The following is a 72,089-nucleotide window of genomic DNA, read 5'->3' as shown; positions in this document are numbered from 1 at the left end:
GACACAAACACAATGCACAGAAAACTCAAACTGTCTGACGACAACAGGAAAGTGACCCGTGTGACAGAAGATCAGTCGTATCCTGATCATCCAGACAGATTTGAGTTCTGGTCTCAGCTGCTGTGTAGACCTGGTCTGACTGGTCGCTGTTACTGGGAGGTCGAGTGGAGAGGAACTGTTGATATATCACTGAGTTACAGAGGAATCAAGAGGAAAGGCATCGGTTTTGACTGTGTGTTTGGAGATAATGATCAGTCCTGGAGTCTGATCTGCTCTGACGTTCATGGTAACTTTGTCCATCACTGTGGGATACGAACACCCATCACCTCTGTCTCTCACAGAGTATCAGTGTATGTGGACTGTCCTGCTGGGACTCTGTCCTTCTACAGCGTCTCCTCTGACTCACTGATCCACCTCCACACCTTCAGGACCACATTCACTGAACCGGTTTATCCTGGGTACCTGGTCTGTCCTGGTTCCTCAGTGTCTCTGTGTCCTCTGTAGGACATGAAGAGACAGCAGCTTCAGTGGTGGACGAGGTCAAAGCTCGTCTCAGTCATTCTTTGTTGAAACCATCAATAAATAAAGACTTAAAAAATCAACATGTCTGTCATTAACTGAGCCGCCGTCCTGCGCTGTGAGCGCCCCCTGCTGCTGAGAACCAGCCTGAAACACACAGGTTCACACACACTGAGATAAAAATAACAAAAAGTGAATGTTTGAAAGTGAAATTAAAAGATACAGAAAGTAAAATCAATTAAAAATGAATAAATTCTTTATATAAAATAAAAAGAAAGAAGTCAAAATAATATAAAATAAAATTCAAGGTTTTCAATCCAATAGAAAACAAAGTAAATAAAGATGTTAAGAGTTTGACTCTTTGTCTGAAGAACATCATCTTCTCACTGACGAGCCTTTCTGTCCCAGCATGCACTGCTTCTCCTCCTCCTCCTCCTCTTTATGCTGCCTGACAACAGCGCCCCCTGCTGCGTGTGAGCAGAACAACACTCAGAGTTACGCACACACACACACACACACACACATGGAAAATGAAACACACATGAGCAGATTATGCCATGAATGAGGAAGTGTGGTTTCTGCTGTGATGCAGGTGAAACTGAGTGTGCGTGACCTCAGGATGACCTCTGTCCTCCTGCTGCTCTGTGAACGACAGCGAAGAACGTGTCCACAGTGACAGGAAACTCATGACACTCAGAGGGTTTTTGCACTTTCCAAACATCATCAGTGTCTGTGGTTTCTGTTTCTGTGGCTTAATGAAGAATGACATTTTCAACATCAATAAAAACCACATCATATCACTTTAATCTACTTTGTTGTGTTGATGACGAGGTACTGACACCTAATACAATCTATGTCAGATTAAGTCTATGCTCTTTTAGGTCATAGATTAACAGCTCCATCCACTCACTCTCCCACACCAAAGCCCATAGAGAAAACCAGTGATTTTAGCTGCGGGGACACAGGAGCTGCTGGTCCTCTGCTGCCTCGTGTGGTCACTTTGTGTCACTGACGTCAATCTGAACAAAGGATTTCAAACACTGAAGTGACAAAATAAGACATTTGAACTTAGTGATGAGGCAGCAGTGTGTGTGTGCGTGTGTGTGTGTGCGTGAGTGTGTGTGTGTGTGTGTGTGTGTCTTGGCCGGTCTTCACTTTGTTTTCACTGAAATCACTTCCTTAGGTTGTAAACATGCTATACTCTGGTTTTAACAGAGGTCCTCAATTAGGTACAAAAACCTGATTTCCAGCCCTGGTGTTTCACACACTCTTTGCTCTGGAGCTCCACCTGCAGACATTTTATGGTACTGCACCCAAATGTCTTTATTTGCTCTCCGCTCCACCTGCAGACATTTTATGGTACGGCACCCAGTAGTTCTTTATAGATGTCATCCATTGCTGCTTACAGGCATAACCATTGCATTGTTATGAAGTAGACATTTGTAATTCTCACTAGCTTTTGTAAATAACATAAATTACAGCATCTAAATGTGTAGCCATAATTTTTTAGATATTTCAGAGGAAGTTCAATCATTTAATTTTGCTGTACAAAGTTTTTTTTTCTTTGAGTTATCCGAGTTAATTTAGGTTGGTCAATACTGTATGCCTGACCAGTAAACTGCTAAGACTTGTATCTGACTTACAATATTAATTACCAGTTCATGTTTCCTATTATTTGGCATCCCAGCCATGAATTTCATCATGTAAGCTTGCTTAAAGGATAACTAGTTAGTTTCAGGGCTAGGTGCTGCTGGAAATTTTGCCTCCTTTGTTATGTTGTTCAGAAATGATAATGATGATCTAAGTACCACAAAAGGTAATTCCTGAAGGGGACATTTTTTAAAAAGGAGCTATTTATTTACGGTGTTGTCTGGCATTTTCTCCCGCTTACTCTCCATAAAAACATATTTTACAGTGCTGAGCTCTCGGCATGTTCAAATGTATTAAATAATCAGTGGTGGGCTGTCAGTATCAAAAAAATATTTTTTTTATCATTATTATTATTATTATTTTTTAATAATCAAATTAATTTGTGCCTGAATGTGTCTGAATTCAATTACTTTTTCAGTATGTTATGATTATATTTCCAGAAAGAATTTGGTTATTTTTTGTGAAGCTGAGCTGGATTTTCCTGGATGTCAGTAAATGCATCATAGCTCCGTGGACCTGCTCTAGTAGTATTGCTGGCCTTTCGTTGAAGCTGCCATTTCCTATAACTTTGACTGACGTGTGTCGTCAGCCAATCAAAATGTGATGCATAGTGACAGAACGCCCCAGGCCCAGCGATGTGTCTGGCGCTAGCCCCCACTGTTGTCATCAACGACGTTTGAACCTTTGGCGGGTTTTGATCACTGCATTAACACCACTGAATCATCATGTTTCTGATCTCCTTCGTGTGAACTTTTCACGACGATTGTTTGGAGAAAAGAAGGAAATTATTTCAAGAGGAAGACCTTCACCGAAGAGGTACATCATTTACGGGAGTTTGAGTGTTAATGATAAATTGATAAAAATTTTTAGAAGTGGTGAGGACAAAACTGTTGATCATAAATAGTGCCGTGGACGTGTTCCCCGCGTAGCTGACGCCTATGCTTATGTGGAAGCTTGTTTTTGTGTCATATAGTGGCTTGTAATATTGCAGTTGCTGAGTGACTTAACGGAATATGTGGTGGTAATGATGCAGTAGCCCATAGATGCGCAGTGGTGTGCGTGTGCGCTATGGTTGTTGCAGATCAACTGTCTCGTGAATATAGTGCATAATAGTGTGATTTGTATGTGGTTGTGTTTGTGTGGTTTTTTTTTAATGAAGGCCCTGACAGAAACCCCACTACTATTGTCAGTCAGTCATCATCTAACCGCTTTATCCTCCACCAGAGGGTCGCGGGGGGTGCTGTGCCAATGTCAGCTACATCGGGCGATAGGCGGGGTACACCCTGGACAGTTCGCCAGTCCATCGCAGGGCCACACACAACTAGAGACAAACAACCATTCACTCTCACACTCACTCCTACGGTCAATTTAGAGTGTCCAATTTACCTAATCCCCACATTGCATGTTTTTGGACTGTGGGAGGAAGCCGGAGAACCCGGAGAGAACTCACGCACACACGGGGAGAACATGCAAACTCCATGCAGAAAGGCCCTTGTTCCAACCGGGGCTCGAACCCGGGTCTTCTCGCTGCAAGGCGAGAGTGCTAACCACTACACCACCGTGTGGCCCCCCACTACTATTGTAAATAATAATATTAAATATTAATAGTAGCTACATTACATTACAGTAATTGACCCATTCACATCCATTCACTAACAGAGTCATAGAGCGCATCTATGTGCAGCTCATTTTCTATCACTCTTTCAGTCTTTCATACACATTCACACAATGTTGACACAGCCGTCAAGAACAACTCTGCGCGCCGCTTAAGATGGCGGCGCGCATGAGTGCAGTTGCTGGACAGCTCTCCGTGTGCTGTGACTCTTTTTCTCCTCTTTCCGCACCTTCTGGTGTTACTTCGGTGAGCAGTAAGAAGTACAGTAGAGAGGAATTACTCCGGACTGGAATGCGCTATGGAAAGTCAAATCCCAAGCAGAGACTTGACCATAATATTCCACCGGAGATCGCACGACCGGTAAACAGCCCTTGGCTAACCAAGCCCGAGGCTAAACAAAGGACCAGGCAGCGCAAGAGGCGGGGCTGCCGAGCCGGCATCCAAGCTCGGTTACGAAGAGACCCGCACAGACCAGCGCTACCCAGCATTTTCCTCACGAACGCAAGGTCACTGAACAACAAGTTCGACGAGCTATCGGCCACCATCGAGGCGCAGAAAAGTGTACGGGACAGCTGCATCATCGCCGTGACGGAGACCTGGCTTCTCTCGGGGGTAGCTAACAAGGCTATCATGCTAGCGGGACGCCGGGCACATCGAGCCGACCGGACGAGCGACTCGGGGAAAAGCAGAGGAGGAGGACTGATCATCTACTCCAACAACAGGTGGTGTACCAACGCTACAGTGACAGAAACACACTGTTCCCCTGATTTGGAGTACTTAACACTCAGATGTCGTCCCTTCTATCTGGCCCGAGAGCACACGGTTGTTATGGTTACGGCCGTATACACACCTCCGAGTGCTAATGCTAACGCAGCTAGCAAGACCCTGCTAGCTGCGCTCAACAGACAACAGTCTGCCCACCCGGATGGTATCTTCATTGTAGCTGGAGACTTTAACCATGTGGATTTAAGAACTGTGCTCCCTAAGTTTTACCAGCATGTTACATGTGCAACGAGAGGTCGTAACACGTGCTGGATAAGGTTTATAGCAACATCAAGGCCGCATTCAAAGTCTCCCCCCACCCACATCTTAGAAAATCGGATCATCTGTCCCTGTTTCTCACCCCATGATACAGACCTCTAATCCAAAGAACAATGCCTGAGGTGAGATCCATACGGGTTTGGTCCGTAAATACCATCCCACAGCTCGAGGACTGCTTCAACACCACCAACTGGGACATTTTTGCCCAGGAAACCTCACAGACTTCTCATCCACGGTTTTGTTTTACATTAAAACGTGCACGGATAATGTCACAGAGGAAAAGCTCATCAGACATTATCCAAATAAAAAACAGTGGATGAACTGTGAGGTGAAACAGCTGCTGAGGGACAGGGACTCTGCGTTCAGGTCTGGTAACAAGGAGCTGTACAGTTCATGTAGATCCAACCTGAGAAGGGGCATTAAGTGGGCGAAAGCAGCGTACGCCAGGAAAATTGAGGGGCACTTCGCAGAGGGGAACCCCCGACGTGTTTGGCAGGGCATCCGGGACCTTGTAAACATGAACAGCTCCAGTGCTCCCACCACTAGCACCAGCACTGACCTAACCAGGGGAGGGTACTGAGGGGATGTGCAGACCAGCTAGCGGGGGTTTTTACCACCATTTTTAACCTCTCGCTGGCTGCCTGCACAGTCCCCAGCTGCCTGAAAACCGCCACCATTGTACCCATCCGCAAGGGGCCGTCAGTCAGTGGCCTGAATGACTACAGACCTGTGGCTCTCACTTCAACTGTGATGAAGTGCTTTGAGAGACTGGTTCTGAGGCACATAAAATCCCTGTTGCCTCCCGGCCTCGATCAGCACCAATTGCCGTACAGAGCCAACAGGTCCACAGGGGACCCCATCAACACAGCCCTCCACACAGTGTGTAAACACCTTGAACACTCTGGCAGTTATGCGAGGATGTTGCTTGTGGACTTCAGTTCTGCTTTCAACACACTTGTTCCGAGCAGACTGCTGTCCATGCTGCGCGGTCTGGGAATCGGCGAGCACACCTGCAGATGGATCAGAGACTTTCTCTCTGATCGCGGCAGTCAGTCAGGCTGGGGGACCACCAGTCCTCAATCCTGTCTGTGAGCACCGGGGCTCCCCAGGGCTGTGTGCTCAGTCCAATGCTGTACACCCTGTACACCCATGACTGCGCACCAATCCACAGCAGCAACGTCCTTGTGAAATTTGCGGATGACACCACTGTGGTGGGGCTGATTGAAAACGGTGATGAGACAGCCTACAGGGAGGAGGTCCGGAACCTTGCTGCCTGGTGCTCCCTCAATAACCTGGCACTCAACTCCTCAAAAACAAAGGAGTTGGTGCTGGACTTCAGGAGAGGGAAGGAGGTTCTTGCTCCTCTTCTCATTGGGGGAGACCTGGTGGAGAGGGTCATTGACTTCAGGTTTCTAGGAACATACATTTCTCAGGACCTCACATGGGGGACTAACACCAATGCCCTTGTGGAAAAGGCACAGCAGCGCCTGTACTTTTTGAGGTCACTGAGAAGGGTCAACGTGTCCCGGGACCTGCTGCTGTCCTTCTACAGGTGCTCTGTGGAGAGCATCCTCACCCACAACATCTTGGTGGGGTCAGGAGCAGCTCTCAGGCTGACAAGAAGGCTCTGGAAAGAGTCAGAAAGTCAGCACAGGGCACCATAGGAGTTCAGCTGTCCTCTCTGTCAGACATCTACGACATCAGGTGTCTGCGCAGAGCCACCAGCATCACCTGTGACAGCTCACACCCTGGGCACAGCCTGTTCTCACTGTTGCCCTCAGGAAAGAGGTACAGGTCCATCCAAGCCCGTACCTCTAGGTTTGCGAACACCTTTTATCCAAGTGCAATAAGAGTGCTTAACACCAAGTAACACCCAAACTGTGCAATATTCTTACACTTCGTACCCGTGCAATATACACACCCCACATACATCCACTCTGCTGTACAATGTACAATGTACTGTATGATATACTGCATATTTCCCTTACTGGCTCCCACTGTAAATACTTGAATACTTTTTACTTTTTTTTGTCTGAAGGTGTTGGTGCACTGTTTCGTTCTTCTTCTCTACTCTTATCTTTTCACTTGCACTACTAGAACTGTCCTTTAATCTCGTTGTACACTGTATAATGACAATAAAGGTGATTCTGATTCTGAACAACGTGGGTTTAAGTGTCTTGCCAAAGGACAAATGGACATTTAGAGTAGAGGCAGAAACAGGAAACTCTTTCTTAATCTTTGTATCAGAATGTAAGTGAAGTAGTACAGGCACATTTCATAACTCTCTCCAATAAACAGAAGAGGGTTAATCCCATAATAATCTACAGAGTACATATATGTATATACATATATAACAAATATATAAGCTATATTCCTACACCAGAAGCACCCTTTAACATCACACGCAGCTTTAACAGTGATGAAAAAGAAGAGCTGTGGCAGCATATAACACAGACAATATAGACTTGTGACTAGTCAGCTAGCATTAGCATGTTATCTAACATTAGCATTATTATGATATCTCGCATTAGCCTGCTAGCTCTCATTAGCGATATTAGCATCAGCTTATTTAAAGTGTGAATATTAATGAAGCAGCTCAGAAAAACAGATCAGGTAAAGGTATTTAAACACAGACAACCCATGTGTCTGCAGAACATGAGCTACTTACATCTGTCACAGAAAACATTCTCTGCAGGTGAGGGAGAGGATTGACTCATTAATAATCACATGACTCTGGTTCTCTGTGAGAGAGCACCAGGACCCCACAGTGCAAATTAGACTGCCCACAATAATGCCTGAACAAAATAAAATTTTTAACATTTATCAACAGGCAGCTCACTGCACAAATAATAAGGAATTTACAACAACAAAAGGGCCAATGATACATAATATAGGACCAGAATATGAAAAGAATTTCCCTGTTTTCCTTGTTTGCTTGTTAGCAATTATTAGCAGCTAACTCTGGTTATGTAAGAAAAAAACAAATGCCCAACTTCAGTCAAAGCACCTGAAATATCACTTTTCGTGTTCTGCACATACTTATTGAACAAGTGGAGTGATACATGACTTATTGTTTATTCAAAATGGTTTTAATGCACTTACTCATAGCTTCATACCTCTAAAAAACTGTCTGACCTCTGATCTACATAATAAAGGATGTATTATGCTTTCAATACTATGTATATTAACTATGTTATTTTGGGGGAAACAATGTCATGGAAGGAGGGGTCATGACCCCTGGCTACAGTGGGCCACAGTGGGCTTGGTCTGCCTTGACTGTTTGACTGAAGACGCTTTAGGTCTGATTACATGACTGAAGATGCTTTAGGTCTGATTACATGACTGAGGACGCTTTCAGTCTGATTACATGACTGAAGACGCTTTAGGTCTGATTACATGACTGAAGATGCTTTAGGTCTGATTTTATGACTGAGGATGCTTTAGGTCTGATTACATGACTGAATACGCTTTAGGTCTGATTACATGACTGAAGACGCTTTAGGTCTGATTACATGACTGAAGATGCTTTAGGTCTGATTACATGACTGAATACGCTTTAGGTCTGGTTACATGACTGAAGATGCTTTAGGTCTGATTACATTACTGAAGATGCTTTAGGTCTGATTTCATGACTGAGGACGCTTTCAGTCTGATTACATGACTGAGGACGCTTTCAGTCTGATTACATGACTGAAAACGCTTTAGGTCTGGTTACATGACTGAAGACGCTTTAGGTCTGATTACATGACTGAAGACGCTTTAGGTCTGATTACATGACTGAAGACGCTTTAGGTCTGATTACATGACTGAGGACGCTTTCGGTCTGATTACATGACTGAGGACGCTTTAGGTCTGATTACATGACTGAAGACGCTTTAGGTCTAATTTCATGACTGAAGACGCTTTAGGTCTAATTTCATGACTGAAGACGCTTTAGGTCTGATTACATGACTGAAGACGCTTTAGGTCTGATTACATGACAGAAGATGCTTTAGGTCTGATTACATGACTGAAGACGCTTTAGGTCTGATCACATGACAGAAGACGCTTTAGGTCTGATTACATGACTGAAGACGCTTTAGGTCTGATTACATGACTGAAGACGCTTTAGGTCTATTACATGACTGAACACATTTTAGATCTGATTAAATGACTGAAGATGCTTTGGGTCTGATTACATGACTGAAGACGCTTTAGGTCTGATTACATGACTGAAGACGCTTTAGGTCTGATTACATGACTGAAGACACTTTAGGTCTAATTACATGACTGAAGATGCTTTAGGTCTGATTACATGACTGAGGACGCTTTCAGTCTGATTACATGACTGAGGACGCTTTAGGTCTGATTACATGACTGAAAACGCTTTAGGTCTGGTTACATGACTGAAGACGCTTTAGGTCTGATTACATTACTGAAGACACTTTAGGTCTGATTACATGACTGAAGACGCTTTAGGTCTGATTACATGACTGAAGATGCTTTAGGTCTGATTTCATGACTGAGGACTCTTTCAGTCTGATTACATGACTGAGGACGCTTTAGGTCTGATTACATGACTGAGGACGCTTTAGGTCTGATCACATGACAGAAGACGCTTTAGGTCTAATTTCATGACTGAAGACGCTTTAGGTCTAATTTCATGACTGAAGACGCTTTAGGTCTGATTACATGACTGAAGACGCTTTAGGTCTGATTACATGACAGAAGACGCTTTAGGTCTGATTACATGACTGAAGACGCTTTAGGTCTGATCACATGACAGAAGACGCTTTAGGTCTGATTACATGACTGAAGACGCTTTAGGTCTGATTACATGACTGAAGACGCTTTAGGTCTGATTACATGACTGAGGATGCTTTCAGTCTGATTACATGACTGAAGACGCTTTAGGTCTGATTACATGACTGAGGACGCTTTCGGTCTGATTACATGACTGAGGACGCTTTAGGTCTAATTACATGACTGAAGACGCTTTAGGTCTAATTTCATGACTGAAGACGCTTTAGGTCTAATTTCATGACTGAAGACGCTTTAGGTCTGATTACATGACTGAAGACGCTTTAGGTCTGATTACATGACAGAAGACGCTTTAGGTCTGATTACATGACTGAAGACGCTTTAGGTCTGATTACATGACTGAGGACGCTTTCGGTCTGATTACATGACTGAGGACGCTTTAGGTCTAATTACATGACTGAAGACGCTTTAGGTCTAATTTCATGACTGAAGACGCTTTAGGTCTAATTTCATGACTGAAGACGCTTTAGGTCTGATTACATGACTGAAGACGCTTTAGGTCTGATTACATGACAGAAGACGCTTTAGGTCTGATTACATGACTGAAGACGCTTTAGGTCTGATCACATGACAGAAGACGCTTTAGGTCTGATTACATGACTGAAGATGCTTTGGGTCTGATTACATGACTGAATATGTTTTAGGTCTGATTACATGACTGAAGATGCTTTAGGTCTGATTACATGTTTGAAGATGCTTTAGGTCTGATTACATGACTGAAGATGTTTCAGGTCTGATTACATGACTGAAGATGTTTCAGGTCTGATTACATGACTGAAGACGCTTTAGGTCTGATTACATGACTGAAGACGCTTTAGGACTGATTACATGACTGAAGACGCTTTAGGTCTGATTACATGACGGAAGATGCTTTAGGTCTGATTACATGACTGAAGATGCTTTAGGTCTGATTACATGACTAAAGATGCTTTAGGTCTGATTACATGACTGAATACGCTTTAGGTCTGATTACATTACTGAAGATGCTTTAGGTCTGATTTCATGACTGAGGACGCTTTCAGTCTGATTACATGACTGAGGACGCTTTAGGTCTGATTACATGACTGAAAACGCTTTAGGTCTGGTTACATGACTGAATACGCTTTAGGTCTGATTACATGACTGAAGATGCTTTAGGTCTGATTACATGACTGAATACGCTTTAGGTCTGATTACATGACTGAAGATGCTTTAGGTCTGATTACATGACTAAAGATGCTTTAGGTCTGATTACATGACTGAATACGCTTTAGGTCTGATTTCATGACTGAGGACGCTTTCAGTCTGATTACATGACTGAGGACGCTTTAGGTCTGGTTACATGACTGAGGACGCTTTAGGTCTGATTACATGACTGAGGACGCTTTAGGTCTGATTACATGACTGAAGACGCTTTAGGTCTGATTACATGACTGAAGACGCTTTATGTCTGATTACATGACTGAAGACGCTTTAGGTCTGATTACATGACTGAAGACGCTTTATGTCTGATTACATGACTGAAGACGCTTTAGGTCTGATTACATGACTGAAGACGCTTTAGGTCTGATTACATGACTGAGGACGCTTTCAGTCTGATTACATGACTGAGGACGCTTTAGGTCTGATTAAATGACTGAAGACGCTTTAGGTCTAATTTCATGACTGCAGACGCTTTAGGTCTAATTTCATGACTGAAGACGCTTTAGGTCTGATTACATGACTGAAGACGCTTTAGGTCTGATTACATGACTGAGGACGCTTTAGGTCTGATTACATGACTGAGGATGCTTTAGGTCTGATTACATGACTGAAGACGCTTTAGGTCTGATTACATGACTGAGGATGCTTTCAGTCTGATTACATGACTGAGGACGCTTTAGGTCTGATTACATGACTGAAGACGCTTTAGGTCTGATAACATGACTGAAGACGCTTTAGGTCTAATTACATGACTGAAGACGCTTTAGGTCTGATTACATGACAGAAGACGCTTTAGGTCTGATTACATGACTGAAGACGCTTTAGGTCTGATTACATGACGGAAGACGCTTTATGTCTGATTACATGACTGAAGACGCTTTAGGTCTGATTACATGACTGAAGACGCTTTAGGTCTGATTACATGACTGAAGACGCTTTAGGTCTGATTACATGACTGAATACGCTTTAGGTCTGATTACATGACGGAAGATGCTTTAGGTCTGATTACATGACTGAAGATGCTTTAGGTCTGATTACATGACTGAATACGCTTTAGGTCTGATTACATTACTGAAGATGCTTTAGGTCTGATTTCATGACTGAGGACGCTTTCAGTCTGATTACATGACTGAGGACGCTTTCAGTCTGATTACATGACTGAGGACGCTTTAGGTCTGATTACATGACTGAAAACGCTTTAGGTCTGGTTACATGACTGAATACGCTTTAGGTCTGATTACATGACTGAAGATGCTTTAGGTCTGATTACATGACTGAATACACTTTAGGTCTGGTTACATGACTGAAGATGCTTTATGTCTGATTTCATGACTGAGGACGCTTTCAGTCTGATTACATGACTGAGGACGCTTTCAGTCTGATTACATGACTGAGGACGCTTTAGCTCTGATTACATGACTGAAAACGCTTTAGGTCTGGTTACATGACTGAAGACGCTTTAGGTCTGATTACATGACTGAAGACGCTTTAGGTCTGATTACATGACTGAAGACGCTTTAGGTCTGATTACATGACTGGAGATGCTTTAGGTCTGATTTCATGACTGAGGACGCTTTCAGTCTGATTACATGACTGAGGACGCTTTAGGTCTGGTTACATGACTGAGGACGCTTTAGGTCTGATTACATGACTGAGGACGCTTTAGGTCTGATTACATGACTGAAGACGCTTTAGGTCTGGTTACATGACTGAAGACGCTTTATGTCTGATTACATGACTGACGATGCTTTAGGTCTGATTACATGACTGAATACGCTTTAGGTCTGGTTACATGACTGAAGATGCTTTAGGTCTGATTACATTACTGAAGATGCTTTAGGTCTGATTTCATGACTGAGGACGCTTTCAGTCTGATTACATGACTGAGGACGCTTTCAGTTTGATTACATGTCTGAGGACGCTTTAGGTCTGATTACATGACTGAAAACGCTTTAGGTCTGGTTACATGACTGAATACGCTTTAGGTCTGATTACATGACTGAAGACGCTTTAGGTCTGATTACATGACTGAAGACGCTTTGGGTCCGATTACATGACTGAGGACGCTTTCGGTCTGATTACATGACTGAGGACGCTTTAGGTCTGATTACATGACTGAAGACGCTTTAGGTCTAATTTCATGACTGAAGACGCTTTAGGTCTAATTTCATGACTGAAGACGCTTTAGGTCTGATTACATGACTGAAGATGCCTTAGGTCTGATTACATGTTTGAAGATGCTTTAGGTCTGATTACATGACTGAAGATGTTTCAGGTCTGATTACATGACTGAAGATGCTTTAGGTCTGATTACATGACTGAAGACGCTTTAGGTCTGATTACATGACTGAAGACGCTTTAGGTCTGATTACATGACTGAAGACACTTTAGGTCTAATTACATGACTGAAGATGCTTTAGGTCTGGTTACATGACTGAAGATGCTTTAGGTCTGATTACATTACTGAAGATGATTTAGGTCTGATTTCATGACTGAGGACGCTTTCAGTCTGATTACATGACTGAGGACGCTTTAAGTCTGATTACATGACTGAAGACGCTTTAGGTCTGATTACATGACTGAGGATGCTTTCAGTCTGATTACATGACTGAAGACGCTTTAGGTCTGATTACATGACTGAAGATGCTTTAGGTCTGATTTCATGACTGAGGACGCTTTCAGTCTGATTACATGACTGAGGACGCTTTAGGTCTGATTACATGACTGAGGACGCTTTAGGTCTGATTACATGACTGAGGATGCTTTAGGTCTGATTACATGACTGAGGACGCTTTAGGTCTGATTACATGACTGAAGACGCTTTAGGTCTGATAACATGACTGAAGACGCTTTAGGTCTAATTACATGACTGAAGACGCTTTAGGTCTGATTACATGACAGAAGACGCTTTAGGTCTGATTACATGACTGAAGACGCTTTAGGTCTGATTACATGACAGAAGACGCTTTAGGTCTGATTACATGACTGAAGACGCTTTAGGTCTGATTACATGACTGAAGACGCTTTAGGTCTGATTACATGACAGAAGACGCTTTAGGTCTGATTACATGACTGAAGACGCTTTAGGTCTGCTTACATTATTGAAGATGCTTTAGGTCTGATTTCATGACTGAGGACGCTTTCAGTCTGATTACATGACTGAGGACGCTTTCAGTCTGATTACATGACTGAGGACGCTTTAGGTCTGATTACATGACTGAAAACGCTTTAGGTCTGGTTACATGACTGAATACGCTTTAGGTCTGATTACATGACTGAAGATGCTTTAGGTCTGATTATATGACTGAATACGCTTTAGGTCTGGTTACATGACTGAAGATGCTTTATGTCTGATTTCATGACTGAGGACGCTTTCAGTCTGATTACATGACTGAGGACGCTTTCAGTCTGATTACATGACTGAGGACGCTTTAGGTCTGATTACATGACTGAAAACGCTTTAGGTCTGGTTACATGACTGAAGACGCTTTAGGTCTGATTACATGACTGAAGACGCTTTAGGTCTGATTACATGACTGAAGACGCTTTAGGTCTGATTACATGACTGGAGATGCTTTAGGTCTGATTTCATGACTGAGGACGCTTTCAGTATGATTACATGACTGAGGAAGCTTTAGGTCTGGTTACATGACTGAGGACGCTTTAGGTCTGATTACATGACTGAGGACGCTTTAGGTCTGATTACATGACTGAAGACGCTTTAGGTCTGGTTACATGACTGAAGACGCTTTATGTCTGATTACATGACTGAAGATGCTTTAGGTCTGATTACATGACTGAATACGCTTTAGGTCTGGTTACATGACTGAAGATGCTTTAGGTCTGATTACATTACTGAAGATGCTTTAGGTCTGATTTCATGACTGAGGACGCTTTCAGTCTGATTACATGACTGAGGACGCTTTCAGTCTGATTACATGACTGAGGACGCTTCAGGTCTGATTACATGACTGAAAACGCTTTAGGTCTGGTTACATGACTGAAGACGCTTTAGGTCTGATTACATGACTGAAGACGCTTTAGGTCTGATTACATGACTGAAGACGCTTTAGGTCTGATTACATGACTGGAGATGCTTTAGGTCTGATTTCATGACTGAGGACGCTTTCAGTATGATTACATGACTGAGGAAGCTTTAGGTCTGGTTACATGACTGAGGACGCTTTAGGTCTGATTACATGACTGAGGACGCTTTAGGTCTGATTACATGACTGAAGACACTTTAGGTCTGGTTACATGACTGAAGACGCTTTATGTCTGATTACATGACTGAAGATGCTTTAGGTCTGATTACATGACTGAATACGCTTTAGGTCTGGTTACATGACTGAAGATGCTTTAGGTCTGATTACATTACTGAAGATGCTTTAGGTCTGATTTCATGACTGAGGACGCTTTCAGTCTGATTACATGACTGAGGACGCTTTAGGTCTGATTACATGACTGAAAACGCTTTAGGTCTGATTACATGACTGAGGACGCTTTCGGTCTGATTACATGACTGAGGACGCTTTAGGTCTGATTACATGACTGAAGACGCTTTAGGTCTGATTACATGACAGAAGACGCTTTAGGTCTGATTACACGACTGAAGACGCTTTAGGTCTGATCACATGACAGAAGACGCTTTAGGTCTGATTACATGACTGAATATGTTTTAGGTCTGATTACATGACTGAAGATGCTTTAGGTCTGATTACATGTTTGAAGATGCTTTAGGTCTGATTACATGACTGAAGATGTTTCAGGTCTGATTACATGACTGAAGATGCTTTAGGTCTGATTACATGACTGAAGACGCTTTAGGTCTGATTACATGACTGAAGATGCTTTAGGTCTGATTACATGACTAAAGATGCTTTAGGTCTGATTACATGACTGAATACGCTTTAGGTCTGATTACATTACTGAAGATGCTTTAGGTCTGATTTCATGACTGAAGACGCTTTCAGTCTGATTACATGACTGAGGACGCTTTAGGTCTGATTACATGACTGAAAACGCTTTAGGTCTGGTTACATGACTGAAGACGCTTTAGATCTGATTACATGACTGAAGACGCTTTAGGTCTAATTACATGACTGAGGACGCTTTAGGTCTGGTTACATGACTGAGGACGCTTTAGGTCTGATTACATGACTGAATACGCTTTAGGTCTGATTTCATGACTGAGGACGCTTTCAGTCTGATTACATGACTGAGGACGCTTTCAGTCTGATTACATGACTGAGGACGCCTTAGGTCTGATTACATGACTGAAAACGCTTTAGGTCTGGTTACATGACTGAAGACGCTTTAGGTCTGATTACATGACTGAAGACGCTTTAGGTCTAATTACATGACTGAGGACGCTTTAGGTCTGGTTACATGACTGAGGACGCTTTAGGTCTGATTACATGACTGAGGACGCTTTAGGTCTGATTACATGACTGAAGACGCTTTAGTTCTGATTACATGACTGAAGACGCTTTATGTCTGATTACATGACTGAAGACGCTTTAGGTCTGATTACATGACTGAAGACGCTTTATGTCTGATTACATGACTGAACACGCTTTAGGTCTGATTACATGACTGAAGACGCTTTAGGTCTGAATACATGACTGAGGACGCTTTCAGTCTGATTACATGACTGAGGACGCTTTAGGTCTGATTACATGACTGAAGACGCTATAGGTCTAATTTCATGACTGAAGACGCTTTAGGTCTAATTTCATGACTGAAGACGCTTTAGGTCTGATTACATGACTGAAGACGCTTTAGGTCTGATTACATGACAGAAGACGCTTTAGGTCTGACTACATGACTGAAGACGCTTTAGGTCTAATTACATGACTGAAGATGCTTTAGGTCTGATTACATGACGGAAGATGCTTTAGGTCTGATTACATGACTGAAGATGCTTTAGGTCTGATTACATGACTGAAGACGCTTTAGGTCTGATTACATGACTGAAGACGCTTTAGGTCTGATTACATGACGGAAGATGCTTTAGGTCTGATTACATAACTGAAGATGCTTTAGGTCTGATTACATGACTGAAGATGCTTTAGGTCTGATTACATGACTGAATACGCTTTAGGTCTGATTACATTACTGAAGATGCTTTAGGTCTGATTTCATGACTGAGGACGCTTTCAGTCTGATTACATGACTGAGGACGCTTTCAGTCTGATTACATGACTGAGGACGCTTTAGGTCTGATTACATGACTGAGGACGCTTTAGGTCTGATTACATGACTGAGGACGCTTTCAGTCTGATTACATGACTGAGGACGCTTTAGGTCTGATTACATGACTGAAAACGCTTTAGTTCTGGTTACATGACTGAAGACGCTTTAGGTCTGATTACATTACTGAAGACGCTTTAGGTCTGATTACATGACTGAAGACGCTTTAGGTCTGATTACATGACTGAGGATGCTTTCAGTCTGATTACATGACTGAAGACGCTTTAGGTCTGATTACATGACTGAAGACGCTTTAGGTCTGATTACATGACGGAAGATGCTTTAGGTCTGATTACATGACTGAAGATGCTTTAGGTCTGATTACATTACTGAAGATGCTTTAGGTCTGATTTCATGACTGAGGACGCTTTCAGTCTGATTACATGACTGAGGACGCTTTCAGTCTGATTACATGACTGAGGACGCTTTAGGTCTGACTACATGACTGAAGACGCTTTAGGTCTAATTACATGACTGAAGATGCTTTAGGTCTGATTACATGACGGAAGATGCTTTAGGTCTGATTACATGACTGAAGATGCTTTAGGTCTGATTACATGACTGAAGACGCTTTAGGTCTGATTACATGACTGAAGACGCTTTAGGTCTGATTACATGACGGAAGATGCTTTAGGTCTGATTACATGACTGAAGATGCTTTAGGTCTGATTACATGACTGAAGATGCTTTAGGTCTGATTACATGACTGAATACGCTTTAGGTCTGATTACATTACTGAAGATGCTTTAGGTCTGATTTCATGACTGAGGACGCTTTCAGTCTGATTACATGACTGAGGACGCTTTCAGTCTGATTACATGACTGAGGACGCTTTAGGTCTGATTACATGACTGAGGACGCTTTAGGTCTGATTACATGACTGAGGACGCTTTCAGTCTGATTACATGACTGAGGACGCTTTAGGTCTGATTACATGACTGAAAACGCTTTAGGTCTGGTTACATGACTGAAGACGCTTTAGGTCTGATTACATTACTGAAGACGCTTTAGGTCTGATTACATGACTGAAGACGCTTTAGGTCTGATTACATGACTGAGGATGCTTTCAGTCTGATTACATGACTGAAGACGCTTTAGGTCTGATTACATGACTGAGGACGCTTTAGGTCTGATTACATGACTGAGGACGCTTTAGGTCTGATTACATGACTGAGGATGCTTTAGGTCTGATTAAATGACTGAAGACGCTTTAGGTCTGGTAACATGACTGAAGACGCTTTATGTCTGATTACATGACTGAAGACGCTTTAGGTCTGATTACATGACTGAGGATGCTTTCAGTCTGATTACATGACTGAGGACGCTTTAGGTCTGATAACATGACTGAAGACGCTTTAGGTCTGATAACATGACTGAAGACGCTTTAGGTCTGATTACATGACAGAAGACGCTTTAGGTCTGATTACATGACTGAAGACGCTTTAGGTCTGATTACATGACAGAAGACGCTTTAGGTCTGATTACATGACTGAAGACGCTTTAGGTCTGATTACATGACTGAAGACGCTTTAGGTCTGATTACATGACTGAAGACGCTTTAGGTCTGATTACATGACTGAAGACGCTTTAGGTCTGCTTACATTACTGAAGATGCTTTAGGTCTGATTTCATGACTGAGGACGCTTTCAGTCTGATTACATGACTGAGGACGCTTTCAGTCTGATTACATGACTGAGGGCGCTTTAGGTCTGATTACATGACTGAAAACGCTTTAGGTCTGGTTACATGACTGAATACGCTTTAGGTCTGATTACATGACTGAAGATGCTTTAGGTCTGATTACATGACTGAATACGCTTTAGGTCTGGTTACATGACTGAAGATGCTTTATGTCTGATTTCATGACTGAGGACGCTTTCAGTCTGATTACATGACTGAGGACGCTTTCAGTCTGATTACATGACTGAGGACGCTTTAGGTCTGATTACATGACTGAAAACGCTTTAGGTCTGGTTACATGACTGAAGACGCTTTAGGTCTGATTACATGACTGAAGACGCTTTAGGTCTGATTACATGACTGAAGACGCTTTAGGTCTGATTACATGACTGGAGATGCTTTAGGTCTGATTTCATGACTGAGGACGCTTTCAGTATGATTACATGACTGAGGAAGCTTTAGGTCTGGTTACATGACTGAGGACGCTTTAGGTCTGATTACATGACTGAGGACGCTTTAGGTCTGATTACATGACTGAAGACGCTTTAGGTCTGGTTACATGACTGAAGACGCTTTATGTCTGATTACATGACTGAAGATGCTTTAGGTCTGATTACATGACTGAATACGCTTTAGGTCTGGTTACATGACTGAAGATGCTTTAGGTCTGATTACATTACTGAAGATGCTTTAGGTCTGATTTCATGACTGAGGACGCTTTCAGTCTGATTACATGACTGAGGACGCTTTCAGTCTGATTACATGACTGAGGACGCTTTAGGTCTGATTACATGACTGAAAACGCTTTAGGTCTGGTTACATGACTGAAGACGCTTTAGGTCTGATTACATGACTGAAGACGCTTTAGGTCTGATTACATGACTGAAGACGCTTTAGGTCTGGTTACATGACTGAAGACGCTTTAGGTCTGATTACATGACTGAAGACGCTTTAGGTCTGATTACATGACTGAAGACGCTTTAGGTCTAATTACATGACTGAGGACGCTTTAGGTCTGGTTACATGACTGAGGACGCTTTAGGTCTGATTACATGACTGAGGACGCTTTAGGTCTGATTACATGACTGAAGACGCTTTAGTTCTGATTACATGACTGAAGACGCTTTATGTCTGATTACATGACTGAAGACGCTTTAGGTCTGATTACATGACTGAAGACGCTTTATGTCTGATTACATGACTGAACACGCTTTAGGTCTGATTACATGACTGAAGACGCTTTAGGTCTGATTACATGACTGAGGACGCTTTCAGTCTGATTACATGACTGAGGACGCTTTAGGTCTGATTACATGACTGAAGACGCTATAGGTCTAATTTCATGACTGAAGACGCTTTAGGTCTAATTTCATGACTGAAGACGCTTTAGGTCTGATTACATGACTGAAGACGCTTTAGGTCTGATTACATGACAGAAGACGCTTTAGGTCTGACTACATGACTGAAGACGCTTTAGGTCTAATTACATGACTGAAGACGCTTTAGGTCTGATTACATGACGGAAGATGCTTTAGGTCTGATTACATGACTGAAGATGCTTTAGGTCTGATTACATGACTGAAGACGCTTTAGGTCTGATTACATGACTGAAGACGCTTTAGGTCTGATTACATGACGGAAGATGCTTTAGGTCTGATTACATGACTGAAGATGCTTTAGGTCTGATTACATGACTGAAGATGCTTTAGGTCTGATTACATGACTGAATACGCTTTAGGTCTGATTACATTACTGAAGATGCTTTAGGTCTGATTTCATGACTGAGGACGCTTTCAGTCTGATTACATGACTGAGGACGCTTTCAGTCTGATTACATGACTGAGGACGCTTTAGGTCTGATTACATGACTGAGGACGCTTTAGGTCTGATTACATGACTGAGGACGCTTTCAGTCTGATTACATGACTGAGGACGCTTTAGGTCTGATTACATGACTGAAAACGCTTTAGGTCTGGTTACATGACTGAAGACGCTTTAGGTCTGATTACATTACTGAAGACGCTTTAGGTCTGATTACATGACTGAAGACGCTTTAGGTCTGATTACATGACTGAGGATGCTTTCAGTCTGATTACATGACTGAAGACGCTTTAGGTCTGATTACATGACTGAAGATGCTTTAGGTCTGATTTCATGACTGAGGACGCTTTCAGTCTGATTACATGACTGAGGACGCTTTAGGTCTGATTACATGACTGAGGACGCTTTAGGTCTGATTACATGACTGAGGATGCTTTAGGTCTGATTACATGACTGAAGACGCTTTAGGTCTGGTAACATGACTAAAGACGCTTTATGTCTGATTACATGACTGAAGACGCTTTAGGTCTGATTACATGACTGAGGATGCTTTCAGTCTGATTACATGACTGAGGACGCTTTAGGTCTGATTACATGACTGAAGACGCTTTAGGTCTGATAACATGACTGAAGACGCTTTAGGTCTAATTACATGACTGAAGACGCTTTAGGTCTGATTACATGACAGAAGACGCTTTAGGTCTGATTACATGACTGAAGACGCTTTAGGTCTGATTACATGACAGAAGACGCTTTAGGTCTGATTACATGACTGAAGACGCTTTAGGTCTGATTACATGACTGAAGACGCTTTAGGTCTGATTACATGACTGAAGACGCTTTAGGTCTGATTACATGACTGAAGACGCTTTAGGTCTGCTTACATTACTGAAGATGCTTTAGGTCTGATTTCATGACTGAGGACGCTTTCAGTCTGATTACATGACTGAGGACGCTTTCAGTCTGATTACATGACTGAGGACGCTTTAGGTCTGATTACATGACTGAAAACGCTTTAGGTCTGGTTACATGACTGAATACGCTTTAGGTCTGATTACATGACTGAAGATGCTTTAGGTCTGATTACATGACTGAATACGCTTTAGGTCTGGTTACATGACTGAAGATGCTTTATGTCTGATTTCATGACTGAGGACGCTTTCAGTCTGATTACATGACTGAGGACGCTTTCAGTCTGATTACATGACTGAGGACGCTTTAGGTCTGATTACATGACTGAAAACGCTTTAGGTCTGGTTACATGACTGAAGACGCTTTAGGTCTGATTACATGACTGAAGACGCTTTAGGTCTGATTACATGACTGAAGACGCTTTAGGTCTGATTACATGACTGGAGATGCTTTAGGTCTGATTTCATGACTGAGGACGCTTTCAGTATGATTACATGACTGAGGAAGCTTTAGGTCTGGTTACATGACTGAGGACGCTTTAGGTCTGATTACATGACTGAGGACGCTTTAGGTCTGATTACATGACTGAAGACGCTTTAGGTCTGGTTACATGACTGAAGACGCTTTATGTCTGATTACATGACTGAAGATGCTTTAGGTCTGATTACATGACTGAATACGCTTTAGGTCTGGTTACATGACTGAAGATGCTTTAGGTCTGATTACATTACTGAAGATGCTTTAGGTCTGATTTCATGACTGAGGACGCTTTCAGTCTGATTACATGACTGAGGACGCTTTCAGTCTGATTACATGACTGAGGACGCTTTAGGTCTGATTACATGACTGAAAACGCTTTAGGTCTGGTTACATGACTGAAGACGCTTTAGGTCTGATTACATGACTGAAGACGCTTTAGGTCTGATTACATGACTGAAGACGCTTTAGGTCTGATTACATGACTGGAGATGCTTTAGGTCTGATTTCATGACTGAGGACGCTTTCAGTATGATTACATGACTGAGGAAGCTTTAGGTCTGGTTACATGACTGAGGACGCTTTAGGTCTGATTACATGACTGAGGACGCTTTAGGTCTGATTACATGACTGAAGACGCTTTAGGTCTGGTTACATGACTGAAGACGCTTTATGTCTGATTACATGACTGAAGATGCTTTAGGTCTGATTACATGACTGAATACGCTTTAGGTCTGGTTACATGACTGAAGATGCTTTAGGTCTGATTTCATGACTGAGGACGCTTTCAGTCTGATTACATGACTGAGGACGCTTTCAGTCTGATTACATGACTGAGGACGCTTTAGGTCTGATTACATGACTGAAAACGCTTTAGGTCTGATTACATGACTGAGGACGCTTTCGGTCTGATTACATGACTGAGGACGCTTTAGGTCTGATTACATGACTGAAGACGCTTTAGGTCTGATTACATGACAGAAGACGCTTTAGGTCTGATTACACGACTGAAGACGCTTTAGGTCTGATCACATGACAGAAGACGCTTTAGGTATGATTACATGACTGAAGACGCTTTAGGTCTGATTACATGACTGAAGACGCTTTAGGTCTATTACATGACTGAACACGTTTTAGATCTGATTAAATGACTGAAGATGCTTTGGGTCTGATTACATGACTGAATATGTTTTAGGTCTGATTACATGACTGAAGATGCTTTAGGTCTGATTACATGTTTGAAGATGCTTTAGGTCTGATTACATGACTGAAGATGTTTCAGGTCTGATTACATGACTGAAGATGCTTTAGGTCTGATTACATGACTGAAGACGCTTTAGGTCTGATTACATGACTGAAGACGCTTTAGGTCTGATTACATGACGGAAGATGCTTTAGGTCTGATTACATGACTGAAGATGCTTTAGGTCTGATTACATGACTAAAGATGCTTTAGGTCTGATTAAATGACTGAATACGCTTTAGGTCTGATTACATTACTGAAGATGCTTTAGGTCTGATTTCATGACTGAGGACGCTTTCAGTCTGATTACATGACTGAGGACGCTTTAGGTCTGATTACATGACTGAAAACGCTTTAGGTCTGGTTACATGACTGAATACGCTTGAGGTCTGATTACATGACTGAAGATGCTTTAGGTCTGATTACATGACTGAATACGCTTTAGGTCTGATTTCATGACTGAGGACGCTTTCAGTCTGATTACATGACTGAGGATGCTTTCAGTCTGATTACATGACTGAGGACGCCTTAGGTCTGATTACATGACTGAAAACGCTTTAGGTCTGGTTACATGACTGAAGACGCTTTAGGTCTGATTACATGACTGAAGACGCTTTAGGTCTAATTACATGACTGAGGACGCTTTAGGTCTGGTTACATGACTGAGGACGCTTTAGGTCTGATTACATGACTGAGGACGCTTTAGGTCTGATTACATGACTGAAGACGCTTTAGGTCTAATTTCATGACTGAAGACGCTTTAGGTCTGATTACATGACTGAAGACGCTTTAGGTCTGATTACATGACAGAAGACGCTTTAGGTCTGACTACATGACTGAAGACGCTTTAGGTCTGATCACATGACAGAAGACGCTTTAGGTCTGATTACATGACTGAAGACGCTTAAGGTCTGATTACATGACTGAAGACGCTTTAGGTCTATTACATGACTAAAGACGCTTTAGGTCTGATTACATGACTGAACACGTTTTAGATCTGATTAAATGACTGAAGATGCTTTAGGTCTGATTACATGACTGAATATGTTTTAGGTCTGATTACATGACTGAAGATGCTTTAGGTCTGATTACATGTTTGAAGATGCTTTAGGTCTGATTACATGACTGAAGATGTTTCAGGTCTGATTACATGACTGAAGATGCTTTAGGTCTGATTACATGACTGAAGATGCTTTAGGTCTGATTACATGACTGAAGATGTTTTAGGTCTGATTACATGACTGAAGATGTTATAGGTCTGATTACATGACTGAAGATGTTTTAGGTCTGATTACATGACTGAAGATGTTTTAGGTCTGATTACATGACTGAAGATGTTTCAGGTCTGGACCTAAAACTCAGTGCTGTGTTGTCAGAACATCACCTGTTGTCTCTCATGTCTGCTCTGTGACTCAGTGCAGTAATGTTTCTGCTTGGCTCTGAAGTCTGTTTCTGGTTTAGTATAAATAAATAAGCAAAGTATTATATTCAGATATATGTATCTGAATATATATATGTCTATATATATATATTTATGTATATATATATACACACATATATATATATATATATACGTTTAGCTAAGCTAACAGCATGGAGAGGATTCCTCCGATTTCACCACAGAATAAACTGTAAAACACTAAAACAGTGTCATAACAAGTGACTGTATATTATTATTTTGTATATTATGTACACTATTTAATCACAACAATATATACTGCCTGTGGCTCTTAAAATGCTACACTGACTTTAAAAAAACAAGTAAATCGTTGTTATTTGCGCTGGGATTTTCTTTCCAAAATTAAAGTCAGAGTATTTTGAACTTGGTTGGACTTCATCAGTTAAGTGAACACAGGGCCTTCTACAAGCGCTGGCTGCCGGCCATATAGCCCACTTATAATTATATTATTATAATAATAATAACAATAATACTATATTATTATTGTCATTATAACTACTACTAATAATAATAATAATTATAATTTTCACAATAATGACTATAAATATGTTTTTCTAACAGACTGACAATAATGTCAATAGCAGTCATTAAAGTTGTGATTCCCTGTGTTTATACTGATAATAACTTCGGAGGCTGGAATTTTAAGATAAAAATATTAATGATTAATTGAAAATCGATAGTTAATTATCCAAAGCTAGGAGAGCAGAATAATGGTGTGTCTGAGTTATTCTGCACCATAAAGATATAGAGTGTTTATTGTTATTGTGATTAATTGTTTCACCTCTAAACAGATGTCTTTAAGGTTTAAGCTGTTGAGTGAAAAACTTTACTCTCTCCCCAAGTGGAAGTGTCCAATGCGATGGATTTATTCAACCACTCTGATTGCGACAAAGGGCAAAACCCAGAGACTGAGGAATCTGACTTCACTGGTTCTAACGAAGACTACCACACATCATCAACACCATCATCCAGTGAGGATGAGGTCCTGGAAGATGAGCACTAATCAACCAAAGATGGGTTGAGCCAGGAGAGACCACAAATTACAGTAAAAACAAGCAAGAAGAAAAATGGCAGAAGGGCCTGGGACAAGGCACCATCATCCAGTGAGGATGAGATGCCCCTAGGATCTCAGGCTTCCAGCCTCAGTGTTTCTAGAGGACCACTGCCAGCGAGAGACTGCCACTCATCAAAGCAGGTAGCACTGACAATGCCAGACTCACCCATCAACAGATGTAGAGCTGCAACTAACGATTATTTTCATAATCGATTAATCCGTCCATTATTTTCTCGATTAATCGAGAAAATAATCGACAGATTACTCTATGTACTCTATGTACTAAGATGGCGCGGGTGAGTCCAGACGCCGTCGCGACTGCTCCCCTGAGACTGTACTTTTTATATGTTATTTAATGCGACTTTCATCTTTTCTCTTGTGTTAACGTCTCCCGCAACGATAGTCTATGACCACAGTTTACTTCTGAGTGTTGCAGGGACATCTCCACTCACGATTTTAGGGTTTAAACACTCCTGCTCTACCTGGCCGAAGGAGATCCTACGGGACACGGCCCCAAACAATGGACCCTCACCTCCGCGGAAACGCAGGAAAAAACATCGGGGGAAAAGGGCCGGAATCCATAACAGACTGCGAGCGAGTGCACACCGTACTGCTGCCCAGTATCCTGCTGGCTAATGTCCAGTCCCTGGACAACAAGCTGGACAAGATCAGGGCCCGTGTACACTACCAAATAAGGGACTGCAATGTTCTTTGTTTCACAGAGTCATGGCTGACCTCCGCTGTGCCAGACCATGCCATTGTTCCTGCAGATACTTTCTCCGTGTTTCGCATGGACAGGACCAAGGAATCTGGTAAAAGCAAGGGGGGAGGCGTGTGCTTCATGACAAATAACAACTGGTGTGATCCGAGGCTCGCCACATCTGGAACATCTAGCGATTCTTTGCCGACCCTTTTACCTGCCCAGGGAACTCACGTCGGTCACCATTGTTGCTGTTTACATCCCACCACATGCGGATATGGACACTGCTTTGGCTTCACTTCACGACACAATAAACAAACACCACAACAAGCACCCGGACACTGCTCTCATCGTGACAGGTGATTTCAACAAAGCCAATCTCACAAAAGTAATGCCGAACCTTTTCCAGCATGTGACATTCCCGACCAGAGGAGGTAACACGCTAGACCACTGCTATACCCTTCTCAAGGACAGCTACAAAGCCACAGCACTGCTGGCTTTCGGTAAGGCAGACCACGCTGCCATCTTCCTCATGCCGGAGTATAAACAGAAGCTAAGGGCAGTTGCCCCGGCAACGAGGCAGGTCAGACGATGGTCTGCCCAATCAGAGGCCACACTGCAGGACGCACTGTGCGACGTGGGACATGGGACATGTTCCAGGAGTCCTCCGGCGATGACGTCAGTCTGTTTACGGAAGTGGTGACGGACTTCATTGCTAAGCTTATAGATGATATCGTCCCCGTGGTGACTGTGAAGGTTTTCCCCAAACCAGAAACCGTGGGTCGATGGAACTATTCGCGAGGCTCTGAAGGCGGGTGAACAGCAGGAAGGCTTCCGGCCTGGACCGTTGTCCCTGCCTGCTTCAAGAGGTCCACCATCATCCCTGTTCCAAAGAAGCCCAGCAATGCCTGCAACAATGATTACCACCCAGTAGCACTCACCTCCGTGGTGATGAAGTGCCTTGAAAGACTGATCAAGGACTTCATCGGCGCTTCACTGCCCAGCTCACTTGACCCTCTTCGGTTCGCCTATCGCCCTAATAGGAGCACTGATGATGCCATCACCCACGCCCTACACTCCACCCTTCCCCAACGGAAAGGGGAACTATGTGCGGCTGCTGTTCATCGACTACAGCTCTGCATTCAACACTATAGTTCCCCACAGACTGGTGTCAAAGCTCAAGGACCTGGGGCTGAACTCCTCACTCTGCTTCTGGGTCAAGAGCTTCCTGACGGACAGACCACAGGTGGTGAGGATAGGGAACCACACCTCCAGCCCACGCACTCTCAGCATCGGAGCCCCCCAAGGCTGCGTCCTGAGCCCTCTGCTCTACTCTCTCTACACCCATGACTGCAGAGCCACTCACCCCTCCAACATCATCGTGAAATTTGCAGATGACACGGTGGTGTTGGCCTGATCAGGAACAACAGGGAGACAGCCTATCTGGAGGAGGTGGATGCACTGTCGACATGTTGCCAGAAAAACAACCTGGACCTGAACGTCTCTAAGACCAAAGAGATAGTTGTGTCCCTTGCACTGCCAGGGACAGGACAGCTCTCCACAGAGTGATCCGCTGTGCTGAACGCTCCACCAGGACAGCACTGCCCACTCTGCAGGAGATCTACACGAGGCGCTGCACCAGCAGAGCCAGGAGAATCATAAAGGACACTCACCACCCATTTAACAGTCTGGCAAACGTCTCCGCTCCTGCATGGCCAAAACAGAGAGGCTGAGGACGAGCTTCTTACCTCAGGCCATCAGGATGCTGAACTTTCAACCACCCACATGAATACTCAGCCCTCCAAACACACACACATTCAACCCATTCACACCCCCCACACCACACACACACACACCCAACCCATTCACACACACCCCCCCCCCCCCCCACACACACACACACACACATATTTAAATTCATACTGCTGCTATGTACATATGCAATATGTTTCTTGTGTATTTATAACTTATGTTATAATATTATAATATTGCTACTTATTTTGCAAAACTGGGGTTTAAATTAAAATTTATTTTCAGTTGCACAGTGGGGCTTGTTGTAAAGTCATTTCACTGGGGGTGTACTTGTACATCCACATGTGACAAATAAAAACTTGAATCTTGAAATCTGTCAATTATTTTCTCGATTCATCATTTGGTCCATAAAATCTCAGAAAGCCTTCAAAAAATGTTGATCAGTGTTCGTCAAACCTGGAAATGATGATGTTCTCAAATGTCTTGTTTTGTCCACAAACCAAACTGAATCTTTTTGCGATGGAGCAGGGAGGACAGGCACTCAAAGTAAAAAGTCTGATGACTCTGGACTCTGAGGTTTTTGGTATGTTAATGACATGAAAAATAAATCTTCAACTTAACTTCAATTTTTAAAAAATATGTGTATACATAAGTTGGTAATTTACACAAAGTGTTTATATTTTTTAAAATATGATTTCCATATATAATTTTCTTGCATATATATATACATATATATAAATATATATATATATAAATATAAATATATATACACATATATATAAATATATATATATACATATATATACACATATATATGGAATCAGACTTGACAGTAAACTCAAGGAAAACCTTCAATGTCAAACACAATTCTAAATTTGAGAATAAATAAAACTTACTGAAGCAAAAAAAACTATTAGAAATGCAAAACATAATTTACATAATTACATTAAATTTTTGATTGCTACTTGCTTCAGCAAGTTTAATTCTTTCTTAAATTCCGACATCTGAATGACATTTAAGTTTTACTTGATTTTATTGATACAAATCTGATTCCTTATATATATATACCTGTTAAGTGGGCAAGAAACTATAGTCATTGTAAATGGTGAGTGGACTGGACTTAATGTGAATATCTGTTCAATAGATGGAGACCTGCCATGCCGAACCTCTACAAATGCTCCTAATCAGTGCCAGAAGACACCTAGACAAACAACTACACAAAGACATGGTGATCAGGAGAGTGGTGGTGATGATGATGTTGATGTGGGTAAGTCCTGATATTGTGACCATTAGACAGAAAAATCACATTACACCAGGTGTTTCTGATGTAAAAGGATAGGACAGGTTTTTAGGTTTTAGCAGTAAAAAATGTGTATCATCAGGACACAAGAATGAAGAGAAGAAGATATTTTGTGTAAGAAGGGAAACTATAGTCATTGTAAATGGTGAGTGGACTGGACTTAATGTGAATATCTGTTCAATAGATGGAGACCTGCCATGCCTAACCTCTACAAATGCTCCTAATCAGTGCCAGAAGACACCTAGACAAACAACTCCATTATGCCACTCCTTTATTATTGCACTATTTTTTCCCACTGTTGCACATTTTACATATTATGTTTATAATATTTGTTTGTATTGCTGCTATGTTAAAACAATTTCCCCTTGGGGATGAATACGGTATTTCTATTCTATTCTATAACTACACAAAGACATGGTGATCAGGAGAGTGGTGGTGATGATGATAATGATGTTGATGTGGGTAAGTCCTGATATTGTGACCATTAGACAGAATCACATTACACCAGGTGTTTCTGATGTAAAAGGATAGGACAGGTTTTTAGGTTTTAGCAGTAAAAAATGTGTATCATCAGGACACAAGAATGAAGAGAAGAAGATACTTTATCGAACAGAAGGGGGTGGAGCAAGCCTGGAGCCATGTTCTGCGGCAGCGACGGATAAAGGCTTGGACTGACGGACAGGAGAGCTCCTTCTCCAGGGCTGGAAACAGTGGTGGTTGATAGCCGTAAACCCACTGGAATGGAGGGAGGCCAGTAGCAGAGCAGACAAGGGAGTTGTGAGCATATTCAACCCACAATAGTTGTGACGCCCAGGAACGGCCGCTGTCAGTTGTTCTGAGTCGGCTGGGTTCATGCTGGCCAGTTCGTAGTGTCACAACCGAACAAGGACTTGAACCCAATAGCACGACTCGAAGACAACTTCCAAAAATATTCCAATTTATTGGACAAAGTAACAAATAAAAATCACTCTCAAAGGAGGAAAAGTAACAACAGAAAATCACTCTATCGAGGAATCACTAGATAAGCAAAAGGCAAAAATAACAAATTATAATCACTCACTGGGAGGAGACAAAAGGTTTGGGCAAGGTGCCAAATCAAAATCACTCTTCACGAGGAAAAAACTCTGATGGCTCAAAAAGGGACAAAACAAAGTAGCAACTAAGAAATGCAAAAACCTTACATACAACTGACGTGGCGTGGTTTGACGTGGGTTCTCTGGCATGACAGACAGGACGAAGTGGCACAGGGCAGAGGGAAGCACAGGCTATATGTAAACTCAAAGTAATGGGGAACAGGTGGAAACAATCAGGGCGGGGAAGATAATCACACTGGCGGGAAACCTACAGGGGAAGGGCAAGTTATCTGAAACAAGAGGAAGAGATGTCAAAATAAAACAGGAAGTCACAAGACAACAAATAGAAGGCAAAACTAAACATAACTTAACACAACTTTCTAGATATGACAATCATTCATAACTGTTTTTAACTTTATTATTATTGCTTAACTGCCACTTTAGGAATATGATGTTAATAATGATTTAGTAGTTTGACTTAAGATTTTGAAATTGTGGTACTTAACAGTGCAGTAGCCTAGTATTAATTAACAGCTCTGTTTTATTTCTGATACCAGTCATTGCTATAATTGTTTAATGATCATGGTTTCCCTGTTTCCCCCTTCTTTAGTCATCAGAACATGCATTTTCAGGTGGGGATATCAATTTTATCCAATTAAGACAGAGAATTTATGCAGGATAAAGAATAAACAAGTGAATTTGGAGGTGATGAGATAATATAAGAGAAACTTTATCTATCCCAGAGGGAAATAAAAATGGTACAAAGAAATTAACAGAGAAAATTGGAATATAATTACTTTAATGATCCCAGACTGGGAAATTATTAAGAAAATTGGAAGTGGAACAATATAAAATTGACGCCTGCTAGAAAATGTTTTTCTGTTTACTAAAGAGCTGATTAGATGGAAACCCCTATTACTGAACAAAAACTTGATGCTTCATCATAATATAGAGTTTTACTTTTACAAAAAGTTCCACTGTATATTCCAGCAGCTTGTGTCTGTATTTATATAGTATTGGAGTATCATAATGACCAGACGAAAACCTGGAAAATGGTGGAGAAGAAATGATAATGAAGAAGAACCAAATAAACGCCCAAGAAGGACTGCACAATTGGTGAGTAGCCTGGCAAGTAAACTTGCAGCAGATATGATATTCATTTTATTTATTTTCCTCTCTGCAGTCATCCCTCCCTGCAGCCAGCAATGTTCATGTGGAGAGTGATCAGCAATATTTAGGTAAGTTATGAAGTGTGTGTGTGTGTGTGTTTTATGTTCAAAAGCCATCTTCTCTGCTGTCTGATCTGTTTTAGCCACACCCAGTCCCAAGTGCAGAGGAGAGATATCCTGAACACAATTGAGTTCTGATTGAGAATCACAGGCCTGATAGATAGATAGATAGATAGATAGATAGATAGATAGATAGATAGATAGATAGATAGATAGATAGATAGATAGATAGTTGTTGTGGCTTTGTAGCACAAACATTTTCAGCATGTGGATGAACCTCCGGCTTTTCCACTGTATATATGGGCACCATATCTTTAGCAATATGCAATGTGACTGCATCCGTAACAGCTGTCCACCGGGGCCCTCTCTTCACATACGGGACACAATGATTAAATGATTCCGCTAATGTCGGCTGCTTTATAGCATTAGTGTTGCTGCCACCATCTTCTTGTAGTGTCCCACTCTGATACATGCAACCGTTTCAGATGCTGAAATAAATGTGTCGGTGTCTTAAGTCACAACAGCCTTTGAACAAACTTTGCTTTGTTTGAGGTCTGACGCCACAAAACCCAGCTACTAACAAGACAGTGCCGTTTTAGGAATGAGATCTTGGCTTGCTGCCATGTTGTTGTTTTTGTTTCTCTGTGGAAAGTCAATGCAGGGGGAGCTATGAACTATGGGAGCCCATGAGGAGCGGCGTCGGAGCAAGTTAAATAAAAAATCCATTTTCATTTTTAAACCAAAAACTCGAATGAATCGATTTTGCCGATTTACTGCCCAGGCCTAGTAGCACGTGTGATGAATGAAATGTGAAATGTGAGTTATCTCAGCATGTATAATTAATGTTCTTTAAACTTTTCATCTTTAAATTAAGGCTGTTAATAACATAAGGCCATGTTCCTTTTAATATAGGTCACCATGTGGCTGCATCCTCATGTTTGGTTTGCTGCTGTGGCGTTCTACTCATTATGGCATTGTCTGTCACTGTCAGCCTGTATTATATACAGTATATCCTTCTAAAACCTGTCCAGCTACTGATTCACCTGATGTCCCACAACTTCTCATCGTGGGATCATTACGTGTGTGTTGTGTTGTGATGAGTTACATGCAACACTGGATTACGTGTTATCGCACACACACACACACACACGCACACACACGCACACACACACACACACACACACACACAGATGTCAACATAAACTGCTACATTGTGATCAAGATGTGGGGGGAAAAGAATATGCATCCCATTAGCCTTATTTGTATAATATGTTCCATTTAAGTCAACTTGGTGTTTTACATGTTTTCTCTTTTTCCTTTTTTGAGATTCTCACAAGAAAGTTCTTTGCTAATTGAGTATGAAAAAAGTAATTTAAGCTAAATTCAAGCAGGTCCTGATCTATGTGTGTTCTCTTTTCTGTGTCAGGAGGTAGCAGCAGGGGAACACAGCAGGGGGAGGTGCCTTCTGGAGGAGCCCAAAATGCTGCACTTCAAGGGGAACATGTCCATCCTCCGGGTGCCCATGCAGGATCTACCACACTCACTCTAAAACATCAACCCTCTCACCACCTGCCAGGTACAGACACCCTCTATCTGTCTGTCTGTCTAATGATGTACAGTACATTTTGTCACTGAGCAGATCCTGCTAAAATATGACAAAATCATTTGATTCTAAGAAAGTGATATACAGGCTGAGACGATATGGGTTTTGCATTGTCACAAGATGTTTTTTTACCCTTAATGATTTTTATTCTATTTTATTACCAGCACAAGGAAGCGTGGCCCGAGAGAGTATTTTAACTGTTGACTCTCTTGAAGACAATGAAGAACCATCTTCCAGATCAGCCTTCAGAGATCCTCCTGATGGCCTAACAACTGAACCACATGACAAGTTCTCTCTGATGTGGTGGATTGGACGTATGATGATGGACAAATGTTCAGTGAGGGATTTGAAGAGGGTCTGAGTGAGGAGTGTGCAGAAGAGTGAAATTTCAAGGACACAACAGACAAACCATTATATGACAGTGCATCAATAACTGTGGCAGAGTGCCTTTTGATCGTCATGGCTCATGTAAATTGTCATAAAGTAACTGATAAGGCCCTAAGTGATTTGCTCAAAATGTTGAAGTTGCTTTTTCCCGATCTGAATACAGACTGCTTAAACACTGTACAGAAGTTCAAAAGCTTTTTTTTCTCCCAGTCTGCATCATCCCCTATTGTATTGCATAAATATTGCAGTAATTGTTTTGGGTCATTAGAAGATGAACAGTTAGCATGTCTGTCTTGTGGGACCAGTGTGTCCGACAGAAGATCCTCATCCTTCGTAGAGGTTCCAATCGAGGCTCAATTAAGGTAATTGTTTCTGAAGCCAGGTTTTCAGGAGAAGCTTAACTTTAGATTAAGCAGGAAGAAGACAGGCACCAACAACATTGAAGATATATATGATGGCGAAGTTTACAAACAGCTTGTAGATGGGGGTGGTCCTCTTAGTGACCCTAAAAACATCTCACTTACTTGGAACACAGATGGGGAACCTATTTTTAAATCGTCAAAGTTTTCAGTTTGGCCTTTTTATTGTATCATCAATGAATTGAGCTTCATGGAACGCACAAAAAGAGAGAATATGATATTTGCTGGACTTTGGTATGGAGATTCAAAACCATCCATGGTTACATTTCTTAGACCACTAAGTGACACACTGAGTAAACTTGCAGACAATGGAATTCTTGTGCAACCTGCAGAGTTGACATCTGAACCATTTTTGGGGAATTTGGATGTCATAAATGTGAGCAGCCTGGAGAGACTGTGAGGACAGGGGAAAGGGGACATGTCCATGCCTTTCCATACCAACACAGAGATCCAAAAGGGCCACTTCACACAAATAAAAAGTTTGCTCTTGATATGAAAATCGCAAATAAGACCAAAACCACTGTTAAATGATGATGTTATATATATATGTCCTTGCTGGCCTTGCTGCTTACAAGCAGAGATTTCTCTGGATTCTCTGAATCTTTTGATGATACTATGAACTGTAGATGATCAATCCTTAAATTATTTGTAATTATACATTGGGAAAGGTTTTTCTTGAACTAATGGACTATTTGCTCACACAGTTGTTTATAAGTGGTGAACCTCACCCCCTCCTTGTTTGTGAACGACTGATGGTCCTTTTATACCCAATCATGACACTCACCTGTTTCCACTTCACCTGTGGAATGTTCCAAACAGGTGTTCTTTGAGCATTCCTTTAAATTTACCAGTCTTTTGTTGCCCCTGTCCTAACGTTTTTTGAAAGTGTTGCAGTCATCAAATTCAAACATTAAATATCTTCTTTGAAGTATATTCAATTGAATATAAGTCAAATGATTGGCAAATTCACGCCCCTGCCATTCACACTTCACACAACATCTGAATCTCTTCCGTGAACTAAATCAACCACAGTTAGCACTCTCTATGCCAGATAACCACATTCATCACAAGTAACAGATGTCTACAAGGTAAAAAACAACAACAAACTAACTAATAAATGACTTTGTCCCCCCCAAGGAGAAACTGTCTCATCCGTTGGACTTAACCTCCTACTGTAGATGCAACATAGAGCAAAATGATTGGGATGTGATCTTTGTAGAGGAATCTGACTTCAGTGGTTCTGGCGAAAACTACCACCACTCTTCAAAGCCACCTTACAGTGACGATGAGATGCCCCTCAAAAGCTCCAAGACTTCCATCCTCAGTGTGTCTACAAAACCAATGTAAGAGACAGCCTGCCGCTCACCACCATTATCAAGTATGTATGAGTATGAGGTCCTAGAAGCACCAAGCAACCACACATAGGTCATGCCATCCTTTTGAGCAACTGAAAGAATGATATCGGAAAGACACCAATCATGACTGAATCTGAATCTGAAGCATTAAGATTTCATGTTTTGTTCAGTGCCATGTTGACATTTTGTAACCATAAGTTGGAGGCGGGGTCTTTGAAACAGGAAGCTCATTTCAGACACAGTTATTTATTCATAAACTCTGACCTCTACTCTGTCCCCCTGACCAAACCTTTAATGATTAAAAATGAATGAACATTCTTCATTCTCAAATTCTGACATTGACATTGAAGTTCTAATTAATTTGACACAAGTCTGATTCCATACATATTGTACATATATGAAGCTATATTCATTATTTATTGTGGGACTGAACTTAATGTGAATATCTGTTTAATAGATGAAGATCTGCCCTGTCCAACCACTGCAAATTATCATAAACAGCGCAGGAGGAGACCTGCGTGTAAACAAACACGCAATGATCAGGAGAGTGATGATGATGATGATGATGATGTGGGTAATTTCTGGTTTTATATATGACAGAAACACCTGGTGTAATGTGCTTTTTGCAATAAAGTTGCATGTGGGGCTTCTTGTTCCAAATGAGTCTGGTTTAAACGTTCTTCTCTGACCAGCATATCATGACACTGCAGTTTGAGATTTAACAATCAAACATCAAAGACTCCGCGTCCAATTTAATTCATAATAAGAAATGGTGGTCTATTGTTTGAAAATTTAACATTGCATAATTGCATAATATGGCTCTTAATTTATCCCTAAATAAGGAAGTGTCAGAATATTTAGCAGCTATTTTGGGTGAAAATTCATTATTTCAAATCTGCCCTCAATAATCCCAGATTAAATATAATACTTGTTAATATTGCCCTCTGAAACACTTAAACAGTAATAATCTGGTCCTCTCATTGCCTTTGGAAATCTTTATTCTGAATCTTTTTTTTTTACTGAATCTCAAGGGATGTATAGGTTTGGGGTGACACCTACTGTCCAGAAATGGTAATTTTGTCTTGATGTATAAAGTGGAAATGCTGGTCCTCACTCTGTGAGCACTTTAACCCTGTCCTCAGTTCGCAACAAGTACAAGAATGTGTGTGTGTGTGTGAGTGCGTGAGTGTGTGTGTGTGTGTGAGAGAGAGAGTGTGTGACTGTGTATGTGTGTGTGGGAGAGTGAGTGTGTGTGTGTGGGAGTGAGAGTGTGTGTGTGTATATGTATATATATATACATACATACATATATGCATGCATATATATTTATAGATACAATGTTCATAAAGATATATATATATATATATATATACACATATATATATTTAATCCACTCATGTTTTAAAGACATTTGAGATGAATGCTGCCACACACTGCATGTTTGGTTACTCAGCAGTCAATAACACAGCCTCTGATTGGTTAGCAAGTCGACAAGGCAGCCTGTGATTGGCCAATAGACTGAGCTGAGGCTCACAAAGACGGCTGAGTTGCTAAAGTTGCTAAATAATCCACAGTGTAGGATCTATCATTATGAATGTATTTTATAAAGTCTGCCATGGTACAGAACGGTTCATGGCTTGATTTTAAAGCTTCTGAAACATAGACCGCACTGACAAACGTCCCATCCAGGAACTTCGGTACTGTGGAGATATCCATCTTGGCATATACAAGATTTAAGTTTTAACAATCCCCATGTGAGCTTAACTTAGCTAATTGGCTAACTATTAAGGTGATGGACAAGCTGTAAAACTAACCAAACAAAAGTTTTTCTTCATTTTTATCTACAGAGACAGTTGTCTAAAATGTTGTCAACAGTTTGTTGTTACCCTACAATAGAAGATGCTGGTAGTTATTGACATGAGTCATACATGTGTTCAGTCGTCAGGTCCTCATGTTGTTTAGCTGTGAAAGACTTGAGTGATTGTTTGGTTTGACGTCCTCATATTGTTTAGCTGTGAAAGACTTGAGTGTGTGTTTGGTTTCACGTCCTCATATTGTTTAACTGTGAAAGACTTGAGTGTGTGTTTGGTTTGACGTCCTCATATTGTTTAACTGTGAAAGACTTGAGTGTGTGTTTGGTTTGACGTCCTCATATTGTTTAACTGTGAAAGACTTGAGTGTGTGTTTGGTTTCACGTCCTCGTATTGTTTAACTGCGAAAGACTTGATTGTGTGTTTGGTTTGACGTCCTCGTATTGTTTAGCTGTGAAAGACTTGAGTGTGTGTTTGGTTTCACGTCCTCGTATTGTTTAGCTGTGAAAGACTTGAGTGTGTGTTTGGTTTCACGTCCTCGTATTGTTTAGCTGTGAAAGACTTGAGTGTGTGTTTGGTTTGACGTCCTCATATTGTTTAGCTGTGAAAGACTTGAGTGTGCGTTTGGTTTGACGTCCTCATATTGTTTAGCTGTGAAAGACTTGAGTGTGCGTTTGGTTTGACGTCCTCATATTGTTTAACTGTGAAAGACTTTAGTGTGCGTTTGGTTTGACGTCCTCATATTGTTTAGCTGTGAAAGACTTGAGTGTGTGTTTGGTTTGACGTCCTCATATTGTTTAGCTGTGAAAGACTTGAGTGTGCGTTTGGTTTGACGTCCTCATATTGTTTAACTGTGAAAGACTTGAGTGTGTGTTTGGTTTCACGTCCTCATATGGTCTGACCCACTGACTGTAGAGTGTGTGTGTGTTACAGCGTCCCCATATTGTTGGGAAGTTTATCATTTACAATGATAACAGTTTCTATAGAGTCTGGAAGAATAAGTCCAGATCCTCATGAAACAAGTGTGGTTATGTTTTATAATAAGTTCTGCTCTACTGTATGTTATAGTATACAATATATCTGACTGTGTACTGTTGTGTTTTGTTGCAGACATCAAGTGTTGAGATTGCGAATAATTCAGCAGACCCTGAAGTCAGCGAGAGATCCACTGCATCCTATGAACAGGTGATTACACATGTATTTTTTTCTTCATCTCAGTTTGGTCCATTGCACCAATACATACTGTATTAAAACAATAATTACTGTATCAGTTGATGTAAAAATGTCCACAACATTAATAATATCATTACTTTACATCTGATTCTTAATTGGGACAGCTGAGAGGAAGAGAGAGAGGCTTAGGACTTTGTCTGACAACCAGAATTAATAATTCTGTGAGTTAATAATTTAAAGATGAAAATATTTTATTTACAAAAGTAGCTCATTGTGTTACTTTCATATCATACATTGCAAACTGAAAACTGTTGTGCAAGTAGGGATTACTGTCCTATTCAATGAATTTTGATACTGTATATTGTTAATAATGGTTGTCAAGGTTGAACATCCCTCAGTCCATGATGACAGACTTCATGTTGTAGACTCCTCAAGCTGTAGTGACCAGGTAATTAATCTGGCATTATTACCTATTAAAACAAAAATTACATTGAAAATATTTATTTTAATTATTTGTTTTTAATGCCTCATCACTTTCAAAAGCCATGTTATGCACACTGTAATGGTACTGTTGGGAGACGGATACCCTTAATATTGTTTAAGATAATTTTGTTCTCCAATTTTCACTCAGATATCGGATCATGATTCCTCAGATCATTCGGATTATGAAGATATCGACAGTAGTGTACCATGGGGTTTCAGTCAGGGCCTTCAGTAAAAAAAAAACACAAACACAACCACATACAAAACACACTATTATGCACTATATTCACGAGACAGTTGATCTGCAACAACCATAGTACACACGCACACCACTGCGAATCTATAAGTCACTCAGCAACTGCAATTTCACAAGCCACTATATGACACAAAAACAAGCTTCCACATAAGCATAGGCGTCAGCTACGCGGGGAACACGTCCACGGCACTATTTATGATCAACAGTTTTGTCCTCACCACTTCTAAATTATTTTATCAATTTATCATTAACACTGCAACTACCACAAAAGAATTTCCTTCTTTTCTCCAAACATTCGCCGTGAAAAGTGCACACGAAGGAGATCAGAAACATGATGGATCGGTGGTGTTAATGCAGTGCAAGTGCAATCATAGTTTACTTCAAAACCCGCCAAAGGTTCAAACGTTGTTGATGACATCACTGGGGGCTAGCGCCAGACACATCGCTGGGCCTGGTGCGTTCTGTCACTATGATATCACATTTTGATTGGCTGACGACACACGTCCAAAATAACCAAATAGGAAATGGCAGCTTCAACGAAAGGCCAGCAATGCTATTACAGCAGGTCCACGGAGCTATGATGCGTTTAATGACATCCAGGAAAATCCAGCTCAGCTTCACAAAAAATAACCATATTCTTTCTGGAAATATAATCATAACATACTGAAAAAGTAATTGAATTCAGACACGTTCAGACACACATTCATTTGATTATTAAAAAATAATAATAATAAAAAAATATACTTTTTGATATTGTCGGCCCACCACTGGATATCAACTATATTCCAGATTCATCTGGCAGTTCTTCAGACACAAGTCTTTGCAGTAGGGAACTAAGAATCTCAGAAAATCCTCTGGAAAAAGTCTTCAAGGACATATTTATGGGTATAGGCCCATTGGCCCACCAGGCCCATTGGTGGGGAACTCAATGTCCTCCTTCCAAACATCCCAGAAAATGGCCCACCACTTGTTCCTCTTGGTGACTTCAACATCCAGTCAGAGAAGTCATCCGATCTACTTCTTCTACTTTCCTCTCTTTCTCTCTCACTTGCTCCTTCTCCACCAACTCACAAAGCTGGCAACCACCTTGACCTCATCTTCACAAGAAACTGCTCCACCTCCGACCACAAGGTAACTCCACTTCATGTTTCTGATCATTCCTTCATATCCTGATCTCTCCCACTCTGATGATCTCATCTCATCAGATATTGCACTTGTCCGTCGTAACATTCACTCTCTCTCTCCCTCCTCTCTCTCCTCAACTGTTCTATCAGCACTTCCTTCAGCTGACTCCTTCTCCCTCATGCATCCCAACTCTGCCACAGACACCTTCCTCTCTACTCTGTCCTCCTCTCTTGACTCTCTCTGTCCTCTTACTTCACGGCGGGTCCTCCCCAGCCCCATGGTTGTCTGACTCGTGCTGAGTGTGTGCGTGCGGAGAGAGCCACGATACAGGCAGCAGAAAGGAAATGCAGGAAATCAAAACACCCTTCCTATCATTCTCTTCTCTCCACCTTCACTGCCTCTATCTCTGCAGCCAAACAATTTTTCTATCAGACTAAAATTCAATCCTCTTTCTCTAACCCCAAAAAACTTTTCTCGATCTTCTCTAACCTCCTTGACCCCCCACTCCCCCCCCCCTCCTTTTTCCTCCCTTCTACCAATTCACTTTGTCAACTACTTCACAAAAAGACATTTGCTCTTCTTTCTCAACCCCACCTCCTGATCTCACCACTCTACCAACCACAATTTCAGTTCCTTCTCTATCCTCTTTCACCCCTCTATCTCATGATCAATTTCTTTCCCTAATAACCTCTGCCCGCCCCACCTCCTGCCCCCTTGACCCTATCCCTTCTCACCTTCTTCAGTCAATTGCTTCTTATCTTCTTACTTTCCTCACCCACCTCATTAACACATCTCTATCATCTGGTTGCTTTCCGGACTCTCTTAAAGAGGCCAGAGTGACCCCCCTCCTTAAAAAACCCACCCCTGACCCGTCTGAAGTAAATAACTACAGACCTGTCTCTCTTCTTCCTTTTCTCTCCAAAACTCTGGAGCGTGCTATCTTTAATCAACTCTCATCCTACCTTCACCGGAACAACCTTCTCGATCCTCTTCAGTCTGGTTTTAAAGCAGGTCACTCGACCTAAACTGCACTTCTTGCTGTCACTGAGCAACTCCACACTGCCAGGGCTGCCTCTCTCTCCTCTGTGCTCATCCTCTTGGACCTTTCTGCAGCGTTTGACACAGTTAACCACCAGATCCTTACTTCCTCCCTTCAAGAACTAGGTGTCTCAGGCTCTGCACTTACCCTACTCTCGTCCTATCTTCAAAACCGAACATACAGAGTAACCTGTGTCGGAACCCTGTCCTCTAGCTACTGGGGGTCCCTCAGGGTTCTGTCTTGGGCCCTCTCCTCTTCTCTCTATACACCAACTCTCTTGGTTCTGTTATTCTCTCTCATTGTTTTTCCTATCACAGCTACGCTGATGACACCCAACTCATTCTCTCTTTTCCCAGCTCCGACACATGTAGCAGAACGGATCTTCGCTTGTCTGACCGAAATCTCTCAGTGGATGTCTGACCATCACCTAAAACTCAATCTCGAAAAGACTGAGTTTCCTTTTCTCCCAGGAAAGGGCTCTCCCACCACAGATCTAACCATCATCCTCGACCACTCTGTGGTAGCTCCTTCTCATACCGCAAGGAACCTGGGTGTGACACTTGATGACCATCTCTCCCTCACTGCCAACATTGCTGCAACAGCTCGATCTTGCAGATACATGTTGCACAACATCAGAAGGATACGGCCTCTTCTAACCCAGAAGGTGGCACAGGTTCTGGTCCTGTCATGATCTGTCACTTCTGCTTAGTATCTTGTTTTGTTTCTCCCTTCATGTTCCATGTCTTGTCTTCCTGTTTTATTTTGAAATCACTCACCCTTGTCTACCCTGTGGTTCCTGTCTACCCCGCCCCCTTCCTCGTCTGTGTGCACTTGACCCCTGATTGTGTCTTCCACACCTGCAGCCAATCACTCCCTAATCAAGCACTGCTTATATTCCCCTCTGTGTCTTGTCTCGCCGCCAGTTCGTTGTAGTTCATAGCTCACGTTCCAGCACTCTTGTTCCACAGCCATAGTTTAGTCTTATCGTGTTTTTGAACCTTGCCTGCCCTTTTTGACCTTGCCTTTTTACCTGACATTTTTGTACCTCTGCCTGATCTCTTTGACCTTCCGTGTACCGAACCTCTGCCTGGAATTAAACTCTGTTACTGACTTATTCGTGTTCTGAATCTTGCATTTGAGTCCCTTGTTCTGCTCAGCCATAGTTCATGATATAACGAACTGGCCAGACATGGACTCAGCTGGCTCAACAGCAGGAGCAGCTCACGTCCTTGTGCGCCACACTGAGCGAACTGGCAGCTCGCCAGGACTCAATGATGACATCTTTGGGCTCACAGTTTCATGAACTACTCTCTTACCTACCACGAGAGGCGCCTGCCGAAGCGACGTCGGACCAAGCCTCTCTCCCGGGTTGACACGCGGACGCGCAGCCCCCTGCCAGCACTGCGCCATCTTGCCTGCAGCTCTCCCGTCCAGAGCACTTCTCCGGGGATTCAGGGGACGTGAGACCGTTCCTGACACAGTGTGAGCTGCACTCTGAACTACAACCATCGGCTTTTCCGACAGACCGGTCTAAGGTGGCGTTCATAATCTCCCACCTCACGGGACGTGCAGAGGCATGGGCTACTGCCGAATGGAGCCGTCGTTCGACAGCCTGCACTTCACTTGTCAGTTTCACACGGGCTCTCAAGCAGATTTAAACCCATCAAGAACAGTCCTCTCGTCCCTCCGGCCAAGCCCCCTCCTCCCACCCGATTCATCAACAATGACCCAGTGTTTACTGTCAAGAAGCTCCTGTCTTCTCGCCGTCGGGGCCGGGGGCTCCAGTACCTAGTGGACTGGGAGGGCTATGGGCCTGAGGAGCGCTCCTGGGTTCCTTCCAGGTTCATCTTGGACCCTTCCCTCATCAGGGACTTTCATGCCACCCACCCTGAAGCGCCTGGGCCTTCAGGAGCCGGCCCTTTGGGAGGGGGGATACTGTCATGATCTGTCACTTCTTCCCTTCATGTTCCATGTCTTGTCTTCCTGTTTTATTTTGAAATCACTCACCCTTGTCTCTGTTTCAGGTTCAGGTCTACCCCGCCCCCTTCCTCGTCTGTGTGCACCTGACCCCTGATTGTGTCTTCCACACCTGCATCCAATCACTCCCTAATCAAGCACTGCTTATATTGTTTGTTTGTAACATAACAAACATGTCTTGTGTACTGCATGACCTGCAGCACAGATCTGTGTTGCTCATAGCCCATTCTGGGCCTTGTTTGCCTTTCCATTAAAAGCAGGAAAGGCAGAAAGTGTTCCCATGATTTTTTTTCACTTGAACATTTACTGCTTCATAAATCCAACACAATAATAAGTAGACTGACCACATTTGCTCACATTTGTTGTATGAACATGTGATATTTCTTACCAGGTTACCTGATTAGTGAGCATATACATGTATGATTATTGTGTAGATATTTCAGACGTATATAACAGAAGCAAAGTTGCAAATTCTGACTCTATCCCTACTTGGTCTATATAAGTCACAAAAACCTGAACATTGTGTATATCTAAGGGTTTCACAATTCACTGACATATGTATATATACATATATAATGAAACAACATGAAATAACAGTGTTTGATGTCATGGTACTCATTTGTCACATGCCACACTGTTGGAAAACCTGATAAAAACTACCTCAGTTTTATCTCCAGAACATTTTCACGTCTTTATCTCACTGTTGGACAAACTTGGGGCTGGTTTGGTACTGTTGCTAATGGAAACACAAAAAAATACATCATGTATTATACCGACCTAAATGGTTAATAACAACATACAGAAACTTTCTCAAGTAACTTTTTTTTTAGTTATTTCATGCAAAAACCTAACCAAAACCAAACCAAAAGCCCTGGATCTCCCAAACCAAAAGCCCTGGATCAACTGTGAAGTTCGGTCCATGCTACGTCCACGCTCAGCTGCATTTGCCTCAGGCAGTGCTGAGAACTACAAAAAGGCCAGCTATGACCTGCGTAGGTCCATCAGAGATGCCAAGAAGCAATACAGACTGAAGCTGGAGGGTTTCTACTCCACCACAGATTCCCGTCGCATGTGGCAAGGACTGCAGCACATCACTGACTACCAGCAGGGGAACAGATGGGCCACAACCAGCCAGCCCTCACTACCAGATGAGCTAAATGAGTTCTATGCCCGCTTCGAGGCCCTCAACACCAACCAACAGAGAGGACCACTGACCACGGAGCGTGCACAAGACTCACCACTCACCGTGACGACAGCTGAGGTGCGTACAGCTCTGAGGAGAACAAATCCACGGAAAGCAGCCGGCCCAGACAACATCTCTGGGTGTGCCCTCAGGGTCTGTTCATGGGAACTGGCTGATGTGCTCGCTGATATCTACAACCTGTCACTAGCACAAGCTGTTGTTCCTGTCTGCTTCAAATCCACCACCATCGTTCCCCTCCCGAAGAAAAACATTGTGACCTGCCTGAATGACTATCGTCCCATTGCACTCACCCCTATAGTGATGAAGTGTTTCGAGAGGATAGTCATGACACACATCAAAAAGAACATCTCGGACACCTTGGACCCTTTACAGTTTGCGTACCGTCAGAACCGGTCCACAGACGATGCCATCAACACTCGTTATTCACACCACCCTCACTCACCTAGAGGCCAAGGATACATACGTCAGACTGCTTTTCATAGACTACAGCTCAGCGTTTAACATGGTCATTCCCCATAAACTCTCTACTAAGCTCCTCACTCTTGGTTTGACACCTGGTCTCTGTAACTGGGTGCTGAGCTTCCTCAATGACAGACCCCAGTCAGTCAGAGTTGGCAACTGCACATCTCAAACAAGAACTGTAAGCATAGGGACCCCCCAGGGCTGCGTGCTGAGTCCTTTACTGTACACCCTCTTCACCTACGATTGTGTGGCCACCCAGAACAACAACAGTATCGTAAAGTTTGCGGCGATACTACAGTCATCGGACTGATTACTGGTGGGTCGGAGACGGCGTATAGGAGAGAGGTGGCAGAACTTCTGGCCTGGTGTCAGGACAATAATCCCTCCTTGAATGCAGAAAAGACCAAGGAGATGATCATTGACCCGAGACGGAAGACAGTGTAGCACATACCACTGTGCATAGGTGAGACAGAAGTGGACAGGGTGAAAACCTTCAAATTCCTCGGCACTTACATCAGCAAGGACCTCACTTGGTCTCACAACGCACAGCAAAGGATTAAAAAAGCCCAGCAGCGACTGTACTTCCTCAGAAAGCTGAGGAAATTTGGCATGTCATCCAAAATCCTCAGCAACTTCTACAGGTGTACGGTCGAGAGCATCCTCACTAGTTCCATCACAGTCTGGTATGGAAACTGCACTGCCCAAGACAGGAAGGCCCTCCAGCGGGTGGTCAAAACTGCACAGTTCATCTCTGGAGCAGCCTTCCACTCACTTCAGGACATCTACTCCACCAGGGCCACCAGAAGAGCCCACAACATCATCAAAGACAGCACACACCCACAGCACAGACTCTTCACGCTGCTGCCATCAGGCAGAAGCTACAGGAGTCTATAATCCAGAACCACAAGAATGACAAACAGTTTTTATCCACAGGCCATCAGACTGGTGAATAGCTCCCTCATCAAGACCCCCCCTCCCTCACACCCCTGAACTGATCCACACACACACACACACACACACACACACACACACTCTCCCACACACACACACACACACACAGACACACACACACTGCTGCCTCCATCACTAAGTTCAAATGTCTTATTTTGTCACTTCAGTGTTTGAAATCCTTTGTTCAGATTGACGTCAGTGACACAAAGTGACCACACGAGGCAGCAGAGGACCAGCAGCTCCTGTGTCCCCGCAGCTAAAATCACTGGTTTTCTCTATGGGCTTTGGTGTGGGAGAGTGAGTGGATGGAGCTGTTAATCTATGACCTAAAAGAGCGTAGACTTAATCTGACATAGATTGTATTAGGTGTCAGTACCTCGTCATCAACACAACAAAGTAGATTAAAGTGATATGATGTGGTTTTTATTGATGTTGAAAATGTCATTCTTCATTAAGCCACAGAAACAGAAACCACAGACACTGATGATGTTTGGAAAGTGCAAAAACCCTCTGAGTGTCATGAGTTTCCTGTCACTGTGGACACGTTCTTCACTGTCGTTCACAGAGCAGCAGGAGGACAGAGGTCATCCTGAGGTCACGCACACTCAGTTTCACCTGCATCACAGCAGAAACCACACTTCCTCATTCATGGCATAATCTGCTCATGTGTGTTTCATTTTCCGTGTGTGTGTGTGTGTGTGTAACTCTGAGTGTTGTTCTGCTCACACGCAGCAGGGGGCGCTGTTGTCAGGCAGCATGAAGAGGAGGAGGAGGAGAAGCAGTGCATGCTGGGACAGAAAGGCTTGTCAGTGAGAAGATGATGTTCTTCAGACAAAGAGTCAAACTCTTAACATCTTTATTTACTTTGTTTTCTATTGGATTGAAAACCTTGAATTTTATTTTATATTATTTTGACTTCTTTCTTTTTATTTTATATAAAGCATTTATTCATTTTTATTTTTTTTTACTTTCTGTATCTTTTAATTTCACTTTCAAACATTCACTTTTTGTTTATTTTTATCTCAGTGTGTGTGAACCTGTGTGTTTCAGGCTGGTTCTCAGCAGCAGGGGGCGCTCACAGCGCAGGACGGCGGCTCAGTTAATGACAGACATGTTGATTTTTTAAGTCTTTATTTATTGATGGTTTCAACAAAGAATGACTGAGACGAGCTTTGACCTCGTCCACCACTGAAGCTGCTGTCTCTTCATGTCCTACAGAGGACACAGAGACACTGAGGAACCATGCCAGACCCAGAACCCAGGATAAACCGGTTCAGTGAATGTGGTCCTGAAGGTGTGGAGGTGGATCAGTGAGTCAGAGGAGACGCTGTAGAAGGACAGAGTCCCAGCAGGACAGTCCACATACACTGATACTCTGTGAGAGACAGAGGACATGATGGGTGTTCGTGTCCCACAGTGACGGACAAAGTGACCATAAACATCAGAGCAGATCAGACTCCAGGACTGATCATTATCTCCAAACACACAGTCAGAACTGTTGACTTTCCTCTTGATTCCTCTGTAACTCAGTGATATATAAACAGTTCCTCTCCACTCGACCTCCCAGTAACAGCGACCAGTCAGACCAGGTCTACACAGCAGCTGAGACCAGAACTCAAATCTGTCTGGATGATCAGGATACGACTGATCTTCTGTCACACAGGTCACTTTCCTGTTGTCGTCAGACAGTTTGAGGTTTCTGTTCATTGTGTTTGTGTCCAGTTCCAGTTCACATGAATCTGATGAAGACAACGAGACACAGCTGCAGTTTATTGATGATCAGCTGATATGTTGTTATTTCCTGTAAATCCATACTTACACTTCCTGAGACCAGGTTTTAACCACTGCTCTCCAGCATGGTCCATCCTGGAGGAAGAAACAGTCTGAATGAGTTTCTGTCCAACATGAGTCCAAACTGTTGTCTTAATGACGCACTCTGGTGGACACAATGATGAACTACAAGGACAGGTGTGTTTCAAAGAGAAGACGGTGGCTGTTTCTCAATACTCAAGGAAGCAAGTATGTACTTGCTTACTTGGGAAGTATATACTTGAGAAGTACGCTGGGAGTATATACTTGCCAAGTACGGGAGTACACAAGTATGTGGTTGTTTCTCAATACTCAAGTATGCAAGTATGTATGTATTGTTCTGCTGTAGTGCTGCAGTGCTGCAGCCTCATTAGCTCCACCTACGGTGTTGATAAATGAACATATGAAATACTTTTAATAAATGCATATATATGTTGTTATTATTTTACATTTTAAATATTTAACTTCATTTATTAATTTATTTCTATTAAAATATACAACACGAATAATACAATGTGGAAAATAGATATATTACAGCATTGTAGAGTAGTGTGCATTTGGACTATCTGGGTATCTCATAGGACTACTGGAATTAAGCTAAGTATCACTTCTGTAGGTCTTTCTTATTTGGTTGCTATTTCAATAATTGCTATTGTATGTAACTGGGTTGCTTGACTTTGTGACTTTTGAGTTGTCTGTTTAATTAAGGTGAAAGTTTTGTAAAGATATTTTGTCTGCTAGGTCAAAGAGAAAGTTGTTATTGTTGCTGCTTTGACCTAGTTTCTATTGAGCCATCACCATCACCAGGTGAGAAGTTTCACTGGCAAAGGGGAGTGGCCAACACAGCTGAGTAAGATTTAAACCAGACCCAAACCAGCATTTGTCAGTGTGCATTTGGACTATCTGGGTATCTCATAGGACTACTGGAATTAAGCTAAGTATCACTTCTGTAGGTCTTTCTTATTTGGTTGCTATTTCAATAATTGCTATTGTATGTAACTGGGTTGCTTGACTTTGTGACTTTTGAGTTGTCTGTTTAATTAAGGTGAAAGTTTTGTAAAGATATTTTGTCTGCTAGGTCAAAGAGAAAGTTGTTATTGTTGCTGCTTTGACCTAGTTTCTATTGAGCCATCACCATCACCAGGTGAGAAGTTTCACTGGCAAAGGGGAGTGGCCAACACAGCTGAGTAAGATTTAAACCAGACCCAAACCAGCATTTGTCAGTGTGCATTTGGACTATCTGGGTATCTCATAGGACTACTGGAATTAAGCTAAGTATCACTTCTGTAGGTCTTTCTTATTTGGTTGCTATTTCAATAATTGCTATTGTATGTAACTGGGTTGCTTGACTTTGTGACTTTTGAGTTGTCTGTTTAATTAAGGTGAAAGTTTTGTAAAGATATTTTGTCTGCTAGGTCAAAGAGAAAGTTGTTATTGTTGCTGCTTTGACCTAGTTTCTATTGAGCCATCACCATCACCAGGTGAGAAGTTTCACTGGCAAAGGGGAGTGGCCAACACTGCTGAGTAAGATTTAAACCAGACCCAAACCAGCATTTGTCAGTGTGCATTTGGACTATCTGGGTATCTCATAGGACTACTGGAATTAAGCTAAGTATCACTTCTGTAGGTCTTTCTTATTTGGTTGCTATTTCAATAATTGCTATTGTATGTAACTGGGTTGCTTGACTTTGTGACTTTTGAGTTGTCTGTTTAATTAAGGTGAAAGTTTTGTAAAGATATTTTGTCTGCTAGGTCAAAGAGAAAGTTGTTATTGTTGCTGCTTTGACCTAGTTTCTATTGAGCCATCACCATCACCAGGTGAGAAGTTTCACTGGCAAAGGGGAGTGGCCAACACAGCTGTAACTAATCAGCCCCTAATCAGGGAGTGGCCACTCAGCTGCAACTAATCAGACACCTGATTAGGTGTCTTTGAAAAAGCAGCACTGACTTTGAAGCGGCAGCTTCAGCGGCAGACTCTTCAGACGAAGACTCAGGAAGACAAAGACAAAGGAGTCTAAACCGGAGTCTGATGAAGACTCAGGAAGACAAAGACAAAGGAGTCTAAACCGGAGTCTAACAAGGAGGCTAACGAGGCTAAGTACCTGTCTGCAAGTGTTTTCGACCTTTCACATATGTGCCTTTTTTCCATTCCTGTTCATGTCTCTTCTCATAGATACTACAAACCTCACAATCACTCACAGCATCACCGTAACCTGTCCTCACTTATCTATCCCACCCGCTCCACACACATCCAACACCTTGTCGCAGGGGGCCTGTGGAACTGCCAGTCAGCTACCCGCAAAACTGAGTTCATTTCCGGCTTTGCTACTGAGCAATGCCTGGACTTCCTTGCTCTCACTGAGACTTGGATAACACCCTCCAACACAGCCACCCCTGCAGCTCTCTCCTCCGCCCACTCCTTCTCCCACACACCCAGATCCACTGGAAGAGGTGGTGGGACAGGTCTGCTCATCAACCCCAACTGGACTTTCACTCTTTACCCACTGCCACACTTCTCTTCACAGTCGTTTGAATTTCATGCTGTAACTGTAACTCACCCAGTCAAACTAACCATTATTGTCATCTACCGTCCACCAGGCCCATTGGGACACTTCTTGGAGGAACTAGATGTCCTCCTCTCAAACGTCCCAGAAAATGGCCCACCACTTGTTCTTCTGGGTGACTTCAACATCCAGTCAGAGAAGTCATCCGATCTACTATTTCTACTTTCGTCTCTTTCTCTCTCACTTGCTCCTTCTCCACCAACTCACAAAGCTGGCAACCACCTCGACCTCATCTTCACCAGAAACTGCTCCACCTCCGACCTCACGGTAACTCCACTTCATGTCTCTGATCATTTCTTCATTTCCTACTCTCTCCCACTCTGCCAATCTGAGGATCTCATCTTATCAGATACTGCACTTGTCCGTCGCAACATTCGCTCTCTCTCTCCCTCCTCTCTCTCCTCAACTGTTCTATCAGCACTTCCTTCAGCTGACTCCTTCTCCCTCATGCATCCCAACTCTGCCACTGACACATTCATCTGTACTCTGTCCTCCTCTCTTGACTCTCTCTGTCCTCTTACTTCACGGCGGGTTCGTAAGTCCTCCCCAGCCCCGTGGTTGTCGGACTCAGTGCGTACTGAGAGAGCCACGATACGGGCAGCAGAAAGGAAATGGAGGAAATCAAAACTCCCTGACGACCTGCGTTCCTATCACTCTCTTCTCTCCACCCTCACTGCCTCTATCTCTGCAGCCAAACAATCTTTCTATCAGACTAAAATTCAATCCTCTTTCTCTAACCCCAAAAAACTTTTCTCGATCTTCTCTAACCTCCTTGACCCCCCTACCCTCCCTCCTCCCTCCTCCCTTCTACCAATTCACTTTGTCAACTACTTCACAAAGAAAGTAGATGACATTCGCTCTTCTTTCTCAACCCCACCTCCTGATCTCACCACTCTACCAACCACAATTTCAGCTCCTTCTCTATCCTCTTTCACCCCTCTAGCTCAGGATCAAGTTCTTTCCCTAATAACCTCTGCCCGCCCCACCTCCTGCCCCCTTGACCCTATCCCCTCTCACCTTCTTCAGTCAATTGCTTCTGATCTTCTTCCTTTCCTCACCCACCTCATTAACACATCTCTATCATCTGGTTGCTTTCCGGACTCTCTTAAAGAGGCCAGAGTGACCCCCCTCCTTAAAAAACCCACCCTTGACCCGTCTGAAGTAAATAACTACAGACCTGTCTCTCTCCTTCCTTTTCTCTCCAAAACTCTGGAGCGTGCTATCTTTAATCAACTCTCCTCCTACCTTCACCGGAACAACCTTCTTGATCCTCTTCAGTCTGGTTTTAAAGCAGGTCACTCGACCGAAACTGCACTCCTTGCTGTCACTGAGCAACTCCACACTGCCAGGGCTGCCTCTCTCTCCTCTGTGCTCATCCTCTTGGACCTTTCTGCAGCGTTTGACACAGTTAACCACCAGATCCTTATTTCCTCCCTTCAAGAACTAGGTGTCTCAGGATCTGCACTTACCCTACTCTCGTCCTATCTTCAAAACCGAACATACAGAGTCACCTGGAGAGGATCTGTGTCGGAACCCTGTCCTCTAGCTACTGGGGTCCCTCAGGGTTCTGTCTTGGGCCCTCTCCTCTTCTCTCTATACACCAACTCTCTTGGGTCTGTTATTCTCTCTCATGGTTTTTCCTATCACAGCTACGCCGACGACACCCAACTCATCCTCTCTTTTCCCAGCTCAGACACAAATGTAGCAGAACGGATCTCCGCTTGTCTGACCGACATCTCTCAGTGGATGTCTGACCATCACCTGAAACTCAATCTCAACAAGACTGAGTTTCTTTTTCTCCCAGGAAAGGGCTCTCCCACCACAGACCTAACCATCACCCTCGACAACTCTGTGGTAACTCCGTCTCATACCGCAAGGAACCTGGGTGTGACACTTGATGACCATCTCTCCCTCACTGCCAACATTGCTGCAACAGCTCGATCTTGCAGATACATGTTGCACAACATCAGAAGGATACGGCCTCTTCTAACCCAGAAGGCGGCACAGGTTCTGGTCCAGGCTCTTGTCATCTCACGCTTGGATTACTGCAACTCACTCCTGGCTGGTCTCCCTGCGTGTGCCATACGACCCCTGCAACTCATCCAGAATGCAGCAGCTCGACTGGTCTTCAACTTACCAAAATTCTCCCACACTACACCTCTCCTCCGCTCCCTTCACTGGCTTCCTGTAGCTGCTCGCATCCGCTTCAAGACTCTAGTGCTTGCGTTCCATGCTACAAACGGATCCGGTCCAGCCTACATCCAGGACATGATCAAAACCTACACCCCAGCCCGCCCACTTCGCTCTGCATCGGCAAACCGGCTCGCTGCCCCCTCACTGAGAGGATCGCAGAGGCACTTACAGAACTCGAGACTGTTCACTGTCCTCGCTCCCAAATGGTGGAACGAGCTCCCCATTGACATCCGGACAGCGGAAAGCCTCCACATCTTCCGCCGCCGACTAAAAACACATTTCTTCCGACTCTACCTCGACTAAGACGATAACGACGACGAAAAAAAAAAAAAAAAAAAAAAAAAAAAAAAAATCGCACTTATGACTAGCACTTCATAGTTTGATTTACTTGAAGCTCTTACTTACTTCTAGCTCTTATTTGTACCCAAATGTTTAAATGCACTTATTGTAAGTCGCTTTGGATAAAAGCGTCTGCTAAATGACATGTAATGTAATGTAATGTAGTATATATTATATATATATGACTTGTACAAATATATACTACTCTACATATCTAATATTTACATATTATATTTAAATACAGATACAATGACCGTGCGACTTTAATATAAATCTAACATTCAAAGTTCAAATAAATAAAACATAAACAATATACAAACTTTTAAACTGTCAGGTCAAAACGTTTCCATTAAAAACAAAATAACACGTCAACAACAATTCTATGGATCACACCGAGCATCTAATGACAGTGACGGCTGAGCCAGCGGATCATTTCATCAGGACAGGCCGAGGTCACGCTGCTCTGTGCCGGGCACAGTGAGCGCCGAGCGTCCGCAGAGGCGGAGCTTATCGTTTTTGATAGGCTTCCTTTTTCTTATGAACGACAGGTGATGAGTTGATGATGCAGGAGAAGACCCCACTGACACAGGACTTGTATCGAACAAAGGGATTTTATTTAGTCACAAGTCAGGCGTCAGAACCAAGCTCTGTAGCAGCTCGGGAGAATGTGTTCTTGCCGAATCTCCGAACAATTCTGCCTCAGAAAAGCAAAACTAACCTTATATAGATTTTCTAGCATTCTTATTTGCAGGCATCACATGTTTCGACCCCCGCCTTTCTCCTGTTTCCATAATGCAACAACTTGAAAAACAAGTTGGGTCCGGATATACCATACTGTCCCATGATCTTTAAATTGGACAATATCCAATATTTGACCATTTAGTCAAACAAGAGACATCTATATTTCCTAACTAACCATATTCAAAACAGACCCTCAAGTTTCCTGTCCTATACAGGATGCCTATTGTAAAACGTATGGTCTGACTTGTCATGTGTCCCAGAGACCCTCTTGTCTCATGTTTACTTATTAATGTCAATCATCAATACATTGAAGTATTAAACTTTAGCTGTGTTAATGTGTTCTTCTTAGTTCATATACTTCAGTATTCTGGGATACATGGCCATCCCAAGTACGCTTACAGTTTTTGTCAATTGCTAAAACACTAAACCCTATTGTCTGAACCAAATGCTCAGTTGCCTGAAGCCACTGATTGAATCAATCACTCTTTTGGCAAAACCATAAGCACTTTTCACCTGTTTAGGCACAACTTGCCAACACATTTTCATTGTGATGCACCTGTAAGTGACTAGCTTATTCGTCATTCATGTTCCTTCGTTTTAACCCCGGAACCTGTATGGCTATCTACTTTGTTTACGTCCCGTCGCTGTAGGCGAATAGCTTATTCGTTATTCACGTTCATTCACTGTTACCACGGAACCTGTATGGCTGACTCTTTTGTTTACGTTTCGTCACTGTAAGCCCGGGAACACGCTAGTCTGCAGCTGTTCTCTCTCCCGGCTTTCCACATCACCCGTACCTCTGTTCTGGAGTAAGTTAGCACATTATCTTGGTTTGATTATCACATTTATTACTTGCTTGTACTTTATGTTCTGTACATTATTAGACTTACCTGCGCTGTATTTGTGTGTCGTTTGTTAAGAGCCCATCAAGCTAACAGCAAGTTTTGAAGCAGTCATGTGTGAGTTTTGCACCCTTGGTGAGCGGAGTGAGGTGTGTATCTGGTATATTATGTGTGTGTGTAAATAGTAAACATATTTGTGCTATAAGCCTAATCTAATTACTGTTGTTTATTTTTTGAAGCACAGTATTTCTATGTGTTTTATGGTTTGATTGAATGCACTGTGGAAATGTGATTTGTATTAAATAAATTATTTCTGTTTATTTTTAGTTTTCACGGTGCTACTAAATAAAAGGAAATTGCACCTGTCGAGACTCTCTGCCATTATTATGTACGTCAAGGGCTGCAACAGCACCCGTGCTGCATAATGGTGAGCACAGGTGACACAAGTCAAACACAATGAAAGCACAAGTGTCACCACGTGAACACAACAACTCAAAGCTGATCACACTTGTGGCTGATGATGTGAGGGAACATATAAGCCAGTTCAGAGAGCACTGGTTTGTGAGGCCCTACGATGGATAGACATCTGAGAGAAAGAGTTTGTGTGAGAGGAGGTCGAGGATGTCGAGGAGGTCGAGGAGGTCAGCAAAGATATCTGATGAAATCAGAGCGACTGTGATTGACCATGTTCTTGTCCATGGTATGAGCATGAGGGAGGCCGGACAAAGGCTACAACCAAACATCAGTAGATTCACTGTGTCCACCATAATCCCAAGATTTAGAGAAGAGAGCAGGTAAGCAATTACCTGCTCTACGTGTAAATGCACAAGATTTCAGTTTTTTTGTCTTTTAGTACAAGTGCTAAATGCACAGGTGTTTTGTTTTGCAACATGCATTTAGCCTACAGTGAACAATAAACATTTATTTCTCCAGCTTCATGTCCTGAGTGTTGTGTTTTCTATTTTTCTACCTAGTGTTTAGTGACTGTTCAGTAGTGTTTATTATTTGACAGCATAGTTGAGTTTTGAGCACAGATTGAAAAGTTTTGAGGTGAAAGTTTGGTTTTGCAAGAAGAGTCTGAGGTTTTGTGAATGTAGCTTGAAAATTGGGTTTTGTGTTCACAGTTTAGAGAAAAGAGAGAGCAGCTTTCAAGAAATGTGTCTGAGCAATCAAGGAAAAACTGTAAGTCACCTCCGATGCATACCTGGTAAAAATGGGCGGAGCGAGAATACTTCCGGGTCCTCGCTGTTCGCTTACTTGAGAATTAGAACAGCACTTGAACAGTACCGGAGTACGCAAGTACGCAAGTATGCACAAGTATGGATATTGAGAAACGGCCGGTGTCTACAGAACCAGAGACCACAGTTTCAGGAGGCTACGCATTTACTCAACAGCGCCACCACGTGGACAACACAGAAGACAACTTCTATACATTTGAAACCCACCACGAGTAAACCAGCAACAAGTTGGCCCAGCACAAACCAAGTAAACAAAGAAAATAGATAAAATAGAGGGATTTCATTTGTATTTTTTACAGTGTTTCAAATCGCAGTATTGTGGGTCTAAAAAGCATAAACTTTGTATTTGAATTACGGTTGTTTGATCGCTTGCTTGAATCGATACCTAGTTTCCAGTGCTTTCGTGGTTTTTTTCAGCTGCGCGTCACAGAGGAAACACATGGCTACTTATGCAGCTGCTGCTGCGGAGGCTTGTCGCTGTGACTGCTGCTTCCAAAACTTGTGTGTTTTCACCGTTGAATGAAGAATGAAGAACAACTTGATTGTAGCTGTTAGATGACGAACATCTCGTACACAACTCACTACAAACACCACAGAATAAAGACATCTTTACTTTAGTTTGACCGTAGACTGTTTGAAGTGGACCAGGACTGTTCTGTACCCAGTACCAGGACTTCTCACATGATGCTGCTACTCTGTGCAGATGATCTGTCCAGTTCATGGTTCTGGTCGTTTCTCAGGCTGAACTACGTGACATTCACTCGTTCTCACGAGGTGTTTAAAAAGTGTCACTAATGTTTGGTTATACTCACTGACAGAGGAAAACATAATAACAGGACATCTTCAACCTGAACCTGCTGACAAGTTTGAATACTGCTGATGAACATGAAGAGGAAGGAGGAGGAGGAAGAGGAGAATACCTGAGAGTGTCCAGTCTCCAGTGAGGACTCTTCAGTCCAGCAGACAGCAGCTTCTTTCCTGAGTCTCCTGGATGATTGTAGCTCAGGTCCAGTTCTCTGAGATGGGAGGGGTTGGAGGTCAGAGCTGAGGTCAGAGAAGAACATCCTTCTTCTGAGACCAGACAACCTGACAGACTGGAGTTAAGAAGATATGATGAACTCAGTGATTCAGAAAAAAACATCTGCATCAACTAGAACCTAAAGAAGCAAAGAGTCTGAGTCAGAGTTCTGACCTGAGAGTCTCCAGAGAACAGTGAGGACTCTTCAGTCCATCACACAGCAGCTTCACTCCTGGATCCTGCAGGTCGTTGTTACTCAGGTCCACGTGTCTCAGACGAGAGGACACAGAGCTGAGGACTGAGGACTGAGCTTCACAGCTTCTCTCTGAGAGTTTACAGCCACTCATTCTGAGGAGGAGTTCAAGAAAATCTATTCACATATGTAATTAGAAAAATAATCAGGGACAGGTGAGGAGCGAGAGAAGGGTACCAAGGAGAAACTGCGAGCTCTCAGAAGGCAGTCTCCATCCTCTCCAGAAGAAGTATAAGCTTTGACTGATTTTTGAAGAGTTGGAAAGCTAAACAGAACGTGCTATATTCACCACATGATGAGAATATATATACAGGCGAGGGTTGTATAAGGACACATTTTCTGTGGAATGAACAGAGACCTTTTCTTTCTTTTTTAGAGCGCCATGGTGGGGGCCCTCAGCCCACAGGTGGGAGAGGCTTTCCCTCACAGCTAGATATTTTATCTAGCTCAGGCCAGGGTCTTTTCTCTTTTTGTTTATCCTTTTTTCTATTTCTTGCTTATGTTTGGTGTTGTTATTTGTTCAGGGAGCAGATCTTTCAATTTTCATCTTGTTAAGTTTGTTGGTACACTTACAAGTAAATAAGTATGGCTAGTGACAAATTAAAATTCATTTCCTTTAATGTCAATGGGCTGTTGAATCCAGTTAAACGTAGTAAAATCCTATCTAAAGTGAGAACAGAACAAGCCCATGTGGTTTATTTACAAGAGACCCATTTGACAGACAAGGAGCATTTACAAGGGCTTTACAAATCTGTTTTTTTCTTCATACAAATCAGGGCAGAGAAGAGGAGTTGCTATTCTCATTTCAAACAAGCTACATTTTGAAAAAGTATTTGAAATGGGTGATAAAGAGGGCACGTTTATTTTAAGTAAGGGGTAAGATAGATGGGAATCAATCTAAGAAAAGAAAATAGGAATAAAATGATAGAGGATTTAAAAAACAAGCTAAAGGTACAAGAAGGAAAACAGAAATTAGATTTGGCACAGAATACATTGAGAGAAATTAGACACACCAGGAATGAAATTAATAATTTGGCCACACAAGAAATCGAGAAAAATGTAATGTTTCTGAAACAGAAAGACTACGAAAGTTCAGCCATACCAAAAGAAGGCAAGGATAAAGTGGAGTGTGGCTCTTTTAGGCCAATCTCTGTTCTTAATGTGGACTATAAATGATTTACTTCTGTTATGGCCAAACGATTAGAAGAATTCCTGCCGACACTGATACATAATGATCAGACAGGTTTCATACACCAACGCCAAACACAAGACAATATACCAAAGACACTACATATTATGGATCAAACTGAAGCAATTGTGATGAGCGTAGATGCTTGTGGCAGTGGGGTATGGTTAGAGCGGCGACTGCTGGAGGAGAGGGAGGAGTGGCTCAGCCGGTGATCAGACAGCTGGACAGAATCAGGTAATCAGTCAGCTATATAAGCACACTTGTAACCTGGTTCTGGTCTCTTGCAGTAGGCTGGGTCCGGAAGGAGGAAGCAGGAGCGAGGAGAGAGAAGGAGAGCGACAACGGCATTTCATTTCTGTATGGTTGGTGGAGTGTTCTGTTGGACTCAAATAAAAGATTATTTTCCACCACCACGCAGGCTTTTTTTTCCCTTCCTCTGGACGAGCTGTGAGTGGGGAAGCTCACATCTGGCACCTGAATAGGGACCATGGAAGGACAAACGCCGCTGTCGCTGGCACTTCAGCACCTCGCAGCGATGCAGGAGAGCACCACCACACTTCAGCAGCAGCAGTCCCGGGTCCTGGCTGACATCGCGGCGGCCCAGCGGGATCCCTTCCCCGGCGGAGCATGAGGGAGGAGGCCAGGCCAGCAGCGATTCCTGCAGGCCGTCCCACTCCAGCCCCGAGGAAGAGATTTTCGGGGACAGCCGCACCGGCCCCTGCACCATACACACACACACATACACACCCGGAGCACGCACTGCTCCGGCCGACTAGTAACCCTCTGCCTTCTGTTCCACAGGGCCCAGCCTACATGTCTGATCACCTGGCACCCCGGGGGGCTCCTCAGACGCCAGGGCAGGTGTGCTGGAGGTGTGGACAACCTGGCCACATCCGGGCAGAGTGCCCCCTCATGGAGGTGGGGCAAGTGGTTCGGGTTGCTGGTCCGCCAGCCCCCTCCCCCGGTTCGGAAGGGACGTACCGTATACCGGTATGTATACAGGGGGGTACACACCAGGCTCTGCTGGATTCTGGTTGTGAACAGACCATGATCCATCAGCATCTGGTTCGACCGGGGGCATTGTTAGAGGCATCGTGGGTGAGGGTGAGGTGTGTGCATGGGGATATTCACGATTATCCAGTGGTGGCCCTGGAAATTTATTTTAAAGGGAAAAAACATAGAGTCAAGGCTGGAGTTAGTACTCGCCTCACGCACCCTTTAATCTTGGGAACAAACTGGCCGGGGTTTGCGAGCTTGGTGGGGGAAACTATGAGGGTGCGGTCACGTACGTCAGGGAAATGTGAGTGGTGTGCTGTGCTTAGTGGTGAGGCGGAGGTGCCGCATCCCGACGCTGCCAGGGGGGGCGTGGGGCCGGAGGGGCCAGCACAGCTGGATCCAGGGGGCCCGCAGATTGCTCCCATGGAAGATTTTCCACTTGAGCAGTCTCGGGATGAGACCCTCCGTCATGCTTTTGACCAAGTGTTGAAAATTGATGGTTGCCAGGTTCACACTAACACAGCACTAACTCACCCCTACTTTGTTGTCATTAGGGACAGACTATACAGAGCGAGTCGTGACGCTTGGACCGGGGAAGAGCTCACCCAGTTGTTAGTACCGATAAGCCGCCGCAAAACAATTTTCCAGACGGCTCATCACAACCCCATGGCGGGCCACCTGGGATATGATAAAACACTGAACCGGATCATGGCCCGATTTTACTGGCCGGGCATTCGGGCGGATGTAAGTCGGTGGTGTGCATCCTGCCGTGAATGCCAGTTAGTCAACCCACCGGCCACCCCAAAAGTGCCGTTGCGCCCATTACCACTTATTGAGGTCCCTTTCGATAGAATTGCCATGGACCTCATCAGGCCATTAGACCAGAGCGCACGGGGATATCGCTTTGTGCTAGTTCTAGTGGACTATGCAATGCGCTATCCTGAGGCAGTGCCCCTGCGCAATATCTCTGCGAAGAGTGTTGCGCAGGCGCTGTTTCAAGTTATCTCCCGAGTTGGGATCCCGAAAGAGATCCTGACTGATCAGGGCACATCATTTATGTCACGTACACTACGCGAGCTAAACGAATTACTGGGCGTCCGCTCAATCCGGACTAGCGTCTACCATCCCCAGACCGACGGCCTGGTGGAGCGGTTTAACAAGACACTAAAGAACATGATTCGTAAGTTTGTGCACGAGGATAGCCGTAATTGGGATAAATGGTTGGACCCTCTGTTTGCAGTGCGAGAGGTTCCCCAGGCCTCCACAGGATTTTCTTCTTTTGAACTCCTGTTCGGCAGAAAACCTCGGGGTGTCTTGGACCTGGTTAAGGAAAACTGGGAGGCGGGTCCAAGCACCAGCAAAAATGAGGTACAATACCTGCAAGCAAAACTCCATTCACTGGGTCAGTTATCACGGGAGAATTTGCTCCAGGCCCAGGAACGTCAACAGCGGCTGTACAACAGAGGGGCAAAACTTAGACAGTTTTCACCGGGAGATAAAGTACTTGTATTGCTGCCATCATCTAGCTCTAAATTGCTCGCCAAGTGGCAAGGGCCCTTCGTGGTCACACGGCGAGTGGGGGATGTTGACTATGAGGTTGTGCGTTCTGACAGGGGCGGAGCAACACAGATTTACCACCTCAACCTCCTCAAAGCCTGGAGGGAGATGGCGGCTGTTTCTCTGGCTACCACCGTGATCGAGAGAGATGAGTTGGGACCGGAGGTGACTAAGTCGAACCAGTCAGCGCCAGTCCCCGTTGATGACCATCTCTCAGCGGGCCAGAGAGCAGACGTGGCCTTGTTGCAGCGGCGGTTTGCTGATGTGTTCTCTCCCCTGCCAGGGCGCACAAGTCTCATACACCACCACATAGAAACACCTCCGGGCGTGACAGTGCGCTCACGACCTTATCGGCTGCCAGAACACAAAAGGAAAATTGTTCAGGCAGAACTTCAGGCCATGTTGGAGATGGGGGTAATAGAAGAGTCCAACAGTGACTGGTTTTGCCCCATCGTGCTGGTTCACAAGTCCGATGGGTCAATACGGTTCTGTGTGGACTATCGTAGGGTCAACAAGGTGTCCAAATTCGATGCCTATCCAATGCCCCGGGTCGACGAACTCCTGGATCGGCTGGGCACGGCTCGCTTTTTCACGACACTGGATTTAACCAAGGGCTACTGGCAGATTCCCTTGTTGCTAGAGTCCAGGGAAAAGACGGCCTTCTCCACTCCGTATGGTTTGTACCAATTTGTCACTCTTCCGTTTGGGTTGTTGGGGGCCCCAGCTACATTCCAGCGCCTCATGGACCGGGTGCTGCGGCCTCACTCTGCATATGCTGCGGCCTACTTGGATGATGTCATCATTCATAGTGAGACCTGGGAGCAGCATGTGCAGCAGGTGGGAGCAGTGCTTGAGTCCCTGAGGAAGGCGGGGCTCACGGCCAATCCAGGGAAGTGTGCGGTTGGACGGAGGGAGGTACGGTATTTGGGGTACCACTTGGGGGGCCGGCAGGTGCGACCTCAAATACAAAAAACTGCAGCGGTTGCAGCCTGCCCAATTCCCAAGACAAAAAAAGAAGTCAGGAGGTTTCTGGGGCTGGCCGGTTACTATAGGAGGTTCATTCCAGCTTTCTCGGAGCTGACCAGCCCCCTAACCGACCTGACCCGAAAGGGTGCCTCAGATCCGGTCCAGTGGACGGAGCCGTGTCAGCTGGCGTTTGAGAGGGTAAAGCGAGCCCTCTGTGGGAAGCCACTTTTATACACTCCTAACTTTTCTCTCCCTTTCATCCTGCAGACCGACGCCTCGAACAGCGGGCTGGGGGCCGTTTTGTCCCAGGAGGTGGAGGGGGTCGACCGCCCCGTACTGTACATTAGCCGGAAGCTGGCTCAGCGGGAGGTGAACTACAGTACGGTGGAAAAAGAGTGCCTCGCCATACGGTGGGCGGTTGGTGCCCTCCGCTACTATCTCCTGGGGCGCCCATTCACCCTCTGGTCGGACCATGCCCCGCTCCAATGGCTCCACCGCATGAAAGATGCCAACACGCGGAACACTCGCTGGTATCTGGCGTTACAGCCCTTCCGGTTCAAAGTGATCCATAGGCCGGGTAACCGCATGGTCGTGGCTGACTTTCTCTCCCGCTCCACGGAGGGGGGGGAGTGGGCTTGCGGCCGGCGGGATCCCGGCCTAAGTCGGGCGGTGGGGGTATGTGGCAGTGGGGTATGGTTAGAGCGGCGACTGCTGGAGGAGAGGGAGGAGTGGCTCAGCCGGTGATCAGACAGCTGGACAGAATCAGGTAATCAGTCAGCTATATAAGCACATTTGTAACCTGGTTCTGGTCTCTTGCAGTAGGCTGGGTCCAGAAGGAGGAAGCAGGAGCGAGGAGAGAGAAGGAGAGTGACAACGGCATTTCATTTCTGTATGGTTGGTGGAGTGTTCTGTTGGACTCAAATAAAAGATTATTTTCCACCACCACCCAGGCTTTTTTTCCCTTCCTCTGGACGAGCTGTGAGTGGGGAAGCTCACAATGCTGAAAAGGCCTTTGATTCGGTTAACTGGATTTTTCTCTACAGTGTTGCATAGAATTGGCTTCCACGATACCATTATTAAAACCATACAGGCACTATATGACAAACCTACCGCCAGGGTCAAGGTCAATGGATATTTGTCAAATAGTTTTACCCTAGAAAGGGGCACCAGACAGGGCTGTGCATGGTCACCACTACTCTTCGCATTATATTTGGAACCACAAGCTCAGTATATCAGACAAAAAGAAGATATTAAGGGAATCATTATTAAAGGGACGGAATATAAATTGGCCTGTTATGCAGACAATATTTTGATATACCTTGCGCAACCAACTCACTCTCTGCCTAAATTGATGCAAGCATTTGAACAATATGGCCAATTATCTGGGTACAAAATCAACATGAGTAAAACCCAAATACTCTCATATATAACTACTGCCCACCAAGAGAAATCAAAAGTAGCTACCCCTTGACATGGCAAACAGAGTCCTTTAAATACTTACGCATCAACCTACCAAAAGATCTTACAAAATTATCGGAATATAACTATTCACCCATACATAAAAAAATAAAGGATGATATAGCAAGATGGAACTTAATTCCCTTCTTTAGCCTTAGTTCAAGAATTGACTCTATTAAAATGATCATATTGCCAAGAATTTTATATTTATTTCAAACATTGCCAATAGAGATTAACCAAAACCAATTTAACGAGTGGGACAAACTGCTATCCAGGTATATAGCAGTTCGCCTCAAAATCTTACAGCTGGTTAAACAAAAGGGAGGATGGAGCTTGCCTTATTTTAGATATTATTATTTTGCAGTGCAGATGAGAGCAGTGGTATGCTGGTGCAACCCGTCATATACAGCTCAATGGAAAAGCATTGAGGAAAAAATGCCCTCCATCCCCATACAGGCAATTTTAGCTGATAATAACTTGCAAACCCACATAAATAACATTGATAATCCATGGGTGGCGTGGACCCTTAAAGTATGGAAAATTATTATAAAAGAACATAAACTTGAAAATGATATTTTGGCTCTTAAATGGTGTGCTTATGATTCGGATTTTAGACCTAACAAATTGGATTCTAGATTCAAGGACTGGATAGCTGAATACAAAGATGAAAAATCTAACAAAGATAAACACATGTCTAATTCAATTATTTACAAAAGCTATTAATAAAACTGTGTCATGCTTATATAAGGGTCTGTCTAATTTGAAATCTCACTCTACTTCATATATTAAAATAAAATGGGAGAAGGAAGGAGGGATAAATATATCTGAGGAAGAATGGACAACAATTTGGAGGTATCAATGGAGATGTACCAGTTCACAGAAGTGGAGGGAATTTGGATGGAAAAGCTTGATTAGGTACTTTATTACACCTTCTCAGAAGTCTTACTATGATGATAATTCCTCTGTCTGCTGGTGGAACTGTGGAAATCTAACTTGTACATAGTTGCTAATGTGTGTTTTTCCTTTTTTCATTGTTTGTTTTTTTTGTCTAGGCATTTAGAGCAGACAACAGATGTGAGATGTATGCATGTACTGTATGTTTTGCTGGATGTGAATGTCTGTTTGTGAATGTCAATATAAAATAAATTATAAAAAAATGAAATAAAAAAAAAATAGAGTAGAATTGTCCATATAAATCGAGAGGGGTCTAGCTGCAGACCTGCACTGTCAGGACCCTTCGTTGCAGACCTGCACTGTGAGGTCTCCTGCACTGTCAGGACCGGAAGTTGATTCGAAGCCTTTCAAAATAAAGGCGACCATACCGGAAGCTTATATTCAAAATAAAAGCGAGCATACTTGAAGCACGTATTTTTCGTTCCCCATGTGAAGTGTGAAGACGACGAGGTGGGTAACAGTCAAGTGACAACAACTTTGCGTCATACGAAGAAACAGAAACAGTCTTTATTCACTAGAACGTTATGTTGCACACTATATATTGTCCTGTAAAGTTATATTAATTTGAAAGAATCGGGTTTTAGCGTTGTTATCGTATGATAGTGCTCACTTAAATGTGCCAAATGTTTCCTACTCAAAGACCAAGAAAACTGAGTTATATCATATAATTTTTATATAATTTTGTTTTACTTATTACGACATTATTTGTCTCTTAGAGATGCATATTTCGATCTTAACTACCGGCACTACGCCGAAAGTTGAACGCTGCAGCGGAATGGGTGCAGGCGAATCAACACTTGTTTGCAGCCAGAGTGAAGATGCCTTAGATTTTGAACATGAACAGCACCCAAACTGAGGAGGCTGCGCAGGAAATTGGAAAGCTGTTTGACACCATGGATCCGAATGAGGAAGAGAAAGAATTAATTCTTGAGCCTTTTAAATTCATTTTGTACCAGATTGAAGATATGTGGCTCTTCTGTGAAGAGATTATGTACAAACGAGGGTACTTGGCGTACTGTGAGTACAAAGAGTAGAAAGAAAAAAAAAAAGTTAAAATTGTGGAAAAAGTTGTTGTTGTTGTTAAAACACTAATAATTAAAATCATTAAAAAAAAACTGCTTAGAAGATATTGGTTATCTGGGTCATGTACAGAGCCGGCCCTGGGCATAGGCAGTATAGGCAAATGCTAGGGGCGCCGTCATCCACAGGGGGCGCCGAAAACGGAGGGAAAAAAAAAAAAATTATTATAAATACTTTTTTTTTTTTTTTTTACCAGTGCCATTATTACTATTATTTGGAAACATTATATAAGCCCAGAGTAACATAATGTCATAGCAAAGACTATTAAATAATGCAGAAGCCTTTTTTCTGGGTGCAATGAGCCTTTGCGCTGTGTGAGGGGGGCGGGGTCAAGAGTCCAGCCGCCTGAATCCGACAAGACCGTGACCCAGAGACGAAGAAAAAGATTAATGACACTGTATCGGAATTATGTCCAAAAGACTGAAGCCACCCGGCGCCCAAGGAAGGAAAAGAAGGAAAGAAGAGGAAGAAAAATGTGAAAAAGATAGAGGTACAGTAATGTCAATGTGATGAAGTTCATGAAATTACTAGTTTAATGCATCATAGTTACCGTTGTTGGAGCAGAGTGTTAGCTTGCTAGCTTACTTCAGACGATAGCGACATTGTTTAATAATCAATAAATAGCTGAGTCGACGTGTGTTAATGTTACTCCACCTTAAATTCATCAGGGACGTTTGGAAACTTAACGTTAGGCCTGTTCAGGTGTTATTTTACAGGTGTCTTTCCTGCTTGTATGTCAGTTAAAATGCTTTTAGTTGTCCGTCCCCTTTGTAATAGTAAGCCTTTGGTTTTATGTGTCACAGTTTATGTTTGTTAAAGTTTACATCAGTGTTAAAGTGCAGTTAAAGTGTGTTACTGTTAATATTTCATACCTTAGCTTTCCCATATCATTCATAGACTATATTATATATATATTCATTTCACTGCACTTTACTGGTTTTTGCACTCTGGTTAGACTGAATTGCATTGCAATGACAATAAAGTTGAATGAATCTCATCACATTTTCATTATTAGTCTATATTAGTCTCATGTATAGCACACCAAGCATCTGTTTTTTTATTAAAATGTAACATGCAGTCGTCACATATACTTCTCTTCTCTCTTTAGATGCACTTTTAAAATATTTCAGTACCACCCCCAGTGACACAGTATCAGGTGCTGCTGTCCTTTTTAATTTTATCACTTGTTTCTTTCTTTAGTTTTTATTTGGTGAGATATTTTTTTTACTCAAAGAAATAAAATCTTGAATGCACACATGCAGTTTCTGTGTGATTGTATGAAAGTTGATTGTGAAATTGACTGCTGCGATGCAAGGGGGCGCCAGCTAAAATCTTGCCTAGGGCACCAAATTACTCAGGGCCGGCACTGTTGAGATCAGAGCAGTTATTTGATCACATTCATCACATTTCCTTCAGATGAGACTTGAGAAAACTTTGGTCTGTGGTTTGTTTCCTGTTCAGCAGCAGAATCACTTCACAGACGTTCAGCAGCTTCATGACGATCATTTCCTGCTTTCACAAGGTAACGAAACTAAACTCATCTCATCACACGTGACTTTGAGTGGACGTGATGTTTTTACTGTGAAGCTCATGAATCTCACGTCACTGACTCTTGTTCAGTGACTGAGGTTTTTACACAGAATGAATTGACCCTGTAGTGACTTAGAGAGGCTTAAATGTCTGGTGTAATACTGCAAACTTGTCTTATTATGGGATGTGAACATGTCCTGGTTCCTCTGAACGTGAAGAAGGCCCAACCCTTTTGAAGCAGCTCTGCTGACACAGTATAAATGCTGACATCTGCTGGTTGACATGTGATATTACACACTGGAATCACGTGGATGCTCAGAACCCACGAGCTGAACTTCTGTATGGTCTTAATTCACTGAGTGATGGTTTGACATCAAACATATTTAAATGTAACATCTATAAACACAAAATCTTGTTAACGACCAGATGTTGTTTGGAGCTCAAACGTCACCTGGTTGTAACAAAAGACTTTTCTACAAGTTCACTGTGTTGGTTTTTGTAGAGAGAGTCGTGTTCCTTTGTCACAGCTAAAGAATCAATCATGGAGTAAAAGTGACAGCTACAGTGAAAAGTGGAATTTCCTGTTCAATAATTCCTAAGATATGAACTCGTTTTCTTTTACTTTGACCTTTGTCTGAAAAGTGGATCCTCTCTCAGCTAACTTGGCTAGTGCTGCTAACTGCAAAACAATCACTTCCCTGTTACAGATCCATCATGTTCTTATGACTTAACTCCGCCTCCTCTGACTCACTCTGTCTCCATCAGCTGTTTAGTTTATTTCACATAGAAACAATATAAAAAAACACATAGACGATAACACATAAAAGTACATGTGACGTGCAGCAGAAACACGGATTGAAAAAGAAATGCACTGAAAATGAAAAAGTTGTGACTTTTTGTCGACGTGATGTTTTTACTGTGAAGCTCATGAATCTCACGTCACTGATTCTGTTGTTCAGCGACTAAAATGTTTGTAAATCACTGGTTTAGAGGACATTTGTGCTTTTGGTGAAAGAGAAGTTCTGCTGGACTGAAAGATCAGATAGTGACTGATAATTTTATGTTTCCGGTGAAAACAGATTACAGCCATTGTAGGTGAAAAAAAAGGATCCAGAGGACGAGGTCATATTTTGATAAGATTTAAGAAACTAAAGTTAAATTAAACGTTTATTCTCAATCGTCACAATTAACGACATCTCTTCAAAGTCCAGATGTTTAACATACATATGTATCTATCTATTGGGCAGCTTCTTACCTGACCACCAGAGGGCGGGCTCTTCTGTTAAACAAGTGGACTCACCTTCAGTGAAGGGCTGTAAAGTGTGATGCAAACAGCGTCTTGAGGGAGTTGTGAGTCGAGCTGTGACGTTCACGAACGAGTCAAATCTTTTTAACGGCTCTTTGAAATGAACCAGGAACTGAGTGACTGACAGTCCATTATTAGCATAAACCAATGGGCTGTGCCGATTGTTCAGTCAGCCAATGAGGGTCATGTCGGCCAATTCTGTGGTTAAAAAAAGTCTTCTTGCTGACCGGCCCACATTAGGTCATTGTGGTCCACCCATGTTAGCAGAACTTGTAATGAGTGAGTTTTATTCTCCCAGCAGGTGGCGCTCTGCTATGAATCAGCTCAAGGACAGTGAAGAGGAAGCTCCTCCCTCTAAAACCACTCTGTGTGAGGAACATGAGGGTCAGAGGTGAGATGAGGATCTCATGGATCATGTGACTCCATGTCACAGCTCAGTGTTTTATTTACACATCATGTGTTTGTAGGAGGATCCATCAACAGAGACCAGACTCTGCTGGACCTGGACCTGGACCCAGCTGTGTGTCCATGAAGAGTGACCAGTCTATAGATCGTATTTTTAACTTCAAGGATGGACAAAAACATGGTGAACTGATGTAAGAATTTCACACATAGTAACACACACTTACATGATCCTCCACCAGGGGGAGCCTGTCTAGTCCAAAACATGTTGAATCCAGAAAAACACTCTTCTTCTCTTTGGTGGACCAATGTTGTTTTTCTGTCTCCACTAAACGTCTTCAGCCTGTCCTCGTCTCTGAATACGTTTCCAGCAGTAAATCTAGTCAGAGTCCGTGATTGGTCAGGGACTCATGGACAAGCCTCTCTGATTGTGTCTTTGAGACTTCACACATAACAAACACTAGAGACTGTCCTTCGGGGACTTTTGTCTTCAACCTGTCAAACTCATGTCATGTGAACTTGGCTGAAGAAGAATCGTAGGTGCAGCACATTGAAAACCTCGTCGAAACAAATGATTGTTTAGTAAATGACACTGAATCTTTTCTCCTCAGAGTTGATCAGCAGAGGACAGAGGTTCTCAGTGGTCAGTCTGTCCAGCAGCATGGAGCAGACCTGGACTCCATATTTAAGGTGTGTAAATGTACAAACATGACACTACTGTTAATACTGAAGCAGAGTCCTAGGGCCTCATGTATAAACCGTGCGTACGCACAAAAAGACGGCGTACGCTTGCTTTCACGCACAGACGGCATGTATAAAAATGTACTTGGCGTGGAAGTTTGCGCATCGCAGCGCAAACTCTCGAGCTGCCGTGAGAATTTGCCGAGAGCTCCGCAAACTCTTGTCAGGTGGAGACGCTGCAATATTAAGCTCTGAAACTTATCACAGTGTTTGAAAATAATATTATTAATGTGTCTACAGTGACAAACATGAATTTTCTGTGACAAACAATACTGATACACCACGTACGTTTGAACATATGTGGATAACATCAGAGAGGACACTGAAGACGAAACTGATCCTGTGACGAACACACACACTACAAACCTGTGTGTGTGTGTGTGTGTGTGTGTGTGTGTGAGAGAGAGGGAGACTCACTTATTTACTTTGAGCAAATTACTGAAATTAATTTTCCACAGATGAATATTTTCTTTATGTAACACAGTGATGTAAACACAGCTGCTGACATGAACACATGAACACATGAACACACGTCAGTCTATAATGTTTTAAACACATAATAAAGTTACAGACTCATTTGTTGTAAGAAAATGGGACTTGAACGTTGAGTAGAACATTTTCTTTATCCCATTTTAATCCACACGATAACGAAATAACTACGAAAAAGTTATTCCGCCACCGCTGCGCCTTTCATCGGAAGAGAAAGGCGCAGCATCCACAACACAATCAGTGACAGTAATGAATGGTTACATGGAGTAACTCTGTGAACTCTGTCTGCTTATTTTGTGCGTAATGTGTGTAGATGATGATGTGTGACACTTATAGATTGTTGAAATAATCTGTAAATTCAGATAAATTCTATTTTTACAGATTTATACATCATAAATTGACGAGTTAATCGTGCACTTTCCTTCTTTTTCTTTTATTTCCCTCTTTCTTTGCTGCCACAGTTGTCCTTTTTCTTCAGGACGAAGGCGTTTTAGAGTCATTTGTATATTCATTTGTGGGTGGGTGTGGTGTGTTCCTCATTCATCTCCGCTCAGTTTCACGTTTGATGGGATGTATAAAGAAAAGGTGCGCAGTACTTGGCGTACGCACAGTTTTATTAATCTGAGATTTTCTTTGCGTACGTACTTTAGAGATTTTGTGCGTACGCCGTCTTTTAGTATGAAAGCTGCGCACTCTTTTATACATGAGGCTCCTGGTCCTGACAGTCTGGATGCTGCTCTGTGGACCTGCAGGACTTCACTCTGTCACTGATCATCTGAGGTTAAACTTCACATGTTCTGTTCCAGCTGCTGGAGGAGAACATCATCTGCTTTGTGAAGAACGAGCTGAAGAAGATCCACAAGGTTCTGGATACAGATCACACAGAAGTCTCAGAGAGTCAGAGGGAGGATGAGGAGCAGAGGAGCAGCAGAGAGGCCTTTCTGAAGATCACAGAGGACTTCTTAAGGAGGATGAAGCAGGAGAAGCTAGCTGACAGTAAGAGGACTTTTAATGTGAAAGGAAGAACATCTTATTTTCTCATTCTCCACTCACTGATTTATTTTCTTGTGTTCTGTCAGAAATCAGAGCTCCAGCTTGTCGACGTGAACTCAAATCAAACCTGAAGAAGAAGTTCCAGTGTTTGTTTGAGGGCGTGGCTAAAGCAGGAAACCCCACCCTTCTGAATGAGATCTTCACAGAGCTTTACATCACAGAGGGAGGGACTGGAGAGGTCAATGAAGAACATGAGGTCAGACAGATTGAAAGAGCTTCCTGGAAACCAGACAGACCAGAAACATCCATCAGACAAGAAGACATCTTTAAAGCCTCAGCTGGAAGAGACTGACCAATCAGAAGAGTGATGACAAAGGGCGTGGCTGGCATTGGGAAAACAGTGTTAACACAGAAGTTCACTCTGGACTGGGCTGAAGACAAAAGCAACCAGGACGTACAGCTCATGTTTCCCTTCACCTTCAGAGAGCTGAATGTGCTGAAAGAGAAGAAGTTCAGTTTGGTGGAACTCATCCATCACTTCTTCACTGAAACCAAAGAAGCAGGAATCTGCAGGTTTGAAGACTTTAAGGTGGTCTTCATCTTTGATGGTCTGGACGAGTGTCGACTTCCTCTGGACTTCCACAACACTGAGATCCTGACTGACGTCACAGCGTCCACCTCAGTGGACGTGCTGCTGACAAACCTCATCAGGGGGAAACTGCTTCCCTCTGCTCGCCTCTGGATAACCACACGACCTGCAGCAGCCAATCAGATCCCTCCTGACTGTGTGGACATGGTGACAGAGGTCAGAGGGTTCACGGACCCACAGAAGGAGGACTACTTCAGGAAGAGGTTCAGACATGAGGAGCAGGCCAGGAGGATCATCTCCCACATCCAGACATCACGAAGCCTCCACATCATGTGCCACACCCCAGTCTTCTGCTGGATCACTGCAACAGTTCTGGAGAACATGCTGAAAACCAGAGATGGAGGAGAACTGCCCAAGACCTTGACTGAGATGTACATCCACTTCCTGGTGGTTCAGTCCATAGTGAAGAGGGTCAAATATGATGAAGGAGCTGAGACAGATCCACACTGGAGTCCAGAGAACAGGAAGATGACTGAGTCTCTGGGGAAACTGGCTTTTGAGCAGCTGCAGAAAGGAAACCTGATCTTCTATGAATCAGACCTGACAGAGTGTGGCATCGATATCACAGCAGCTTCAGTTTACTCAGGAGTCTTCACTCAGATCTTTAAAGAGGAGAGAGGCCTGTACCAGGACAAGGTCTTCTGCTTTGTCCATCTGAGTGTTCAGGAGTTTCTGGCTGCTCTTCATGTTCATCTGACCTTCATCACCTCTGGAACAAATCTGTTGTCAGAACCAACAACGAGCCAGTTGACCAGACCGTTTAGAAAAAAACCTAAAT

The 72,089-nt window shown here is 43.1% G+C and overlaps 2 protein-coding genes and 1 long non-coding RNA gene across 3 annotated transcripts in view; 2 read left to right on the top strand and 1 right to left on the bottom strand.

Annotated features, from left to right (window-relative positions):
• The window catches only part of LOC131443454 (ribonuclease inhibitor-like), a 4,604-nt gene extending 4,002 nt beyond the window's left edge, over positions 1-602 (top strand). The window contains exon 3 of the mRNA XM_058613108.1: positions 1-602. This exon is cut by the window's left edge and continues 147 nt beyond it. The gene's annotated coding sequence lies outside the window, so the exon portion shown is untranslated.
• Positions 603-47,118: 46,516 nt separating this feature from the next.
• Positions 47,119-57,034, bottom strand: LOC131443452 (stonustoxin subunit beta-like). Its single transcript, XM_058613107.1, has 4 exons — positions 56,923-57,034; positions 56,651-56,824; positions 47,824-47,870; positions 47,119-47,743 (listed from the first exon to the last, which is right to left on the bottom strand). Exons 3-4 carry the CDS (start codon positions 47,867-47,869, stop codon positions 47,217-47,219), a joined length of 573 nt encoding a protein of 190 aa, XP_058469090.1. The 5' UTR covers position 47,870; positions 56,651-56,824; positions 56,923-57,034; the 3' UTR covers positions 47,119-47,216.
• An 11,507-nt stretch (positions 57,035-68,541) lies between these two features.
• LOC131443458 (uncharacterized) lies at positions 68,542-70,643 on the top strand. The gene is made up of 3 exons (XR_009233611.1): positions 68,542-68,975; positions 69,051-69,129; positions 70,476-70,643. It is a non-coding gene; the product is annotated as an uncharacterized LOC131443458 (long non-coding RNA).
• The last annotated feature ends 1,446 nt before the right edge of the window (positions 70,644-72,089 follow it).

Source organism: Solea solea, chromosome 17 (assembly GCF_958295425.1).
Source record: "Solea solea chromosome 17, fSolSol10.1, whole genome shotgun sequence".
Taxonomy (NCBI): domain Eukaryota; kingdom Metazoa; phylum Chordata; class Actinopteri; order Pleuronectiformes; family Soleidae; genus Solea; species Solea solea.
This window is presented reverse-complemented; position numbering and strand designations above follow the sequence as displayed.

What these genes read in the sequence shown, in the direction of transcription:
- LOC131443452 (XM_058613107.1), bottom strand. Translation starts at nt 47,869, where the DNA reads ATGGACCATGCTGGAGAGCAGTGGTTAAAACCTGGTCTCAGGAAGT. An exon ending in AAAACCTGGTCTCAGGAAGT is followed by an intron (nt 47,744 to 47,823) that starts GTAAGTATGGAT and finishes TGTCTTCATCAG; the next exon opens with ATTCATGTGAACTGGAACTG.